The 66286-nt window shown below is 55.9% G+C and overlaps 2 protein-coding genes across 2 annotated transcripts; one reads left to right on the top strand and one right to left on the bottom strand.

The window, feature by feature from the left end:
- Positions 1–7629: 7629 nt before the first annotated feature.
- Gpa33 (glycoprotein A33) lies at positions 7630–34280 on the bottom strand. Its single transcript, XM_047521362.1, has 7 exons — positions 34107–34280; positions 23335–23489; positions 19287–19503; positions 15250–15405; positions 9864–9983; positions 9118–9250; positions 7630–8711 (listed from the first exon to the last, which is right to left on the bottom strand). The coding sequence occupies exons 1-7, from the start codon at positions 34147–34149 to the stop codon at positions 8576–8578; spliced, it is 960 nt and encodes a 319-aa protein (XP_047377318.1). The 5' UTR covers positions 34150–34280; the 3' UTR covers positions 7630–8575.
- Positions 34281–35882: 1602 nt separating this feature from the next.
- Styxl2 (serine/threonine/tyrosine interacting like 2) lies at positions 35883–62964 on the top strand. The gene is given in 16 exon segments (XM_047521406.1): positions 35883–35972; positions 36634–36766; positions 37361–37485; positions 52486–52580; positions 54340–54494; positions 54496–54528; positions 54530–54573; positions 56125–56342; positions 59706–59825; positions 59828–59956; positions 59959–60221; positions 60224–60394; positions 60397–60496; positions 60499–60657; positions 60660–61018; positions 61020–62964. Coding segments are annotated over 14 exon segments (3465 nt in total). The 5' UTR covers positions 35883–35972; positions 36634–36766; positions 37361–37375; the 3' UTR covers positions 62529–62964.
- Positions 62965–66286: the final 3322 nt, after the last annotated feature.

Here is a 66286-nt window from a genome sequence, read left to right as displayed (position 1 = left end):
TGATACCACCTCCTTGGACACCCATCCCAGAGGAGCCTAGCCTAAGCCGGCCCATCCCAAGCTCAGTGAGTTAGAATTGGGGCAAGGACCTCTCCCACAGGGACCGGGAGGAATGAGGTAATGGGAAATAACAAAGTATCATGAGCCGGCTGCTGGAGGAGGCTCAGGCATCTTGTCTCCAGCCTCTCACACTGGACAGGGTCATGTCCTCCACCCCTGAGCTTCCTCGCCCCAACAGAGGCCTCAGGCAGGGGCACCAAAGGACCAGAGATTTTACAGGCCTTTTCCATGTTCAACCAGATCTTCTCTAGCCTCTCAGAGGAGGGCTGTGGGGTTCTTGTACCGAGCTCTGTTCTCCCGAGAGGAAACACTTAGTGCGTATTTTATATACATACCATACATACACAATAATACATATCATATAGTCCATACTACCATGTAGTGTGTAATACAAATCGTTAAAATGTTTAATATATAGTATATATGTGTGCTTAATACCTAGTATATATAATATATAGCATGTGTAACATATTATATAATATATAGTATATATAATATATGAATAATATTACATGGAAACAAACCCTCCATTTAAAAGAAAGAAATCATCAGAATGGATTTTAAAAGGAAACTCCATTTTAAATATAATATTTAAAATAATGAAATAAATTATTTTATTAAAATAATTCTAAAAGACATGAAGAAAATAAGCAAGGTTGTCATATTAATATTAGCCAATATAAACTTTGAGACAGCATTAACACTGATAAATAAGAGCATTTCTTCCTACTGACAAAAAGGTTGATTAAGTAGGAAGACAATCATTTTAAATGTGTGTGGTTAATAACAGAACTTCAAAATAAGCAAAACAGATGAAAAATCTAAAAACTAATTCCATTTATAATAGTATCAAAAAAATCTAACAAATTTTAAATTTAACGAAATAACTGCATATCCTCTTACTGTAAACTACAAAATACCTGAAATTAGAGACCTAAATAATAAGAGAAATATACCATGCTCATAATTGGAAGACTCAGATATTAAGATGCCAATTTCTCCAACTTAATCTGTTAATTAAATGTAATACTAATCAAAATTACAAACATTTATAAATTTAAAGTTAATTTTCAAATTCATGTAGAAAAGCGAGGGATCTAGGATAGTCAAAACAACTTTGAAGAAGAACTAAGTTAGGATTCTAGCTGATTTCAAGACTTATTATAGACAGATGACCAAAGCAGTGCAAGATTGGTGTGAGAACAGACAAATAGCTCGATGGAAAAGCATACAGTCCAGAAACAGAGCCACGTGGATGGTGGGTTGGTTTTGGGGGTTTTGGGGTTTTTTTTTGTTTTTGGTAACAATACTGTAATGGTTAATTTGAGTTGTCAACTTGATTGGATTAAGAGATGATGATTAAGAGGCCTCTGGGTGTGTCCATGGGGGCGTGTCTAGGAATGATTGGCATGTGGGATAGGAACTGAAGTGGAGCCCCTCCCTAAGCGTGGGCAGCACCGCCCAATAGGATGGTGGCTTGGATGGAATAAAGGCTGGAAGAACAAGGAAGCAGATGCAGACCCAAGCTGGGCTCTTCTTGAACGGGTTCTTGATTGCTGCTTCCGTCGTCTGAGGATATCGGACTCTTGCTTCTTCACTCTTCCCAAGCGGACTCTGCCAGTGATTCTCCAGGGAGTTTCCAGAAGCCTTGGTCTGGGACTAGGGTAGCACTGTTGATCCTTCTTGTTCTGGAGCTTCCGCCTCTTGGACTGTGCAGCTGCTGGATCCTCCAGGTCTCCAGCTGCAGACGGCCATTGTGGACTCTCCAGGTTCTTGTTGTGTGTAAGCCAATCCGATAAATCCCCTTGTCATAATCACACTTCTGTTGATGCTGTTCCTCTGGAGAGCCCTGACCAATACAGGTACCAAGGTTAGCCAAGGGGTGCGGGGAGAAAAGGCTTTTCTACGAAGGTGCTGGAACAATTGGATCTACACGGTTTAAAATAGCACCAACCCTTAAGTTGAACCCCTTGCACCCAATCTTCAGTCCAAGGAAAGCCAGCCGTCTAAACGCGAAGCAGAAGCCACATGGCTCCTACAAGAGAAGTAGGAGAATCCCTACAGTGGGGTCCTTCCTCTAGTGGAAGTCAGAGCACCCTTAGCCTGGCCCACACAGCAGAGAGCCAGAGTGAGAAGGAGACCGTGGCCACCCAGCGGAACTGACTCGGTACGTACATAAGCCAAGGAAAGGGGACCCAGGGTCAAGGCAGACGGAGCCAGTGGTGTTGGGGTGGAACCGAAGGCACTGCTGGGAGCTGATCCTCTTCAATACAGAGAGGAATATAGAAGTAAGTACAGAGATGGGAAGTCGAGCGGCTCGTGCACTAGGTCTTTCCACTGCCAAGAGGGCCCGAGCCGCAGTGAGCACACCTCCTTCTCAGACCGTGGCTTCTGCAGTTCACCTTCCACTATCCGAGGCTGATGGCTGATGTCGGGATGGGACAAAACAGGACACAAGAAGCCTAGAGAGAGGTGGCAGGAAGTGAGGAAGTGTGCAAGGAACAGGAGGGACCCCTCAGCGGTCAGAGAAGCCAGCTGGAAAGGGCTCCCACTCCAGCTCGGGGGCAACTCCAGGATCAGAGTAATAGTAGCCATGGGTTAGAACCTGGCCGAAACACGCGTCCTAGGAAGGTTTCATAGATCCACGGGTAAATGAAAGTTTGGGTGAGAACCGAGGGCTGTAGGAATTCTCTAAGATCCTCCAGTACTTAGGATCTGCAGTGGGAAATGAGTAGCTTTGGCATGGAGAAGACTCGCAGACCCCACCTTAATCCAGGGGTCAAAGTACTGTCCCCAGTAACAGGAAACAAGAAATCCCGCAGAACCTGTGTGGCACGACAGCTGCGAGGAGAACAGCTTCGCCTCTGTGATGGTCTTGTCAGAGGCTGGGCTAATCAAGAGAAAGCATCAGACATCTCAGGTCGAGAGACGTTTTACCAAATACCTGGCTGTGTTCAGCAGGGTCAAAGTCACAGAGATCCAGGAAAGACACAGACTCAGGCATGGAGTGGTTCTCAGCTAGACCTTCCTGCTCTCGTGGACATTGCTGAGAGACTGGTGGACAACCCCAGGTGGGCTGGCAGCGGGGTGCCTGTGGGTTTCCATGGCTGTGTAGTTGCACAGGAGAAATGCACACCCGAGCGTTTGGGCGCGGTGGCGCATTATGTCAGCAGCTTACTCTCAAACAGGTAGGAAAGAGTTCCTATTGTATTTATACACTTTTTTTTAAAGTTTGAGGTTGTTTCAAGAAAAATAAGGGAAAGGGAAAGTGTAGGGGAGGGTGCCCACACAATCACCACCACCCTGCACCTGTCCAACAGCCTCCCAGCCATCTGTGTGCACCTGTCAGGACAGTCACCTGAGGCCTAACCCCCCTTCTCTGGAACTGGAAAGACACTGCTTGTTCTTCAGGTGCTCAAAATAGGATGTGAGTGTTTCTGAATGTCTTTTTTGGAACTTAAACTGCTTTAGTGACTTTTTAATGCATTTAGAAGGTGGGACCAGCCCTCCTCTCCCTCCTATAGGTGCTCAGGTGGGGCAGGTGGGGCTGGAGAGCACCTGATAAACAGCACACTCAGGGCTGCAGGGGAGGGCAGACGCCGGGTGCTTCATCCGCACCCTGCTCCCTCCTCTTCTTCCTTTTCTTCCCTGCTTTGCCGTCTGGTGACCCCACAGAGGGTGTGGCCCGGCTCGCTGTCCACTGGCTTCCCTTGGCTTCAGCCAGGGGGAGGTGGGCCTGATGGGGAGTGGGAGGAGGACTGGTGTGGGGCTCTGCCATTCCAGGGGTGGGTGCTGCGGCCTTGGCAATGGCTCCCTCTCTGCTGGAACTGCCTCCTGGGCCTCCCGCCTCCAGGCTGCACCCCTGGAACGGCTCCCTCGGCCTGGGGGCAGTCCTGGCTTTCCCAGCCCAGGAATGTTTTCAGAGCACCCTTTCCCACAGCGAGAGACAAAGGCTAAGCCACTATGATGGCTTTTAGAAAAACGCTACACGTTCCGACAGAGCCTTCCTTTCCTGAGAGAAAGGGGCCGGAAGCTGTCGGCCTGCTCATGGTCGGCTGTGGGTGGAGGGGCCAGGAAGCCACAGGAGAGGGGGTGCCTTCCACAGTTGCCTTGCCTCCCCTCGAGGGAGGCCCTGCCTGACTCCCGGCTCCGTCTGGGCCATGAAGAAGAGCAGAGGCCACCAGGTCTCCTGCTCATCTGAGGCTTCAAGGTCACCTTGTGGTCTTGCCACCTTTCTTTTCCCTCGACCTGAGACCAGTGCCGAGTGGAAGTTAGGGTGATCTTCAGCCTGGGCCACAGAATGAGAAAGATCCAGAGCACAGCTGCGCCAACCCAGAGGTGCTACCTGAGCAAGAAAGAAGCCACCGGGAGTGTGTGAGGTCCCCATAGCATGACCTGGAACAAAGGCCTTTCCCTCAGTTACAAAAGAAGTTATGATGAAAAGGGCCACACTCGACCACCTCTGAAACAGACAAACACCTGGGCCACACCTGCCTTTCCCCACGACAGCAAGAGCAGGATCTGCCCACTCACTAGTAAGAAAGCTCAAGGTCAGAGACGAGCAGATGGCTAAAATTCAACGTGAAAGAAGTCGACGTTCTGGAAGACCCCTCTGCTCTAAATGAGATGCGCCGTCTGGGTCACTTTCACCGCGGATGAGTCAGCGTCTTCAGCAGTGAGCGTCAGCTGAGGCCGGCGGACTGTGAGCCAGGTGCGAATGGTCCATCAGCACCACTGCGTTTCCCCAGGATCAGCAGCGTCTTAACGTGATCTGGTGACAGACCCATTCATTTCTTCGGTCCCATTAGTTTCTCGTTTTGATGTAGCTGCCTCTAGTCCTAATTTTCGTGATTCCTATTATTTTTAGAGTGTGATTTTTGAAGAATGGAAAGGTTTTCGGAAACACATATGTGGTGTTGCCCTGGAATGTCTATTATAATGGTTCACAAGTGCCATGTACAAATTTAAAATGAAAACCCTGGCTGGGTCTCCACTCATACTTCCCCTGCGGACCCTGCCCATGGCCAGAGGAAGTGTGAGCTAGTGGGAGGAGCTAGGGCTTGGGGCAGAGCCAGCCTGCCCCACCCGGCCACCTGCTGACTGATGAGGCCATTTCCTGAGCCTGGGGCCTCAGCTCTGAGGGGCAGGGTGGGTGGAGCTGAAACATGGCGGCTGTGGCCCATGGCTTTTCCTCCTGAGCAGCCTGTGTTGCCCTGCCCTGCCTTGTGGCTAGTGCTTGCCCAAGCAGAATGGACATGGTACCTCTGTAGCAGTTTAAGGAAGCTGCTGTGCCTCTGCCCTTGCACGCATGCTCCGCTGGCTGCTGGCAGATGGTCCCCAGCCCTGGGACATGCGAGACCCCATGGAGACAGGGGGGGACCTGAGTCTGGCTCTGAACCTGCTAGGCAGGTGAGAAAGGAACTGCTATTGGACGTCAGCCATCACACATATTCAGTCCGTGTTTGTAGCAGTTTAGTTAATTAAGACGGAAATGCACTCAACAACACGGGAACCAGGGGTCTGAGCTTGTCCTTGTGGAGATGAGCTTTCAAATCGGCACATCCTGGATCACAACAGAGATTTCAGTACCCTCTAAAGAAGACCTAACTGACTTCACTGGAGCTGGAGAAAATTTTGGAGTATGAATGGGAAAGAAGGGAGTAGCCAGGGTGGACATGGTTGACCGAGGAGGTCCAGAAAAACAAGACAGGAAAAAGGTCCATCACAGACAGAAACCAGGGCCAGGGCTTTCTGGAAACAAGCCTGAGAACAGGTGATCTCACTACGCACACTCAGCAGCCAAGGGCCCCCAAGGGGGCTCCTCCCACAGGACCACACTTCCCAACAGAACCACTTCTGATGCCAGGGCCCAACCCAGAACAGCCAGAGGTGAGTTAGCCTGGCAAACACAGGCCCTGGGCTCATCCCTGGCTCCACCCAAATTCAAACAAAAGTTAGAGTATCGGGGATGGGGCTAAGGCCAGAGAATCTTCCAGAATTTCTGCAGTTGACAAGATGTCTGGCTATGCTACCACAGAGGATAAGGTTTCCTTGAAGGTAACCAACCTGTCCTGTTCTGATTCCATGACCAGTCAACTGCTGAGGGCACAGTGCCCCTGGGTGAGATGGGCCTGGGTTGGGTGGACAGAAAGAATCCTCTGCCGGATGGATGTGAGCCGCAAACTGACAGCTACATATGACCTTGTGGGGACCTCTCTATGCAGCCCAGGGCCTTCCTTAGGTGATACATGACCAGCTAACATTGTCATATGCCTTAATATATGAAACTGCAAGGAAGGACTATGTGACAACTGTCTCAAGTGCCAAATAAGAGCCAGTTGGGTTGCCCGTGACACTCTTCTGCAACACCCTGAGTCTCTGAACTGTTAGTGGTAACCATGAATTGGGAGCACATGCCTGTCAGCCCAAGGAAACCATATTGAGGGTAATTTCGGCTATATGAGAACCTACAGTGATCCAAATTCCACTGAGTTTCTGGACTGAAATAAGTTCAGCAGGAAACTGTGGTGTTACTAACTGAGAGTGATATTAGACACCGAGTAACATTCTTCTGCTTTAAACCTCCATTGCATCGAGGTATAGCCTGAAAGTTGCCTCCTCTTTGAAGCAACCCAGAATCCCTTGGGCTGCTTTCTGCCTCACCATGTCCCTGTGGCCCCTTCTCTCCCTCAGGTAATGGTGTTGCTGGGTCTGCTTTCTCCACTAGACCCTAGCTCCTTCAAAAAGGTGTCCTGGGGGCCACAGGGCCAGGCACATGGTAGGTGCCCACAAAACGTCTGCTGTTGAACTGACGTGATGGGTTCTGATTTCCCAGGTTCTCTTCCTTACACCTGGGGTCAGGCAGCAAGACTCAGAGCCCTCGGAGGGCAGAGAACAGTCAGGATGAACCAGAGAGGGAGTGGCCTGTCCCCCTGCCCCCCCCCCCTCAGAGCTTGCAGAGGAACGTGCACCACCGGGGCTGGCCAGCACCTCACGGAAGCTGGAGGCCAGGAGGTGTCTGGGGAGGGACACTGTGACCCCAGCATGATCCATTCGACAGGACTTGACCAGCCCTGAGCTCCCAGCTCACAGGCCTGGGTGGAGATGGGTGTGTGGGTCACCACAGTGCCGCGAGTCCAGGTGGGGCAGGAGGGAGTGTGGGCACCTCAGGGGAAGGTCAGCGTCAGAGCCGGGAGCAGCTGTGAAGCTGAGCTGTCTGGGGAAGCGGATGCAGAGGCGGGCACCATCTCGGCAGCATGCAGGCTGATGGTCACCCCTGCTCTCAGGAGGGGCACCATGGGGCCCCCAGCAGGAGTGTCCCCTGTGCCCTGGAAGTGGGCACCCGGCACTCAGGCCTGCCAGGTTTTCCTGACACCACACGCTCCTGGGAGACGCCCCAGCACCACTCTGTTCCGTCCGCAGCCAACACAGAGCGGGACCCAGTCCTCGAGGACTCTCGACTCCATCGGCTAACCTTGCCTCTCCTGAGAAGAGGCTGCAGGAGTGGATGCAGACCCTGCTGAACGCAGCAAGGCTGCAGCCAAGAATTCAACAAAACAGAATACACGGGTAAGAAAGTCACAAGGGGACGGCAGAGTTATGCATTTGCTGTTCTGGTCATCCAGATAAGACATCCATATTTGTTTAGTAGTAAACTGAGTTTGGATGATAACAGCCACTGGGCAGCGAGACAGGCAGCCAGGCAGGGCAGTGGGCTGGGAGGGCCGAGGCTGAGGCATTGGCAGGAGCTGCACGTGGGCTGGGAGGCAGACGTGGGCTCGCCGCTCCCGGGAGCCACCAAGACACAGGCCCCTGTACCATCTGTGAGCTTGTGTGTGTTCATTTTAGATCAGTCGGTCAACTTGCCAACAAGTGGGCGGGGGAGTCATCCCTGGGCACATGGTGCCATCAGGACAGAGAGGGAAGTGCACCTTCCAAAGCAGGTTCTGAGTTAAGCTGCAGGGGCTCCAGGGAAGCGGCAGCGGGTGAGGCCTGGGCCGCCGTCCACACTCCTACTCCGGTGCAACAGGAGGCAGACGTGCAGCCCCAGCTGAGGATGGGGTAGCTGGAGGCCGACGGCCGGACGGTGGGACCCGGGCAAGCAGTGGGCTGTGGGGCCAGGTAAATGGAGTCCTTCACGTGCACATTTATTCTTTCATTCTTTCAGCAAAAATGTGCCAAGTGCAACCCTCTGCTGGGTGCTCCCCTAGGTGCCGGGCACCCTTGCAGGGCCGGCCCACAGGAGCTCCTGCCAGCCTCAGTGGGTGGAGGCTGCGGTCTGGTCCAGGCCTAGGGGCAGACCCTGAACTAGGTGTGGCAGTGAGCAGGGTCACTTTTTAGGGTTGGTCACAGGTGGGATTCCTTCTGCCAGGCCCGCCGGGCCCCCACAGCAGGCCTCGGGAGGAAGCACTCCCACCCTGCCTGGGCTGGAGGATGCAGACGGGCCTGGGGAGACGGCGGCCAGGAAGCAGGAGGCTGTGCCCGACCCTTCCTGTACCCCAGTTGCAGCAGCACATCACTGGCCAGCACGGTCAGGGGACTCGCGCCCTGAGCTCCTCTGGTCTTCACGCCTGGGATCGTCGTCTTCATCTTCCCTGTCTCTGGAAAGCTCTCTCCGTTGCTCTGGTGGCTCCTGGTAAGCCGCCCGGTTCCTGCAAGGCAGTGAGGACAGAGGGGAAAAGCTCACCCTCACGTGGGCCCCCAGGGAAGCTGGGCCCGGTGCAGACTACAGGAAGGGCAGCCTTCACACCCGCCACCCGCACTGCACGCTGCGCAGGGACCCTGCACAGGAGGGCCAGGCTGGGGGAGGGCAGGACCGTCCACAGACTTGTTCCATTCCTGATCTCAGGAGCCAGGGAGCAGCATGGGTCCTGCCCAGGTCCAGCCCCAGCCAGACCACAGGGGAAGCCCTGGGACCGCAGGGCACACCGTGGTGGGCAGGTCACTCCTTTCTCAGCTGCAAAATTGGGGTGACAAAGCAGTCGCTGCCCCAGGGGTGGCGCACACGTCTGTGAGGAGTGGGGTGCCCAGGCCCTTGGCTGCTGCCCACACACTCACGGTCTCGGGTCCTCCTTGTCCACCTCTTCGCCCTTCCCCCGGCAGCAGCAGCAGTACACAATGATGCCAATGATGATGAGGGCGGCCACCACGCCTCCAGCGATGCCCGCATACAGCGCCACGTTCATGGAGGCTGCAAAGGACAGCAGCTCGCCTCCCCAGCCCCCGACTCAGGCCCCGGGGGGCAGTGGGCCGTGCAGGATGCTGGAGCAGGTCCCTGCCCGCATCTGGGCTCAGTGGGCAGCACTACTGGCTTTTAGCTACACCCCTCAAAAGGTATAAGGTCTAGTCTCCAGGACTGGGATCAGTCAGCCAGGGACACTCCTCCGGTTAGAGAAGGGACCGGCAGCCCCCTGTGCCTCAACACCCTGGGCCACCCAGGCTCTGGGACCTCAGGTGTCAGCCCCACCAGCTCCTAGCTCAGGCCAGAGCTGGACATGGTGTTCCGCCCCAAAAGGATGGGCCCAGGCTGTGGCAACTGGCTCTGGGCACAGCCCCATGCTCACTGAGTGGCCCAGGGGGCAGCAGGACTTGGGGTCTCCAGAAGTCAGTCCCAGGCTCCACTTCCAAAGAACTGGGGGAACTGGACTGGCCCCAGCAAGGCGAGGGCATGCCTGGGGCAGGAGGCATCTTGCCCAGGTCCCCAAGCTGCCCTGCAAGTGAGTGGCCCTAAGGGGCTCCCAGTCACCTCCTCGGGGCTCGTCTGAGGGGCCCACGGCCAGCCATCCCTCCCCGGCCGCTCTAACCGGGTCTGACAGCCACAGTGATGTTGCAGGCCTCCGTCCCCACCTCGTTGCTGGAGGTGCAGATGTAGTAGCCCGACATGTCCGTGGAGATGTTCTTCAGCAGGACGGTCTGGCCTGAGACTGAGGGACACAGCAGGGTGAGGCGGGCGCAGGCTGGGAGCACCAGGGGCCAGGCAGGCAGCTGCCCTCGCTCAACGCAGGGAATCTCAGCCCCCACGGCCCAAGCCCCAGCCCATGGTGGCACCATGGTGGGCGGCTCGTTAGCCCTGCATCCTTGACAGGGCTCATGGCTCCTGTGGGCTGTTTCTCCATCTGTGGTCAGAGCGGGTCGCACCTGCCCCCAGCTCGTGGGCGTGGCCTGAGGGGCTGCTGGTGAATGTGGCTGGCGAGTACCCAGGGCTCAGGGAGCAACGGGTGGACGGCCTCGTGGCCACCCACGCGACCTTCAGACACAGAACCCGGCTCGGGAGACCAAGCACTGCTGGGTTTCTGCCACGGAGGGTGTGCGCCCGTGCTGTGCGTGTGTGATGTGGCGTGGGTGCGTGGATGTGTGGCGTGTGTGTGTGTGTGTGTGTGTGTGTGTGTGTGTGTGTGTGTGGCGTTGGGCAGGGGAGGAGGCAGGCTCTGGCTGGAGCCGTGGGCACCTCTGGCCTCTGCTGGGAAGCAGGAGGAAACCCACCCTCAGTGCAGGGAGCGCCAGCAGCTCCCAGGTCTCCGCGCCCAGGAGAGCTTCGTGCAGACATGCGCCAGGGTCCCCTCCACACTGCACTGTGCTCCTCAGAGGAGCTGGGGACCGGCCTCCTCGCTGACTGAGAGCCAGCCTGCACCCTGCTGCCACCCGTGGTCATGCTCCCTCCTAGGCCTTCCTCCTACCCCTGCTGTTTCAGAGGCCGCCCCTCGTCTTCAAGTCCAGCTCTTCTCCTGGTGACAGGTGACTGTCTGGCCTGGCCATCCTGCTGGCTTAATCTCTTGCCCCTTCCCCAGGGAGAAGCCCTGCCCGGCTGCCTCCAGTCTCTCTCCAAACTGTCTCCAGCAGACTTTCCTGGTCTGGATGTGCCACGCAGGGCATGGAACCCTCCATGTGCTCTCAGCCCTCCAAACAACCTCATGTGGAGGGTGGAACAGGGAAAATTAAGAAATGGCAAGGCAGGGACAAAAATCCTGTTTTCGGTCTAGAACCGCCCAGAGCTCACGACCTTCCTTTAGAAGTTCACATTATAAAAGCGACGCATGCCCTTATGGGAATGTGCATGTGACACAAGGCCCTCACTCAGGCTAGACTGCAGGCTGACCACAGCTACGAACCAGCCAGGAGGGCCCCTGTGCTCTTAGCCTGTTCAGTCTACAGAGGAGGGGACAGGACAAAATCCCAACGGTGGTGTTGGGGCTAAAGCCAGAGGGTCAACCTGGTCAGAGGAGGCCTCTGCGGGGGCGAGCACAGCAGAACCCCAAGATCTCAACACCTAGGAACATCAGCACATGGTTTGGAGTTATTTTCATTTAATCTTTCCACAAATGCAGTCCTTTCTTCTAATTCCTCCCTGGAAACCCAGCGAACTGCTCTCTAGATTCTCTCAGAAGCTGCCCTTTCTGCCGTGGAATCCCACCCGCGTATTCTGGAATACTCTTCTGGTCCTGGCAAGGGGGTCTGTGACCAAAGCTAGCGTGGTGGTCTGAGTGAGGGTGAATGCGCTCTCTGAGGGCACAGCTCTCCACGGTCCCACACGAGGCTGGCGCTGGGAACCTCTGACGCGGGTCTGCGGGACTGGTGGTCCCGTTTTCTAAGTGAACATCTGGGAGGAGGTGCTCGCAGGCCCTGGGGGTGCCCAGGAGACCAGAGGCTTCACCAGTGGGGTCAGCACCGTCTCCCCAGCTCCTTGCCACAGACTGAACCCCGCAGCGGCTCTGCACAGAGCTGGGCACTGAGTCTGGCTTTGTGAATGAGCTGGGCTCCAAAACCCCCTTTTAAAGGGACTATCGGTTCTGAAATCCAGGGGAAACCGCTGTTTCTGCTGCGGTGGTGACACCTTGTGGCTAAGGGGTGCACAAGGGGCGGCCACCGCCTCCCGCCTTCACCTGGTGGCGGCTGTGAGAAGTCGGGCTCCCAGACACTGATGTCCAGTTGACAAGACCTGACTCTTCTGCCCACCCCTCCCTGTCCTCCACAACCTCTTTCCCCAGAGTGTCCAGCCTCCAGGATTACTCCCCGCTCCTTCCTTGATATTTGAATTCCTATTCCTTCCAGCCTGTGACTGGGGCAGGTTACGGCGTGTGTTCAGAGGTCCCGTGGGCGATGGCCTCTAACCCTCCTCACAGCCTCCCGGGAAGGTGATATGAGGACCCTCCTGGTTCTGTTGCTTTCCAGATGATGATACCACAGCTGAGAGGCTGTGGAGAAACAGGCCCCAAGCCCTGTTCTGTCCACTGCTAGCGGCTTCCACTGAATGCTAACTCAGGAGCCATCTCCAAGCCGGACACTCTGCCTTTGAATGCAGGTTGAAGGGGCCATGTCACCACGGTGGCTGCAGCGTTGTAAAAGTCAGAAGGGGTTTTGAGCTGACACACGGAGGAAGAAGTGACAGGTTTCTAGACCCAAGGCAGGTGGCACCAGGCTTGAGAGCCTCTCCTCGGCCCCTCGACATCATCCACAGTCTCCTGTCACCCCCAGGTCCCAGTTCTGACTGAGTGAATCTGAACGCAGGCAGGACGAAGCTGCCTCCTGGTGGACAGGCAGTCTCCCTTCCACCTCTGGCCTCGCGCTCAGGCCTCCCAGTGGATCACCCCAGAACTGAGCTTTGGCTCCTGACCACCAGAAAAGTCTCTCCCCAGGGAGGCCAGAGCTGGGACTGGGTGCCATCGCGAGGCTCCCAGAAGGTTCGAAGGCCCATGGAGCAGAGGCCGCCTCCCTGGTCTAGCACAGGCCCTTCGTGGTCTCTCATGGTGTCTTTTCCTATCAACCGTCCCTCCCGTCACGGCTGCCCCCGCGTGCACTGGCCCTGTGCCTCACTGGATGGCGCCGTCCCCAGGGCAGTGTCCCCCACCGCAAGGACACCTGGGGTGAGCCGAGCACTCAGCGCCCACCAGGCAAGGCTCAGGGTCTTGCCTCCACTTTGACTCAACCTCCGCAACCTTGGGGAGTGAAAAAGGCCCATTTCAAGGACGTACGAACTAGGACCCAGAGGCCGAGTGACCTGTCAAGTCAGACGGCTGTGGAGCAGAAGAGCCAGGACGCAGGCCCGCGGCATGCCGCTACCCACGCCCTACAGCCAACAGCGCCCCTCCCGGGGAGCATCGTGATCCCTACGGGCTGGCATGCAGCTACCCACGCCCTACAGCCAACAGTGCCCCTCCCGGGGAGCGTCGTGATCCCTACGGGCTGGCATGCAGCTACCCACGCCCTACAGCCAACAGCGCCCCTACCAGGGAGCATCGTGATCCCCGCGGGCTCCACGGCATGCAGCTACCCACGCCCTACAGCCAACAGTGCCCCTCCCGGGGAGCGTCGTGATCCCTACGGGCTGGCATGCAGCTACCCACGCCCTACAGCCAACAGCGCCCCTACCGGGGAGCATCGTGATCCCCGCGGGCTCCACGGCATGCAGCTACCCACGCCCTACAGCCAACAGTGCCCCTCCCGGGGAGCGTCGTGATCCCTACGGGCTGGCATGCAGCTACCCACGCCCTACAGCCAACAGTGCCCCTACCGGGGAGCGTCGTGATCCCTACGGGCTGGCATGCAGCTACCCACGCCCTACAGCCAACAGCGCCCCTACCGGGGAGCATCGTGATCCCCGCGGGCTCCACGGCATGCAGCTACCCACGCCCTACAGCCAACAGTGCCCCTCCCGGGGAGCGTCGTGATCCCTACGGGCTGGCATGCAGCTACTCACGCCCTACAGCCAACAGTGCCCCTCCCGGGGAGCGTCGTGATCCCTACGGGCTGGCATGCAGCTACCCACGCCCTACAGCCAACAGTGCCCCTACCGGGGAGCGTCGTGATCCCTACGGGCTGGCATGCAGCTACCCACGCCCTACAGCCAACAGTGCCCCTCCCGGGGAGCGTCGTGATCCCTACGGGCTGGCATGCAGCTACTCACGCCCTACAGCCAACAGTGCCCCTACCGGGGAGCGTCGTGATCCCTAGGGCTGGCATGCAGCTACCCACGCCCTACAGCCAACAGTGCCCCTACCGGGGAGCGTCGTGATCCCTGCGGGCTCCACTGTGGGACACCACTGTCCGGAAGGAAGCATCCCTGTGACCTTCGGTTCTGGATCCTGGGACGCGTGGCTGCAAGGAAGGTCGGGCACAACCAGAGTCCATGGCAGACCTGCCAGGACATCACTGGAGCCATGGTCTCCCCCAAGCCAGAGATCAGAGGCCACAGGGTCCAAGGACAGCTGCCAGGTGGTCTCAACAAAAATTCCAGACACATCAGGAAGCACTGGCCAAGCAGGAAGAGCCAGATGGACTGGAAGCTTGTCCAAGTCCACACTGCAGCTTCCGCCAGGTGCCAGGGTGAGTGAGCTCCACTAAAGTGCTTCACTTTAAGAGGCTCTTGTTTTGTCCCCCCGAGTGAAAGGCAGAGTGACCCAGTCCACCCTAGGGTGATGGAACCCCAAGCTGCATTCACCTGGAGAGCCACCCAGGACCCCACCGCCCATTTCCCCTCCGGCTTCCTTCTCAGCCCCCACGGAACTGAAAGGTCTCCTAGCAGGTAAACCTGAGGGATCAGCAGGCCTTGTCACCCCGGTCTCCAGGAGCACTGGGTACAGCCGGCGGGGGATTGGTGGGCTCCTGCAGGACTTTCCACTTGGGTTGGTGCCAGAAGATGGCAGTGCAATATTTGCATGACTCTTTTTCCCTTCCAGTTTCTTTCCTGACTGAAAGGTCAAACCCCAGCTGCCCAGCATAACACTGTCTCCTGGCAACAGTAGCTGAACTCCAAGGATGAGGACTCTTACAGCCAAGGTGGTGAAGCTGGGGGCAGGGCCATGAAAGGGAGATATTTTGCAGAGGTGGGGGCAGGGAGCCTGGGTGGACTGGGTGGGATACAGAGAGGATGTGGGACTAGGAAATTGCCCACTTTGGGGTGGAGCCCCAGGGCTGGACTTGGGGCCTCAAATATACCCCAAGGTCATACTTAAAATCCCACCAGTGCCTCTGCACAGGGGCCATCGGTTTGTGCTCACACAGCAGGACAGTGGGATGGGGCACGAGGAGACTGGGCCAAGTGCTTCCTGGAGTCACAGTGCATTTCTCACAACCACCTGCCACGGAGTACTGGAGAAACCAGCACTCGGAAGGAAGGCCCCAGACATCACAAGCAGGGCATCTGATCGGTCAGCGCCCTGTGCCCCCGCCCTAGCCTCCCCTGCTGCCCTTCACCTGGTGGGACCAGTGGCCGCTCCTGGTTCTGGGTGTCGTAGCTCTTCCAGCTGTACTGCGGGGCTGGGAAGCCCTCTGCAGACTGGCACGTCAGCTGGATGTTGTTCCCAATCACTGTCTCTCCCTCGATGCTGCAGTCCGGCTTGGAGGGTGGCACTGTGCAGGAGGGGGCACATTGGATGGGGTAGGACCTGGATCTGCCACCCACACACATGCACACACACACACACACACACACACACACACGCACGCACACATGCAGACGCTCTGGTCACTCATAGGCAGAGGAATCCGCAACCCTGTGGTGAGAGGTAGCACTTGAAAATCAAGTGACTTCAAATGTCTGCTCCTGGCCTGTGGCCCAGCATGGCACCTGGCAGTGGTGTCCCCAGCAGGGGTTCCTGTGAGCTCTGGTTCAGAGTCACTCCAACATGGCCCAGAGGGGACACCTGCTCACAGGTGCTGGCGAGCAGGGGCAGTGGCAGCTCTCCTAAGGGCAGACCCAGTGCCCACTGCATACCCCCCACCACGTGAGGGACTCTCACTCCTTCGGGTCCCCCACCTTCCTATCTGTAAAAGTAGGGGGTGACAAACCCCCCTGGGAAGGGCCAGATGGCAATGTCCTTAGGTCTCTGGACTATATGATGTCTCTGTGCTTTTTAAACAGCGCTTGAGACGTGGAGATAGGCTGTGGCCTGGCCTTGGTGCTTTGCCCACCCCGGTAAAGGCTCCCGGGAGCCTGTCAGTGCTGGCTTCTCAGTGATGTTCTCTGGCTTTGCTTTACCCTCTTCCCACGCTTTGATTTGCTCAGAAAATGCATCTTTACACTGGCTGGACGGTAGGATGACCCCAGAGCTTGCTGGGCGCCATGATGCCTGACGGTGCTGAACCCTGCGTCCAGGAACCCCAGGGCAAGAGACAGGCAATCCGGCTGCCACAGGACAGATGACCAGGCCCACTCGCGTCGTTGGCTGGGCCGTGGGAGAGTGAGAGTGGATGACACCCATGGCGGAGGAGGGGGTGGACTGGAGGAGAGGCGGGGACGATCCAGGCAGAGCCCGCGGTGTGTGCTAGGGCTGGAGCTTGCTGCAGACGGCAGGCAGCAGCTTGAGGGTGCGGGGGAGCACAGTGGTGAGGGTCGCTGCTGAACCCCTGGGGCAGGCCTGTCCCTCCTGCTTCTTTCTTCACATGTCCCCTTGGATGGCTTGCTACCTGGTAAACAATGCCACTACTTCTGCTACCCAGGTGCACGGTCACTGAGCACTGATGGTCCTTCCAATCTGGGCCCACCTGGAAGCTGCAGGGAGCAGCTGGCCAGGACACACCCCCTGCCCTGGCCCGCAGCTGCAGTACTCTCTGAAAACAGGTGTGTTGTTGTCGGGTGTGCCCGACATCCTGGCTGCCAGGGAGCCAGCCAGGCGTGGGGAGGGTGGGTAACAAATCAGAGGCCTTTACTCATTGCCACTCCCAGCAGGACAGTCCCTAACCCTGAGGGGCCCAGGGACCAAGTCCAGGCCGCCTATATGCCGGCCCAGGTCCCCAGGAGTGTAGCAGTGTGGGATCAGAGAGGCTGCTACCTAAAGACCACTAACCAGCTGCCTTCTTGCCTGCTCTGGGGACGAGAGGTCTCTGGGGACAAGAGGAAGTGACAGTCCCAAGAAGCCGCTACAGGACAGGCCCGCTGCACCATGTTTTCTCTCTTGAGCTCTGCAGAGGCGCAGAACAGGGCTCACCGCCCGGACCTTTCACCTTTGCTCCCCAGCGCACCTGTACCAGGAGGAGCGACCTTTAGGCCACGGGTGGAGCTGGCGGGAAACACCCAAGCCCTGGAGGAGCCCCACGTCACCCAGGGTCCCACCAAGTGTGCAGACAGCTCCCAGGGCCCTGCTGGGCCAGGTTTCTTTGTGATACGGGACAAAGGACAAAGAGAGTCACCGAGGCCAACTGGCATCTCCAAAAGCATAAAAAAAGAATTCTGGAGCATTGGGAGACCAGCCTTGCTCATCCCGCCACTCGCAGGGGATACAGGGGGAGCGAATCCCGAACTCCCTCAAGAGGCAGAGCTGAGACGATGGCTCCCAAGGAGTGGCCAGCCCCAGGGCGCAGGCCGCCCTGCCTTGCCTGGGCTCCCACCAGAGGCAGTGCGACCTCCACTGGGCAGCACGTGCGGCCCGCTGGCCAGTTCCGCCTGTTGGCCGACTCGGTGCTCCTGAGCATCCCTGGGAAGCGGGCCGCCTGCGCCCCACTGCAGACGCCAGGGGGCGCCAGAGGCCGCGCGGCGACCTGCAGGGGCCGAGCTGGCGGCCTGCGCACCTGCTCCGCCGCCGCAGCCCAGCGGCCTCCGCCTCCGCCTGCGGAACAGAACTCACGAGAACCGTACTCGGTTCGTATCTTGCAGGACCAAAACGATGTCTTTCTTTTTAAAAGCAAAACACTGGTTTCACCGAGTTGCGTGACCTCCGATTAAACTTGTCCTTCACCCTGCAGGCTGGCGTGTCCCTCCGGAAAGGCAGCGGGCCCTTGACCGGAGCGGGCGGCAGGACCCGGGCTGTGCGCAGGGACCGGCATTTACGTACAGAGACTCCTGCTTCTTGAGGGTCCGAGGGTCGTCTCGTGGCGCTGCTCCCGCGTGGGTGGCAGCCGCCTGGAGGTCCTCCGCAGGACGCGGCGGAATCATCCGTCCCCCGGGCGGCGCGGCGCGGCGCGCGCGGTCCTCGCCCATCTCTCGCCGATCTGGAGCTGTGCACCCGGCACCGTGGAGCTGTGCACCCGGCACCGTGGAGTCGCAGGTCGCAGCGTGATCCGATTTCGGGGAAAGCCGGGCCGGCGTGCAAGACCGGCTCGCCTTGCCGCAGCTGCCCACCCGGGGGCGGAAGGGGGTGGTCTTTGGTGTGGTCCCTACGGCGCCAGTTTGTATGGCTGCGCAGTCTGACTCGCCACAGTGCTTCAAACGGTCCAGCAACCCCTTATGCAATTAAAACAAGGCACCAGGTGCTGAGAGGGGAGAAGGACCCGAGAAACGACCCCCTGTTCAGGTTTCAGGAGTTGCCGCCCCGGCGGGGCTGCTCCTGCGCCGGCCGCAAGTGTTTCCGGTGCTGGTTTGAGCCTCGCTCTCCTCTGTCTCCTCGTCAATGTGAGGAGATTGAAGTAGAGGCTCTTTTGGGCCCTTCCAAAACCATACATTCCAATACGTGTCTGGAAAGAACGTTGTCTCGGGACATCTTCAGCGTTAGCAGAGCCCGCGCTGGGGCGGGGGCCCGGCGGCAGAGCGCTGGCCTAGCGTGCGCAAGGCCCTGGGTTCGTCCCCAGCGCGGCCGAAACAAAGCGAAGGCCGGGAGCCGATCCTCCCTTGGGGCTGGTGGTGGTGTGGGGTCCTTCTCTGGGAGCTGCATTGTGCAGGGAGAGGCACCTGCCTGAGTCACAGTGGCCCTGAGTGTCCCGAATTGAGGCACAACAGGCGTCTCTGCAAAAGGAGCTGGGGTTTCCCTTTTTGTTCTCTTTCGTGAGTTTTGCCAGGAGAAGAGGAGGTTGGTGTGGGTGGAGAGCGCTGGAGATCCTCCTCCTCTGACCTCGGATCAGCCTGCCGTTTGTGGAGAACTCGGAAGGGCTGCATTTCAAGGGAGGAGCAGGGGCCCCTGCCCTGGGACAGACTAACAAGGGGAGGAGCCTTAGTACCCTGCAAGCCTTTGCTGCCTCTGTGAATTGGGTACCTTTCCACCAAGTTTGGTGCCTTATCACTGGTGACTTACCACTAAGTACCTTACCACAGGGACCTTACCACCAAATACCTTTCCTTTTCACTGGGTAACTTACCACCAAGTACCTTACAATAGGGACCTTACCACCAGGCACCTTACCACCAAGTACCTTGCCTTATCACTGGGTGACTTACCGCCAAGTACCTTACCACCAGGACTTTACCACCAAGTACCAACACCCTGCATTATCATCACTTATCTTTCCATAAGTACCTCACCACCAGGTGCTTTTCCTGGCCCCAGTCTCTTCCCACAACTTGGAGAGAGGCAGACACTCACCGAGGACCATCAGGCGGACGCGGGACTTGGAGGTGCCCTCCAGGTCTGACATCAGCGAGACAGAGCACTCGTAGGTGCCGTTGTCATCCATGGTCAGCTGGGCGATGGTGATGGAGGCGTCTGACTGCCTGGCACTGCCCGAAATGTTGACGCGGTTGGTATAAAGCTTGCCATAGATGTAGTCTTGAGTCTCAAACTTCCAGATGACCACACTTTCCTGAGAGGAACAAGAAAGGCCACTGGTCCTCACCCCAGCCTTGGCCCCGGCCTGTCCTTGGTGGCCCTCATCTGCCACCCCCATAGCCCAGAGGCACAGACACACAGGCCCCGGGGACCACCGCCAAGGCAGGTGCCCACTGGTGGATGTCTTTTACGGCTGATCGCTCTAGATATTTTTAAAAATTTAAGTGGAAAAACTGGAAGAGTGAAGGGCCAGGGCGGATCAGACCCCAGGAGCACACGTGTGCACTGGTGTCCGGGGTCCCAGCCTCACCTGCTCCTCTGGCCTCTCTTGCCGATGGCACATCAGCCACTTGTCTGTCCTGGTTCATTCAGGTGGCCAGTGCTTATGCACACCTGCCACTGCGATTGAACCCAGCGGCACTCAACCACTGAGCCACAGCCCCAGTCCTTGCTATTTAGAGATGGTCTCGCTGAGTTGCTCAGAGCCTTGCTAAGTAACTGAGGCTGGCTTTGAACTCACCATCCTCCTGCCTCAGCCTCCAAGTCTCTGGGGTTCCAGGAGCGCAGTGCCACACCTGGCTCACCCTGTTTTCTCGACTCCTGCCTTTGGAATTTACTTACTCACTGATGACTGATTATTGACCAAACTGCACTTGCCAGGAGCTAAACCCAGACTTTCCAACCAGGTTGCCTCTCTTCTAATCCCAGTTCTGCCACTTACTACTCAGACGACCTTGAGCAAAGTGCTTGACCTCTCTGTTTCCTCTTCTACAAAATGGAGACTGTGATAATAATGCCGGCCTCAAAGGGCTGCAGCGAGGAGTGCAGCGGATAACACACGCCGCAGTCAGGCTGACCTGTGCGGGAGTTTGGGCTGTGCGGGCCACTGGCCTTGCTGAGCATCTGCTTGGCACCTGACACTCAGGGGTGAATAACTCAGGGGCTCCTCCTGAGAGTAACGGGGCGGTAGCAGCCGTGTGGCAACATCTAGGCTAGCTCTGGATTGCAGGAGACAGGCATCACTTCTAGACTTGGGTTGGGGTCCTAGGGGAGGTGACAGTTGCCTCGAATCCTGAAAAATAATGGAGAAATAGCCGGCAGAGGGCGGAGGAGGCTGCGCCTCAGAGGAGGGCTGATGTTCCAGCTGTGGACCTTTCGGGCAAAGGGACCAGCGGCTCAGTGTGAAGGGGTGTGAGGGGATGGTGAGAGGGCGGGCAGGGGAGGCCACGCACCCGTGGTGGCTGCTGTCTGTCAGGGCCGGCCACGCACCGCCTACACCCCCAGCACTTGGCACGTGTCATCTCACACCCCACGTGGTGGTTCTTAGAGTCCATCTGCACCACAAGGTTGAGCCTCTTCTCTGGTCCTGTGGCCAGTAGCAGCAGGGCTGGGACTCCAGCTGGGCACCCTGGCTCTGGAGCTGGGCTCTGGGGACTCTGCCAAGCCAGACCTGAGGGGCTGCTTGTGTGGGACTAGAGTTTGCATCTCGTCTTGAAGGCACAGAGAAGCAGGGGTCTTAGGAAGCTGGCCCTTAAGACGGGTGCAGAACGAGTTGGAAGGGGAAGGGGGATCCACTCAGGAGCCGTCACGCAACTCAGGTGGAAGATGCTGGGCCACCAGACCAGGTGGTGGCCGTACAGACGGGTCGCTGGGTGGAGAGTGAGGGGGAGGCTGGGTCCTCGAGGTCTGGAGAGGCGTTCGTGTCCAGAACGAGGGAGTGCCAGGCCGTCAGGGCGTGACGTGTGTCACTGTCCCCTCCAGAAGAGGAAGCGTGAAGGAAGAGAATGCCGGAGGAAAAGCCGCTGTGCTCAGTGTCCATGGGGCCGCCTGACACGTCGGGAGGAGCAGGTCAGTAGCAACCGACGGGGCGGCCAAGTGCAATGGGTGAAAGTTTGGGGGTCAGAGACAGCAGACGTGCATGGGCCAGATGAAGCCACCCCAGGTGAAGGAGTGGAGAAATGGCGAGCCCGGTGACGTCACTCGCAGGGTCCAGGAGAGCTCGGAGAGACCAGAGGCACCCGGGCAGGACTGCCGGATGCTGGGGGCCTCCGGGGTGCCACAGAGCTGCGAGTGAAATGCTGGCGGCCTGGGTCGATGGGGAGGGTGACGAGCGCGAGGGGCAGGGGGCACCTGGAGACGGTGCCACCGTGCCAGTGTTTCACGCGGCCTGGGTCAGGGCACCTGCTGGCCCCGGACAGGACAGCGGGAGGCAACCTGCCAGCCCCGCGAGGCAGGCAGCCCTGGCAGGGAGCTCGCAGAGAGGGGAGAGAAGAAGGCTGGACGCGGAGGAGCCTCACGCAGGGGTCAGTGTGCCGACGCTCCTCTGTCCCAGCTCAGTCCTTTCCTGACCCTGACCAGCTCTGCACCGGACTCTCGGCGCCCAACCCTCTCTCCGTCCCTGGATCTCCCCCGGCCTCAAGGACCCGTCATAATCATCTCGAGGGACGGGTTCGATTTTCTCTGCGCTCTCGCTTGCTCTCCTTCTGAAGCAGGAGAGCCCTCAGCCGATAAAAAACATGAGTGCCCATCTCAACTCGCAGGAAATGCCAGCCACAGACCTCACACCTGGCTTGCCAGGTGCCCCTGAGGGTGAAGGAAGGTGTCCCTCAGTTCCTGCGAGCCAGCAGCAGAGCGGGGTTCCCCCCCTGGCCTCAGGGAGCAGATGGGTCACATGTCTGTGGCCATGGGGTTCCTGGTGCGTTGGAGCAAGACCAGCTCCCCTTCCCATGTGCCTGCTGCGCTGGGACCTGAGTGCCCTGGGCCACCCCTTCTTTTCTTTCAGGGAAAAAGCCCAATTCTTTCACTCCAAGTGGTTGGAGACCCAACACTTACCAGGAAGGTTAACATTTTTAAGGCAGATCCTGCTTTTAAACTTATGAATAGATGCTCCACCTCTTATAATCAAAGAAACATGAATTGATCACAAATGGAGATTTTTTTCTTTATCGAATTTGCAAATGCCCAACAGTTTGAAAATATTCTGTGTTGGAGAAATGGGCACATTCACTGCTATTGGTAAACATGATGATTGGTAAGACGTCTCAGGAGGGCAATTTGACATGATTTATCAGAGATACCCTTTGACCCAGAAGTTCCACTTTTAATAAAATAACGTATGTATTTATGTGTGTATATGTAAATATACAAATATTTAAAGAATGAGACACGGGCTGGTGACATAGCTGAGTGGCAAGACTCATGTTCACACAGGCCAGGTCCTGAATTCCATCGCCAGAGCCAAAATAGAGAGGGAGATATAAATACACCGAGACCCAGAGCCCAAGACGCAGCATGAAGAGTGAAACAGAGTTGTGTGCCAACAGTTTGCACACGTATGTAAACACATGCTCACCTGTGTGTGCATATCCATCACATGCTCGCACATGCCCTGCCTGGGCGGAGGGCGGTGGGGACCAGGGTGTGGAGTGGTGTGGACGGGGCAGAGGTTAGAAGGGGCCAGTTCTCAATGGACACGTTTTATGATGTTCTGGGTTTTGGACCATGGTTTATATTATCTATTCAAAAATCAGAGGAGAAAATAAAGCAGAACTCCTCCAAACACTGCAAAACTCCAAAGGCAGCAGGAGGACGCCAGCAGATACACTCAGCCTCGGAGTGAGGAGTGTGTCAATCAAATGAGCACCGACTCAGGTCAAAGGAGAGACTGCAGGGCAGGTGGCTTTTCCACAATGCAGACGAGGTGCCCAGCTGTCCTGGGTCCCACGCTTCCTGCTCCCGCCCTCCCCTCCCAGATGCAGTTGATTCCGCTGATGTTATTGGAAGACTTCCTAGTGCTGGCCTTCCAAGAGGTCACGGTCCGCTGATAACCATCACCACGATGCCCCAGCCTGTCTCTGAGCCTTACCGTATGAGTCCGTAGGAGCTTGTCCCACTGGATAAACCCGTCTCTGTCAGGGGCAGAAGTGTGGTAGGTGCAGGGAAGTGTGGCGCTCTTTCCCCGGGCCTCCCGGACAACATCCTGCGGGGTTTCCACATAGATGGCATCGACGGTCACCCAGACTGGAAGGAAAGTAGGAAATGCCATGCAGAGGTAAATGACGTGGAGAGGCCCACGCACCGCCATGATTCTGGCCTCTGCCTGTCCCTGTGTCCACGGCTCTACCTGCCAGGACAGCAGTCATGGCCACAGGCCTTGGCTGGCCTCCAGGACTGGGAGACAGACACCTGGGCAGGTCCACGTGTCTCCACCCATTAGCATCACAAAAAGTTCAGGTGCAGCTGCGGCCACAGGCCTGGCTCCCACTCAGCCACACCTCCTAGCTCTGCGGATTGTCTAAGCCTCGGTTTTCTCATCAGTAAAATACGAGTCCTCGTACTTACTTCCCGGAGTTTTGGGGGAACTGAGAAAAACTACTATGCATCCATATTTTTCTTAATGCCTGGCTCACGGGAAGACCCCAATAAACATTATTGGCCATGTTATGATGATTTCTCCACCTACTTAACTGACATTTACAGAACACTTTCGTGTGGTTAAGAGTTTTGTTATTATGACTAACCAAGATGAAGAAGTAGAGGGTATTCCCAGGGGAGTTCATTTTAATTATATATCTGCTGGCTCAGGTTCAAGCCAACAGCCAAAGGAGGGGAAATGAGTGGCTGCCCTGGGCCAGGGATTCTGCACTCCTTATTCCCGTGCTGGGGACCCAGGCCCGCAGAGGCAGCTGGCGGTATTGCCATTCTTTCTCCCATTTTCCTCGTTGGAGAGATCTGTTACCCCATGGGAAGGGGAAGTCGGGAAGTCAGGTGATGTGCTCTGCTTAACCACGACAGCCAACACCCGCCAGCAGGCAGCCCGGGAGGGCGGGCACCCCGGCATCCACCTCCTGCCACAGAAACTTCACACGCCTTCCGCAGTGCCCCTCACATGGTTAATATGTGCCTCTGGTGGAGAAGCACTCCCCTTCCCCGTCCAGGGGCATAGGCCAGAAGCCCGCGTGGTCACCTCACCGGGCAGTCTGTGGACATGCACTGAACTCACACGCACGGTTAACTCCCCAACCACACCCCAAGGACCACGTTTACTCTCAAAAGGAAAACCAAGAAGCAGCAGGGCTGGGCACTGCTGGCCTGGCCCGAAGCACCCACCACTGACCACACCCCTCCGCTCTCCAGGCTCCACACACCTGGTCACCTCCAGATGGAGCAGGACACGCAGGGCTGGGGAAGTTGGCGTCACCTCCCGGCAGGGCAGTGCACAGCACCCGCCCGCCAACCACCTGCTCCTCCCTGTCCTCCCTCTGCTAAAGCGCCCCTTTGACCTGGTGTCCCCAAGTCTGCACCCACTATGCTTTTGGCCAACTGCTCCCTGACCACTTGGGAAGTAGCACAGCAGAGAGCCTGAGTGCACGGGTTCTGGGTCTGCAGCGCCTCTGCGAGATTCCAGATCCTTCTCTGTTCAAGGCAGGACCTCGGGCAGCTGGCGTGAGCTCTCTGTCCCACGGGGCCCTTTTGGGAAGGGATTGCGTGGGGAATGAGGGACATGAAATGCGGACTTCCTCAGTGGTTCCTAACTTGATATGGGCGCTCGACAAAGGACAGCTGCTGTTCCACACCGCGCGCCGCTCCTGCCGAGCCCTTCTGCTTTCCCAGCCGGGGCGGCTGCCGTGGGGCCCCGTGGTAGAAGCCAGTCACGGAGAACAGCCACCCACCACCACCCCAGGTGAGCTCTGGCAAGGAATGGCGATGGCCAGTGATGGCAATGGAGAGCAGATGGACGCTGATTCCACGGGAGCAGTGAGGTAAGATGTCCTTATGCCGCTAGGTTTGCGGGCAGAGAGAGGGAGGGAAAGAGCTCGTGAAGGCCCGGCACGCCTCGCGGGCCGTGCTGTGCTACCTGTGGACCCGCAGGACCCGGAAGACAGATCCCGAGCCTGGGGCACGTGCCCTCCACAGTCCCGGAGGGGAGTCGCCCCTGTTGAGGAACCTTGTGCCCGAAGCCATCTGGCCATCGCCACGTGGAGCTCGGCCCCTCCCGCCGCCACTGCCGCTGACGGTGACCCACCGTGACAACAATCGCAATCCCGCTCCTCTCCCCGCTTCCCACGGCCTCATGGCCACCAGCCCCGCGAGCCCTCACTTTCTCTTCCGTGGGACCTTCTGGTCCCCACTCTGGGGACCAAAGGCACCAGGCAGGACAGGTAGTCCATGACTGGAAAACTGGGAAGGGGGGAGGATCTTTCTAGAAGCTTCCAACTGCCCCCTTTCTGCTGTCTTGCAGGGCGTGTTGGATGCCCAGGACCAGCCCCCGCCCGAGGAAGGAAATATAAACGCTTGACGGGCGGGCTGCTTGAGGCTCCCACCGCACTCGAGGAGGCCCTGGGGAACAGGGCTGCGTGCGAGGCCTCCACTTAGGAAGATCCATTCCAGCCCCCTCCTCCCGGTGCTGCTTCGACCTGGGCCCCTCCTGCTCCAGGAGTCTCCTCCTTCCCTCTGCTCCCCTACCTCCCGTCTCAAGACCAAGCTGAGTTGCCTGGGTGTCGATGACCAGCCCTGTGCTCTCACCCTCGAGCCAGGGCGCGAGCTCTGCCTGCGGCAACCTTTGGCGGTTGATGCCCGCATCCTCCACAGGAGGCAGCCTCGCTCTCCCACAGCGTCCTCCGTCCTGTTCCTGGCTGTGTTGCTAACAGCCTCATTACCTTCTCTGTGCCTCGGTTTCCTCTAACTCAGGACTGCTGCAGGGCTGGGCTGCAGCTGGGCAGCAGAGTGCTTGCCTAGCCAGTGCCAGGCCATGGGTGCCCTCCCAGCACCAGGAAAGGAAAGATGGAGGACGGACGCCCTGAGGGTCTTGCCAGCTAACCTTACAAGTGGGGTGCGGGTCCTTTATCCTGGCACAAAAACTGGTGCTCTCAGCTGGCACACTGACTGCACCTCACCTCGCGGGGGGCTCAGCACAGGGCCTGACGTGCAGGAGAACCAGCCACAAGTGCCCTCGCTGCAGAGGAGAGAGGCGGCAGCTAAGCAGAAGGAAGGGTGGAGCTGCCCCCAGAAGCAGGTGGAAGAGCCGCCGGCGGAGCGTTAGACGTCACCCGGATAAAACCAAGGAGCCCGAGAGGGGAAGCGAGTGTGCCAGGTGCCCCAGCAGAACAGGAGAGGCCAGCTGACCACCTCGAGGAGGCAGGTGTGGAGGCCCAGCTGAGGCCTCCACGATTGCTCGTAAATAATTAAGAAGATAATAAACTGTCTCTCGAGAGCCAAGCAGAAAGTAATCCCTGGGAGGAAAATAAACGCTTGAGCGGGCTGCTTGAGGCATCCGCAGCACTCAAGGAGGCCCTGGGGAACCCGGCAGTGAGGCCTCCACTTAGGAAGATCCATTCGCTCAGAGAAGCACATCCTTGGTTAGGGAGGAGAGGCTGGAGGCCAGAAGGCACCCGGCCGGCCCCAGAGCTGGATGGCACGCCCTGACGTTGAGAAAGAGCTGCTCTCCAGGGGGAAGAGGCCAGGCACGGGCAGGGGGTCTGTCCTGGGTCCCCAGGTGGAACGGTCTCCGCAGGCTCCCGCACTGGCAGCTGAGGGGCAGTGAGAGAGGCAGGGATCCGTGGCTTCGAACAAGCCTGTGGAGTAGTTTGACCAACACGGATCTTTAGCAAGCCGCAAATCCAGGTCAATTTGGTGGATTTCTTCTCAGTTCCTCGCTTTGTGACCCCGCCCAGGAAGCCCGCCGGACCTCTCAGCCCTCACTGCCGCCCACATTTCAGGCGGCACGCATCCCACATGTGTGTGACCCTCACGTGGTGTGGGTCTCTGTGTGCAGGCCGCTCCCCACCCCAGGGGACAGGCCCCTCTGTGCTGGCTCCGGGCCCCAGACTTCCCTTGGACCTGCACTTGCTGGCTCAACCCCACGTTGTCCATGCAGAGCTGGTGAGCCAGTGGCCTGTGGCCCGTGGCACAGCCCCTGCCGGGGCAGCAGTCAGAGGGCACCGTCGGCAGCATCCTAGCGGAGCCGAGTGTGTGCGGGTGATCCGCACACAGGTTCCCAGAGAGGCTGTGGGAGGCTCAGCGCCCCTGCTGACCCGGTGCACTGAGGGAAGGGCGCCCACCGAGTGGGCGGTGCCACGCCACCAACCCACCTGATCACAGGGAACAGGCTCTGAAGGAAGTGCACCGAGACCCAGCGTCCACAACAGGCGCCCTTGGGCCTGGGTCCTGGGCACCTTGGGTCTCCTGGAGCACTTCTCTTTCCCACCGGCTCCGCAGTGAACACCGGCACTGTCACGCCTTCAGCGCCAGGTAAGGTGAGGAACAGGGGACACGGGTTGCCTCTGGGGTCAAGGAGCTCGTTGACCCGGGAGGTGACAAAGCTGAAGCCCGGGGCTGCAAGGGGCCTTGGGGTCCTTCAGTCCCCAGACCAAGCTGGAGAACCTCGGCGGCCTGGGGTCACAGGGAAGGAGCCCCCAGCAAGGATGAGATGCCCATGGAGGAGTCAGTGGGCAAGGCCTGGACGGAGGACAGGCCTTCGGCAGGCGTGACCCTCCCTGGTTCTGGCGGAGCTGGGGCAGGCGGGAGGCAGCCAGGCGGTTCCCACCCACACTGCCCACGCCTCTCCCAGCGAACTTTGTGACCATCCTAATCGGGAGCGCCCATCTGAAGCCACCAGGAGTTTATGGCTCCCCTGGCTCCCCAGGGAGAAAGAGGAAGCAGCCCAGAGGTCGCTGGGCGCAGAGGGTAGGGAGGTGCCTCAGGAAGAGGCGCGCTGTAGGAGTGGCCGTCGGTGCCCTGGGCAGAGAGGGCCACTCGGGGACCCGGCAAGAGCCCAGCCAGCAGAGCAGCAGAGAGAAGGCCACCAGTCCAAAGCCCAGTGCCCCCCACGGGCTGGTCCCAGAGCCTCTGAACGTCCACCACGTCCACTCCCAGCCCAAGGCACCCTCCACACACCGCTGTCCCCATGCAGGAACCCCCACGTGGAGTGGGGTGCTGGCTCCTACTGGAGCAGGGGTCCTGTCTGGAGGGAGGGGCACAGAGCAGGGCATCCTCAACCCACAGAGTCCGTCCCCACTGTGTCCCTCCCGTCCATCAAAGCCTGGAAAAGACGGGAGGGAGGCACGGGAGAAGAAAGTGTCCCAGGACCCTGAGGCTCGGAGAGAAGCAGAGGCAGCCTGGGGAGAGAGGAAAGGTAGGGCCAGCAGCGGGGAGGCAGGGTAGCCAGCCGCCAGCTGCCCAGGGTCAGAGGGGAAGTGCTCTTCCGTCCTCACCCAGCCAGCAAAGGGTGCGGGGCAGCTGGGTCCCGGCTCCCTGCCAGGCGTGGGAGACACACAGGGTTCTGCTCCGGGGTGTTCAGCCCTCCGGTGAGTCAGACAGCAGTGAGTAAGTAGTCACAGTGTAATGTGAAGCCACCGTGGTAACAAGGGTCACCACCAGACAGAGGACGGAGCTGGCGACGAGGGAGGAGGACAGGCCCGTCCGCCCGGGGTTAGAGGAGGGCGCTGAGCCATGAGAAAACAGGAGAGGGGACATGGGAGAGAAGGGCCTCGTGCAGCGGTCACGGGAAAGGTGCTGCCAGAGAGGCCATCAGTCTGGGGCCGAGCCACGTTGCCCAGGGCGTGGCGGGTCCAGCCCCGGGCCACCAGCTTCAGTGCCCCCTTCCTTCAAGCAGATTAACAAAAAGTGGCAGACCTGCTCCCTCCGGGCAGCTCAGGGCACTCAGGGCAAACCCCGCCCTGTCAGCCGGGGGCGTCCTGCCTCCCCAGACCCTCCTACAAAGGGGCTCCAGGGTCGCACCACCGCCAGGCGGTCCACAAGTGTGGGCAGGGGCCACGCCCAAGAGGCAGGGGCAGAGCGGGAGAAGCAGACTGGAGAGGGGAGAGCTGAGCTCATCCGGCACAGGCAGGATCTGGATTTGTTGCTGAGGGAGAGAGGGATCCTGGGTGACAAGGCCAAGGTAAAAGCTCGTCCAAGATCCTGTGGAACTCCTACATGACGAGGCAGGCTAGCCCCTTCTCTGGACCCCTCTGTGACTGACCAGTAGAATATGGAAAGGTTCACCGCCTGCGGCAGATTCCAGCAGAAAACGGCAGGTCCGTTTCTGGGCCTAGGCCTTGGGCAACGGAAGCTCTGGCCTGTTTCTTTTGGGGTTTGCTTGTGGGCTCCAGCCACAGCCACCGAGGGCACCAGCTTGGAAGGGGATTTTCCACCTCAGGGAAGTCACCCTGGCTGGAACTGCCAAGCCCCATCCCAATTTTTGCAAATTTGTGACCAAAAGAAAAGATTAGCATTGTTTTCGGCTGCCAAATTTGGGGCGACTTTGTACTAGGAATAGAAAACGTCTTGTTTTGTTTGCGCAATAGAAAATCTAGCCGAGGAGAGCTAGATCTCTGCCCTCCGCTCCGGGATGGATCGGGTGACACCTATGGACAGGGATCACTGGGAAGGAGCCAGGTTTGGGGGCCCAGATCATGAGTTTGGTTTTTGCTTGCGGGTTTGAAGGGTCTTGGGACCGCAGGTGAAGATGCCCCTTGGACTGCTGGGCTCCTGAGACTGCAGCCCAGGAGCGGTGGGGTTCGCAGGCACCCGTGAGTCGGCTGGGACGGGCGGCAGCAAGAGCTCTGGGGGTGGACGTGGACACAGACGGGAAGGTCTGAGCTCCAGGAGCTCTGCCGCCGTGGCAGGGGAGACGGGGTGGAGGAGCGCAGCAGACAGGGAGCGCGTCCCAGGAAGGAGGAGGAAGCTGGCTGGCAAACAGCCTGCTGCCCACATCACAGCGGGCAGCGTGGCTGGGTCACCAGGAGCCCTGCAAGACGCGATCACACCGTGTCCCTGAGCTGCTCCTGCCCCCAGCCTTGCTTCTCAGCTGTGGTCCCTGCACCCCCGCTGCGTCCCCAGGGACTGGTTAGAAAGGCAGACGCTCAGCCCCTGCCCCGGGCCTCCCGCAGCAGCCTGCGTTTTAACAAGGTCTCCAGGCAACTCTGCGCACAGTGAAGTCTGAGAACACACGCAACTGCATTCCTGAGTCGAGGCGCCGACTAGAAGGTGGACAGGAACTCAGGGAGGCACAGGAGAACTGAGCTGAGAGGCGCAGCCAGAGCATCAGAGTTACCGACTGTCCAACTCACCTCTCAGGCTCCAGAAGCAGCTCTAGACCCAGACCAGCGTCAGCGTCACTGAGAAACTTCTAAAAAGTCAGGGAGAAGTCCCGATCCTCCCGCTCGAATTCGAGTCAGAGCACGGGGAGGCCGGCTCCTGTATTTTTACTCCCAGGTGATTCTGATGGGCAACCAGAGTTGATAGACCCTCCCTAAACGGCCACTCCTCCCCACTTGTACACTCGCCCCTCTTAGACTGACCATCCTTACGTCCTCTCCCCTTTGGGGCTGGGACTGGACAGGTGGGGATGGACTGGGACATTCGCCTCCTGAATGCACCCCTGATGGACAGAGAGTGGGCCTCATCTGTGAGTGATGGCTTCTGACCTGTGTCAGGTGCCAGCAGCTGGTGCCCAGTCCCCGGGGTAGGCAGGGGGCTGGAGTGGCCACAGGACACAGGGCCGTGGCTGGATGGAGGACCGGCCGCCTGTCCTACAGTTGCACTGGCAGCTTGACACTGAGACTCTGGCCAAGCCCCACCCTCGGGGGCCAAGATTCACGGGTCACAAGGACACTAACTCGTCTGAGATGAGCCCGTGGACGGCCTAACCTGGGCCAGGCCCCTGCTCGGAGCTCAGACACATCCGGGGGGAGCTCCCCAAGCCAGCACAGCCAAGGGGAACAGAGTGGGCGCGGAAGGCAGCACCTTTAGGGAAAACCATCCTCTGGGGATTGTGCCTCTCACAGAGGCTCAGGAAGGAGTCTGACGTGGAAACTTCATTCTCATCAAAGACCCATCCGGGCCAAGCACCATGGGATTATTGAAGCTTTTTCTCGTGGAAGGAGGAAAAAAGGCATTTTTTTCCTCTTCTGATACATTTTGCAACGATCTATTCCTTTATTTCTCTGCATAAAGCAGTACTTTCCTAAATTGTTCTGATTAACTTGGAAAGACAAGAAAGCTTCCTGTAGTTGTGGGAAGGTGGTTGTGTGTGTGTGTGTGTGCGTGCACGCTGGGGGTTGGGTCTTCAAAGGCTCCCTGGCTCTGGACAGAGCTGATCAGTGACAGTCCCCAGGATCCTCCCCGCAGAATCTGCGTGCATCTCTCTGGAGCATCCCTACCTTCAGTCACAACAGATCTTTTCTCGTGAAGTCTAGCGGCTAAAAAAGTCCGGGAGTGAAAGGGCCTCACTTTTGTGCATGAGTTGGAGTGTTTCCCTAGCAGGCTTTGGGAGGTTCAGGCACAGAATGGCCTTCTGGGTGACAACGTAGGGCTCATCCACAGTGACCTCTGACTCCATTTCCTGTATGCACTGGCCAGAGCAGAGCTCTGAGACGGCCGGTCACTAGAGACTCACCAATCTCCTGTGACTACACTTGCCATACAAATAACAGAGCAGTGGTGATAACACACCTATGGAGTGCTGATTACGTGCTGGGCACCGTTCTAAGCTTTTACACGTGGGGTCCCAGTCAACAGCTGCCACAGCCTGTGGGAGGGACCACCGGCATCTTACACGCTGCAAATTGCCCTCTCCATTTCACAGACGAGCAGCCGCGGTCCAGCAAGGTGAGGTTGCATTGCCTCGCTAGAGTCAGCTTGTTAGCTGAGGGCAGGGGCCGGCCAGCCCCCGGGCCTGGGTAGCAGGGTGTGTGTACAGCAGGAGCAGGACTCTGCTTGGGGTCATCAGCTGAGCTGGCTTTATCGATGTGAAGTTTCCCAGTGTGCCAGCCCTTTCTACCTCCATACAGCCTCAAGTGATACCTCTGCTCCCTGGAGCCCACTGAGCCCGGCCCATCTCCCCAGCCACCAGCAGGGTCATTGGTGGGCCCAGTCTGATGCAGAGAGGAAGAGGGAACAGGTCCTCCAGGGCCCAGCTTGAGCTCTGCCTCCTCCAGCAGGGCTCCCCAACTTCCTGCTCCTTCCTGGACCTCCCCTGTGTGCCAGGTGGGAGGGGTGGGAGTGGTACCCTCTTCAGAGGGGGTGAGGACAGCTGCCCAGTGCTTCCAGGTGGCAACAGGCTTTCCTTGCTCCCCTGGTGATGGCAATGGCCATTCATCACCAAATGGATAGATTTTCCAATCTATCCATTTGCTCTGAGTTGGCCAAAATGCCCGTTTCCTCTGCCCCAGTGCCCTGGTCCCTTGTTCCTGGAGTAGGTTTCGGGAAAGAAGAGGTGGTGGGCAGGTGATCCTGGGCCGAGCTGGCTGGCAGGGTGAGGGCAGAAGACACTTTATCAGGGTGTCGGAAAACATGCCCAGAACTGGTTCTGCTGGTGAGTTCACCAGGGGTCACGTGCCTTCCCCCAGGAGGAGACCAAATGTCCCACTCCCGGCAACTCAGAGTCAAGGCCACTTCTTCCAACCTGGGAGGGCAGCTGGGAGGATGGTCAGGCCTCCCTCCCTGGAGCCTGGAAGCATTCTCCTGTCTGGAACCGAAGGCTGAGGCTAACCACCAGACTCCCGGGCCTGGGGCACCTGCTTAGTGCTGTGCTCAGTGGACTCATTTGCTGGGGAACGGACCAACCAGGCCCTCTTGCTGAGCTTGAGCTAGCTCATCTTTTCTGGGTCTACTTCCCCTGCACCAGCGGGCCCTCTGCTCAAAGGCCCCGGCTGGCTCTTGGGAGATGGGGGAGGAGAGGGAGACAGGAGGCCTGGGAGAGCTGTGGTGGAGTAGCCAGGTGGTCCTGGGCTAGCCTGGGCTCTGTACGGAAGCCTGCTGGGCTCACTTCCCCGGGCTGGGGGCTTCCTGGTGCCACTTCTCCCCATGATCACCGGGTCCTGGAGGCCTGCCACGGGTCCTGAACTGCAAGCTGATGACCAAACACACTGAACTAAAGTACTCCTAAAACTTCCCCGACTCCCTCCTCTCGACTTCCTCTCTCCATTCCACTTCCTTCCCGGCCTAGTTCCCCACTGCCAAGCCCTCCTTCTGACCCATACTGCTCCGTGGATCCTCCACAACGACTTCACTATTCGCTCTTGATTTGGACACAACCACCAGCCCATAAATGTCCGATTTCTCCTGGGGGGTCTCTTCTTCAGAGTTTCCGAAGCCCAGAGCACCAGGAGCGCTCGCCTCTGGGAGGGGCCCTCTAGTGCGCTGTTGCTCTGAGCACAACCCTGGTTAAATGGCATCGTCCTCTGCCTCGGCTTCTCTCTACGACAGAGAGGTGAGCACTCTTACCCTTGCCTCTTTCTCTGGTTTCAAGGCGGCAGTTAAAATCCTAGGTAGTGAATGAGTCTAGATTCACATCCTGGATTTTCCAGGGCAGCCCTGATGGCAAGGGCTCTGTCCCCCTGGTCAGACCTTGGTCTGAACCTAAGATCCGCCTGGGGCATAATCACAGGAGGTCCTGCGCGCACTTTGGGTTCCTCACTCCAGCCGGCTGGGGTTTTGTTTGCTCAGTTGCAGAGAGAGCCATCCTGGTCTCGGCGCTGGCCTGGAAATGCTGCCCCAAACCAGCGCGGGCAGTTCTGCCCAGCAGAGCGCAGCAGTGCTGCGGAAGGCCTCCTGGGGGTTCTGGGGAAGCCTCTTCCTCGGCCTCAGCCCGGCTCTCACCCACCCCTGGGTACTGGTCACTGAGTGGCCACTCACCAGCATAGAGTGTCAACAGTGTGGGCCGCAGCTTCCCCACCATGGTCTTGCTCCTGTCTGCCCGAGCCTGGCCTGGCCCTGGTAGCACCAAACGAGTCCAGCTGACTGGCTCAGTTACAGCAGCCTTGGCCTGGCCCAGCCCGAGTTCGCTGCTATTCTCCCTCTTCCTGCCCACCTCCGCCCGGCCTGGCCCCACACCACGCCCTCAGCTGGATGGTCAGGTGAGCTCACCTGTGGGTTGGGCTCATGCTGTACCTCTTACCAAAGGGACCAAGAACACACTTCCCTCCCCTCTGCCCAACAGTCACCTACCCTGCCTTCCCCTGTTCAGCAGGTGTACAAAGTCCTGGCCCTCTCTAAGGCGTGGGTCTCTTTTATAACTGACAGGAAGCTGTTCCCTGGTAATAAAAGGGAAAATGGACTCAGAGATAGGATTCTGATCTAGTAAAAGAAGGGCATTGCCCGCATTTGCTGAAACACTTCAAGATCCGGTGTGGTCTTTCCCCGTGCTTCCCTGTTCTTCCGCGGTTCCCAGCACACGGGGACAGTCGGGGAGGAGACAGGAAGTCTCTGCCCTCAGAACTTGTAGTCTGGTCGGGAAAGTAGCAGATACACAAGTCAAGAAAGAAGATAATCTTGGAGACAAGTGTCCACTTGTCCCAGTTTTCCTGGTACTGTCCTGGTTTTTAACCCACGAGTCCCTTGTCTTGGAAATTTCTTCAGTTGCAAGCAAATTGAGATGTTGGTCACCCTCCTAGAGGGATGGGGGTGGTGGCAGCCCCTTAGGAACAGCCACGGGTATCAGATTCTTCCATAGGTATGCTAGATGCATGATAGAATGTGCACAAATCATGGTATGTCACATCCTCTGTTCTGCAGAGAGGTTTGCTTTTTTATATTTTGCTTAACAAAATACCTTAGAGTTTCCTGTATCTGTACATATAGCACCATCAACTTCTGTTTAATAGGTCATAACATTCCACTATGTGAAATTTCCTTTTCTGAAGCTAAGTAGTCCATTTCCCCATGTTTCTATTAGGTTGTTGATTTCTAGAAGCTCTTTGTATATTAAGGAAACTAGCTTTTGGTGATAAGTATTGCAGATTCTTTTGCTAGTATTTGTTTGTATTTTGAATTCTGAATTTCCTACATAAATTGTTTTATTAATCTTTTATGGCTGGTAGGGTTGATTGACTTACAAAACTTATTTGATTTATTAAATTTTACTTGGTCCCCTTATTGAATTCTCTTATTATATGTAATAATTCTTCAGGCCCAACATTTCATAATATCATTGCCTAATTAGTCCTAACACACAGACCTTAGATTGTCACTTCTCTGCTTAGGTCCTATCACTGACTGCAGAACCTAACAAATGAAATCTAGCTCCTTACGTTGCTTTTAAGCTGTTCTAGCATTTGTTCTCCCCCAAATTATCTTCCAGAATATGTTACTTTTGCTTTGAGCAAGTAAGACATCACACCCAGAACTCAGACTCTCCTACCACAGAACTTTGTCCATATCATCCCTCCATAATTCCTTCCCCCTACCTATCAGCTGTTACAACTTCACTTTTCCTTAAAAAGCCAGCCCGACTATTACCACTTCTCCTAGGAAGCCTTTCTCTAGCCTTTGAACTTGCCTAACTCTGGGTCTCTCCTGGGACACTAACTGTGTTCTGTCTTATGCTTGAGTTATTTTTGGTCTGTGTTTCATTCCTCCTAATAAACCGTGAGCTCATTCATTCATTTGGCCAGTTTCTAATGATACTACGTGCGGGGCACTATTCCATCCAGAGAGGAAGAACAGACACTTCGAGCTGTGTCTCACTAACTCTGGTCCAGTGCCGTGCCTGATTCATAGCAGGTAACTAGCGAATATTTAAATGGGCAGAAAAATGGATGGATGAACAAAGGGGAAGAGAGGAGTGTGGGGAGAGCGGGGTGAGCCATGGGGCCCTGGGGCTGTGACCACAGTGAGGAGGGCTGTAGCAAGGGGGGTTATGAGCGCATTTGAAGTTGATGAAGCTCGTGCAATTTTTATATCACCAAGGCTGACGACCGGCCTTCCGCAGGGGCTGGAGTGTGGGGAGGGTGGGGAGGGAAGCACAACGGTCGTCTCTGTTAGAAGGACGCCATCTGGCCACGAGCAGGGGCCTCTCTCCAGTTGCAGTGTGCTGCTCTCCCATGCCTAAGACTCTCGGCCGCCGTGGGACTGAACTAAGACTTTTATTCTTCTAGATCTGTTGATTTAGACTATTTTGGGGAAGGGCTTTGAATAGACAGCCCCAGGCTGAGGGTACGAGAGGGAGCCCAGGGGAAGTGCCTCTCCAGCCCTCTCCATGCACCGTGAACTTCTTCCCATTTCACTGCTAAAGGTGGGCATCTGGAGAATCAGCCAGGAGGGGAAGGGTTAAGAAAGCCTGCTCTGGGGACTGGCCCAGCCTGCATTCCTTCCTCCCGGAGATCTGCCATTCCGTGGGGCCACAGGCTAAATTTAGAGGGTGGCTAAGGTTTCTTGCTAACAGCTGCCCTGCCCCGGGAGAAGTCAGAGAAGCCACACAAGAGAGGAGAGAGCTTGGCCCCTCTCTCACTGGACGCTGTTTCTGGTCATTTTGTCTGGGTCCTGGGCCCTCGTGTGGACATCCAGGCCTGCTGGAGGTAAGTGCTTCTCCCTGGTTCTGCCCTGGTGAGCCCGACTTCAAGCAAAGGGGCAGCAGCTCTGCCCACGTGTCTGGGGCCAGCCGCCATGTTGGGACCAGCTTCGGGGGCCCTTGTGTGTCTCGGAGGCTGTGGGAGGCGCCTCAGCCAAGACCCAGACTCCAGCGGCCTCATAGGTCTCCCGGACAGAGGCTGCCGCACCTCTCCCCGTGCAGGCAACAGGTGTGTGCGTGAGCTCGCGTGTGTGTGCGCATGCGTGCCGGGGCTGGTGCCGCGTGCACACGCAGAACACCCTGCGTTCAGCAGAAAATCTAGTCTGGCACTGGGCTCTTCTTCGGCCGGTGTGGCTAAGGTCGAGGTGAAGGTCGGTTCCCCTCCCTGCCCCGCTGGCCACCCTCAGCCCCGGGTCTGAAGGTGGCGGTGAACACGGCCCTGTGCTTCCTGGAGTCCTGGTGGAGTCCCAGGCAGCTCCACCACTGTGTGAGGCACTGACCTTCCCATTCCCAGGCCCCCAAGGTGACGTTGCTGGCACTCCCCCCGCTGCCCAAAGCCTTGGGACCTGATTCCCTAACCGCCCTTTTCCCGGCCTGACAGGGGCTGACGGCTGACATGGCGTCCGGCGGGGACCCAGAGGAGGAGCAGGTGGTCCCAGACGAGGAGGATGGAGCCAGCGTGCGGGCGGTGCAGGCCCACTACCTCCGCAGTCCCTCCCCCAGCCAGTAAGTGCGCCTGCTCCACAGCCACGGCGGCCAGGGAGGGCCAGGGGCCAGAGCGAGGAAGCAGGGCTGCGGGAGCACAGGGCCACCACCCGGGCTGGTACAGTCAGGCAACAGCCAGGGCTCCATGCGTCTTCCCTGGAGAAGGACGCACGTGTACAAGCCAGCTGACCGCAGCATGGCATGTAGGGCCAGGTGGCAGTGTTTCTAGGGCACAGGGCGTAGTGGGCAGGGAAAGGGACACCATGGTCTTTGAAGGGCCAGTGGAGGCTTCCTGAAGAGGCTCTGCTGGCCCAGACCGTGCAGGTGGTAGGGACTGGTCAGGTCTGCCTTGTGTGCTTGATTCGGTGGGGCTGGGGCTGGATGTGAGGCTGACGGAGAGGGAGCAGGAGGCCAGAGGCCACCCTAAAATAGCTCTGCATCCGCCATCAGCCTTTCCAACTGGGAGATAAGTATGCCGGGGCCAAGTGGCCGGGCGCCAGGCTGATAAGCACACCCCTTCCTAGCAAGCCTCCTCACTTTATGACAAGTGATTTAAAGCTTTCTTTCCCACTGAAAGCATCAAGGATATGTGAGGATGTAGAATGACAAATTTGCATAAAATTTAAGAAAATCCATGAGAGTAAAGAAATGCCATGCTTCGCATCTGCTGAGACAGTGGTGTGTGCGCTGGTCCATCCTCTTCCGCCACAACTGATGGCAGACCTGACTCCTGGTCACAGCACTGACACCGTTCAAACTGAAGATCCCTGAGGTCTCGAGCCCACCTCCCCTTGTCTCTGGAAAGGAAGGGAAGGCCCGACTAGAGGACCTGGAGGTACGCGTGCTTCCAAGGGTCTGATTCTGCTCGACTTCAGGTCCCTGGTTCTCCTGGGGTCTTGCTGGTTCCCGTGTCCAGGGGCTTCCCTGCTGAGCAGCAGGGAGCAGGGCAGGTGCTTGCGCTGACGGGCCGAGGCTCTTTGCCCAAATGGAGCTTGCAGGCTTCTCCTGCAGATGCAGATGCTCACCATCAGGATCGAGAGGTTTCAAGCATCCCCCTCCCATCTTGTGCGCCCATAGAGTGGAGCAGCTGTGTGGCCGGGCGGGACGCTCTGTGGGTTCCGTGGTCAACGCTAGCCTTCCTAGCCAAAGGACATTTCCTTCTCACACTAAGTTCAAACTCAGGTGCCTGAGAGTCAGGAACTGAGACTCCTTCTGCCTTGTGGGTCTGCTGTTTTGAAGCTGGTCTTCTAAGGTCTCTGTGCCTACCCACATCACAAGACGAGAGAGCACGGAGACTGTCCCCGGTGGGTTGTATGGGCCAGGTCTGAAAATGATCAGCCGTGTCGCTTCCTGGTGTATATTCCATCAGCCAGCCCCCCCCCCCTTTTTTTTTTGTAAGTGGGGGGATGGGAAGTGAGTCCCACGGGCCCAGGAACAGAGGGAAGGAGTTTGCTGATCCAGAGGTCTCCACTCGGCCACAGCACCCCTCCCCTCTGGAAAGCTGTCTATATTGCTTCCCTGCTCAGGACACACAACCCCTGAAGGGTGACATCCCGGGGTCCTAGTAGGACTGCTGCATGTCTCCTCCAAAGGCTGGTTCTGCAGCGGGTGGCCATCTTCCTCAGGCCTGAGCGCAGCACCCTGTGGTCTGACCAGGTTAACTGCAAAGAAGCTCCCATCCTACCAGAGGTGGGACACAGCAGCCCCGTGACTGGTGGGCACGCCTGCCTGGTGTGAGGTCTCCTAGTGCAGCCACCATGTGACTCTCTGGGGACTCTGCTGCCATCATTCTCTTTGGCCACAGCTCCTGGTGGGTCATGCTGCAGGGTCAGAGCTGAAGCAGGGTGGGGGGCGCACCTTCTGGAGGCAGAACGGCCTTTGCAGACACTGCCTGCTGGTGGAAGTCCGGGGCTCGCTGCTGCTTTCAGGCTTTTTCCGCCTGAAGCCTTTTAAAGCTCATGGTTTCTTTGAAAGCATGATCACTTCTGGAACAGAATAGGTTTTTGAGTCTGCAGGCCGGACTGTCAGTAGCACACCCAAAGGTGCTTCCTGAATACAGCTCTCAACCCTTTCTTCCTGGTCTCGGTTACTGACAGCTTTCTTGAAAGGTACCCGAAGCTGTAGATTTGGGTGAAAATCCAGGGCGCACATCGCAATGTCCCGCGTGACTGCTGGAGAGCTTTGCAGCAGGTGTGTAACTAGCACTGGTGGGGAGAGAGTGGCCCAAAGGAGGAAAGAAAGGAGACCAAGAGCACAGAAAAAGCATGACAGATAATAAGCAAAAGGGGGACGGTGGATTTGGACCCAAATACCTGAGAGGTGGCATCACACTTACATGGACTAAATACCCGATCAGCAGACAAGGCGGCTGGGCTCATTCTTTTATAAAAGCCCACACGCTGCTTTTAAGAGTCATGCCTTAAAGAAACACAAAGCTTCATGAGGAAAGGAAGCCTACACTGCACTGCTTCGTCTCTGGCCGTGACTCCACGTTTCAGTGATAGAAAACAACCGGGGCTCACAGTCACCATTAGGCCCCAGACCAGGCCAGCAGGTCGGCTCGTATCTGCCTGGGTTGTGAGGCCTCGACTGGAAAGATTTCAAGGATGACTTTGGTGACCCGAGAGCTGGGGGCGGAACACAGAGGCCTCTTGAGACGTCTGGCAGTTTGTGCTGTGACTCACCTGGACTGTCGGCCAGAACACCTGGGATGGCCTTTCCACGAGGGCCGCTCTGGGCTTCCTCAGAGCACAGTCGCTGGTTCCAAGGGCCGCAGCCTAAAAGGCAGGCGCTGGCTTGCATGGTCTAGACGCGGGGGTCACACAGAGGCACTTCTGCTGGGCTCTTCCAGACAGGTCCGCACAGTTCCAAGGGGAGGCAACACAGACGCCACCCTGCTACCTGTCAGAGGAGGTGCCAGGTGACATCGTAGAGAACAGTGGGACGGGGGTATCGCAGCCATCGCTGAAAACCACAAGCTGCCTCGATTGTAATCACCTGTGAAGGCCAGCCAGTGAGGCTGCGTTGGCAACAGACGGGGCAGATTTCAAGACAAGCGTCCCTGGACACGGAGGGGACTTTTCACAGTGATGGAAGACACGATCGTTTTAGATATCTGTGATCTAACAACATACCTCAAAATAGGTAAAGTGAAAGATTGACAGAACTTAGGAAAAAATTAAAGTCTACACTTTTAGTTAAATGTAGTTTTTAAAAAAATCCTGAAGAATATGGAAGGGTGGCCAACACCTGTGAATGCCTCCGGAGGCTGAAGGAGGAGGGTCACGCGCTCAAGCCCAGCGACCAGGGAGGACCTGTCTCACAAAAATGAATAGAGAAAGTCTGAACAAAACTGTAAATGACACTAACCTGACGCCATGATAGAGTATCACCCAACAACAGATCAGGAGCATATGGAATATTTACCAAAGTAGATCATGTACTGGGCGATACGAAGATCAACAAATTTCTCTGATCATGGGAAAATTAAGGTGGAAATCAATAAAACAAAAAAATAATTTAAAAAATTAAATGTAAACCACGATTCAGTGCCACTTTATGCTACCAGCATACCCAAAATTAAAGACAGTGTAAAATCAGAGTGTGAGTGATGTGAACCCTGAGTCCCTGCCTGGAGAGTGGCCATCCATCCCATGGGAACTGTTTCATGGTTCCTTTGGCAGCTGAGCACAGGGCTGAACTCAGACCCTGCAGGTTCACTCAGGGCATTGCAGGGTGGGCACTGAGAAGAAGTCTTGCTGTGTGACCCAGAAGAGAAGCAACCCGCCCTTGCCAAGGATGTGAGGGTCCAACAACATGGCAGCTGCCCACAGACATAGGCCAGAGAAAGATGAACGCAGTGGCGTAGGGTTTTAAATAACTCCCTGGGGAATATGCATGCTACGAGCTGCCTGTCACTGGTGTGACCAGCTCCTGGGAGCATTGGCTGGGAAGGCCAATGGTGAATGCACACCAGGGGAGCCACTGAGGGGGAGGTTGGAGGCCAGGGAGCAGTGTGCTGATTGCACGGACTCACACAAGGTCACCCTACCCTGGACAGAGCACTTGTATGTGGGGATGTTCCGATGGCACTGGATCAGCCCTTCCAGCTATGGCTTCCCTTCCTAGGCAGGAGCAAGCCCAGCCCCAAAGACTCACGCAGCGCAAGGAAAGGGCTGAGCTGCATTGAGGCATGTCCTGCGTCCAGGAGGACTTGATGACCCTTCTGTGCGTCTGCCCCCACAGTGTTGTTATAAGGGCCTAGGTATCAATATTACGGCTGCACAGACTCCCCCCCCCACCTCTGAGTCACATCCTCAGCCCTTTTTGTTTCTCATTTTGAGACAGTGTCTCATTAAATTGCTGAGGCTGCCTTGAACTCGAGATCCTCCTGCCTTGGCCTCCTGAGTTGCTGGGATCACAGGTGTGCGTACTGTGCAGGCCCCTGAGCCTGTCAATCAGCACCACTCCCTTACTCAGAGGCCAACCCAAACTGACCCCTCAGGACTGGATCCACAGTGTTTAAAATGAGAAGACAACCCTCAGACTGGAGAAAATATTTGTAAATACCTGATAAAGAACTTGTATTCCAGAGTTTTTTTTTTTTAATCAGATATCAAAACCTAATAAGAAAACAACAATTTAAAAATGGATCAAACATTTGAACACATTCTTCACTGAAGAGGACATGTGGATAGCAAACAGCCATATGAAAAAGATGCTCAAAATCCTTAGTCATTAGAGAAATGCAAATTAAAGCCACAATTGCCATTATATATCAATTAGAATATCTAAAATTAAAAATTAAAAAGACTGAGAAGTGGAGTAGCTGAAATAATCCCATATTGCTGTTGGGAAGATAAGATGGTGCCACTGTTTTACAAATGGTCAGCTACAAAGTTAAACTGCACCTGCCTGCAAATACGCTACACCTAGGAAGGCCTTGTTCATAGAAGGAATTGTGCATTCATAGCAGCCGTGTCTGTAGTTGCCAAAACCTAGGATGCCCATCAGCCAGGAAATGGGTGGGCACATGGTGGCATCTGTCCACAGGAAAGAGAACAGAGCTGTAAGAGGCCACAGCACGGCTTCAGCGGCAGCGGTGCATCCTAGAGCGATTGTGCCGAGTGAACAAGCAGGAAGGCCGTGCTGCATCATTCTGCTCACATACAACACTAGGAAGGGCAAGCTCACCCCTCCAGTGACAGCAGATCGCAGTCACCTGGGGAGAAACCAGGCAGGCAGGGGAAGGTGCCCAGGGGCATGTCTACGGATCAGTCACAGCCTAGATTTGGTGACATTCCACGGGTGGTTATGTATGTCAAAACTCAACAGCCGGAACGTTTAAAATTAGTGCAGTTTATTTATCAATTATACCACAAAGCTGTTTTTCAAAAGTCATGAAAACAATTGGTGAAACCCTCTTGGATCAGACAGTAGAGTGTGGGAGGAACTTCATGGTGTAACTGAGACCAAGACTGAGGTCAGATCTGCTCTTGGGCTCACTGGCCACCAGAGCTCTGTGACTGATTGAACCACATCCTCGGAATACCAGCTCTACCCAGGGGCAGAGATTAAACCATGCAGAGGTACAAAGGCAGCTTAGGTATTTGACAGAGGGTGCTTCTCTCCCTTTGTCCTTCCCACAAAGGCTGTCTGATGAACCAGTCACTCTCAGGGACTCGCAATGTCGAGGCATTTTTATTCAAACAGTCCCACGTGCGATAGCTAATCCATTGCGTTTCTAATTCTGCCAAAGCAAATACTGTATTCTCAGCAACGCATCCACGTATTGTCCTGGTCCCACCCGAAGAGTCCTCCCTGCGGTTGGAAGTGCCTGAAATCCCATCCTCTTGCTCTATCTCTTTAGCGAGAGGTTTGAATCTGTGTGAACTTAAGTTACACACCAAGTCGCAAGTGCCTCTTCTCCAGACGTCACCACAAAGTAGGTGGCTTGAAAACATCCTCAGTTATTCTCTCATGGTCTGGGAGGCCAAAAGCTCACGTGCCCTCTGAAGGCCCCAGGGGCTAGCCTCCTCGTCTCTGCCCAGCTGGTGTTGGCCATGGGCGGTATTCCGGTCTCTTTCCCCACCTTCTCCATCTTCTACGCTTTTCTTATAAGGACACTTGACTTTGGAACCTATCCAAATCTAGGATGATCTCATCCCAGGATTTTCACGTAATCACATCAGCAACGACCCTTTAAAGTAAAATCATGTTGCAGACCCAGAAAGATGTGCCACTTTGGAGGCCCCTGCAGCCGAGCTCCAGCCGCCCGCAGACCTACTGTGAGCCTCCCGCGGAGGAGGACAGGGCCTTTCGAAACTTCACCAAGTGTTCCAAGGAGCTGAGTAAACCAGTCAGGGATGGAGCCTGCTTGCTGTCCTGGCCCCACCTGTAAATCTCATCCTAGGGTGAATGGAAATCTGGGCAGTGTGTGGTCAGTGGCCAGGACTGTCAGACTTGGTGACTGCCTGCTCTGGGCTCTGGCCTCAAGAACCCCAGGCCCTGTGAGTCGAACCCTGCAGCTGGGAGTTTTCCACCTCCCTGCTGGGCAATTTTCCCAGGTGGATCAGGAGATAACCTTAAATGCAAGCCCTGTGCCCCGTGGGGCAGCTTGGCAGGGCTGTCCCTTGCCCTTCACCCGCAGCAGGTCTGCCTGGCCCCCAGACAGACGGCCTGAGCATGGTGTGCTCCTGGCCTGCCTCCTCCTCCGTGGTGATCACCAGGCTCCTCCTGGGGCAGCATTGTTCCTGACTGTGTGGCTGTCCTTCCCTGGCGTCCAGCTGCTGTGGTGGGATTGGGGGACAGGAAGTGAAATTTCAGGGTGTCCACACTGCTTCCTTGGGCAATGGCTCCTCCTATCTCCCCTCTTAACATTGTTTCCTGTGAAGATTTTTCCATCTCATCCTGTTCACTGAACTTGTTGGAAACTATTTGTTAAAAATTAGTTTTCTTTAGTTCACTAACTCCTTTCCTTCCTGAGCTTTGCCCGTGTGTGGTCACTTTCTCCTAAGTACCTGGACACTTGGAAATTAGAAGAAGCTCAGAAATCTGGTTCTTTTCCACAAAAGCCAAATCAGAAAAGATGTCCCCTCTCAGGCCTCTGTCTCCATTCAGGTCCAAGAGACTGCTTGACAGGAAGTGATCAGCAGTAGGGTATCTGGTAAAGGACCCCAGTTCCACTCCATTCTGTTTCTGCACAGCCTGGCTAGTGGTTTAAAGTAGGGGCTTTCAAACTTTGCTGACTGTTCTGCAGTAGGACAAACCATTTACATCTAACTTGGAGTGGGTGTACATGAATGCACGTGTTTTTAAAATATTTTTTTAGTTGTTAATGGACCTTTATTTTTTTAAATGTTTTTCTTAGATGTAGATGGACACAATACTTTTGTTTTATTTATTTGTTTTTATGTGGTGCTGAGGTTCGAACCCAGTGCCTCACACATGCCAGGCAAATGCTCCACCACTGAGCCTCAACCCAGCCGCTGCGCACATTTTTGAGTCCCACAGAACGAAACTTATGCCTGCCGTGAATGATGCCCCATCTTCTTTCTCTCTCTTCTTCCTCCCTTCCTCCCACCCTTCTTCCTTTCCCAAGCAGAGGCACAACCCCTTGAATGGGCTCTATTATGCCGAGGGGGCCCAGCCTGGGGCTCCAAGCGGCACAGGTGTGAAGAGGGCCGCACCCCCTGCCTGGCCTGGGGAGCCCGGCGTGCTCCCCTCACGGCTGCTCTGGCAGTGCACCCTGCGGTGTTTTAGCTGCTGCTCCCCATCCCGCGAGGAGGCATACAGATCCCATGCTGCTCTGCCTCCCGCGGCTTGGACAGGGGCTTGAACGGTGGTGCCGCTGCCTTCGCATCAGCCCGAGTGTCCGTCTCATGCCTGGCTGGGCATAGATGTGGTCATAGATTGACCTCTAGGACTGCCATCTCACTGAGCTTGCAGATGCCAACAGGCACGGCAGCTCGGGGCTCTCCTCCTTCCTCCCTTCTTTTTCTGCAATCCTGCTTCTCTGCGGAAAACAGGGTCCTTGGGGGTCCAGCTGGCAAGGCCCTCTTTATTAGACTTAATACGCTGTGGCTGTGGCTGAACAATTCATGACTGTAAGGTTTACATCTCCCCTCGTGGCAGTTGGCTCCTGAAAATATTTGAAACCCATGCCCCACATTCCACGCTGGATAACGTGGGGCAGCCCAGGACACAGACCAGTGGGCTGGGGAGGAGATCTGCTCGTCACCATCCGCATTCTCAGCGATAAAGCCACCAACTTCCACACGTGCACCGGGAGGGTCTTTGCGTGTGCTTTTTGAGATTCACGAAGTTCAGTCTCTCCACCCATGAGATGGGAAATGTTTCTCAGTCATTTCTGTATTCACATTTTAATTTCAAATTCTCTCCTTATCAAACCCACAGCCTCAGGGTTTAGGTATACTTTGCAAAAAATCTCAGTAACAAGTATTTTCACTTAAAACCAAATCCTCACAATGTGAAGTCGGTGTGTTTCGGGAGGTGGACTAGGTGATGCCAAGCCGGGAGCCTCCCCACGGGGCCGTCATGCACACCTGACGGTGAGGGCACCTCCCGTGTCTGTTTGGTCGGCACCAGTGCTTGGACCACTGCTTCACACCCGAGAAAGCCTTTTTTGAATGCAGGGTCCTGGAGGCCCACGGAGGCACGAAGGAGGCTGCCGCATGGGAGAGGGGAACCCCAGGAGCCGCTGGCCAAGCCCCGCCCCAGGCCCAGAGCAGCACCGAGGTTCTCAGCGTGGATTTGTGTTGTTTTATTTTGCCTCGAACTTCGATTTACATGATCTGACCCTTAGCAAATGCAAGGATTCATATTTTATTAATAGAAATGTAAGCAAGGTAAACATAAAATTTAAAAATCCCTCAGTAAATATTGTTGACATGGAAATACGGCTCAGAATATCACAAAACGCGAGCTGCTGCCCAGGCCTGTGGGCATGGCTGCTCGAAAGCCCTGGGGCAGGCTGGGTACCCGGGCCACAGGGGCGGGCTCTGCTCACCACGTTGTCATTGTCCTGTGGTGACTTCCCTCCAGAGCAGACCGGCCGGCCAGCGCTGACGATCAGGCTCTGTCATTCTTGGGCAGGAGAACACTTAGCACCTGGAATAGCGCGGCTCCCCTGATTTACTGGGACTTAATGAATCATCCCAAAACTTAGCGACTAAAGATCATCCACCTATTTTCTCCCTTTTGTGGACAGTGCTTACCTGGGCAGCTTATCTCTGATTCACATGGCATCAGGTGGCCGGAAAGCCTGGTGGCTCCCCCTGAGAGGCTCCTCGAAGGGCTGACTGTGGCGGGAGACCAGTCCAACTTTGCCCCAGATGGGCTGGGAGTGGACCTCAGGGACAGTGCCAAGAGCCAGGCAGGGAACCTGAGCTCAGGGACCCTGAGGTGGCCGCCATGAGGTCTGGGCACGCTACCTCCCAAAACAGGATGAAAACCCAAGAATAAACAGCTTCCCTTGGGCTAGAATATTTGGGGGAGAACATTGGCATGCAGCGTGGACAGAATGGGGAAACTGTGGGACGTGGAGACTCCAGATGGCCTAGGAGAAAGGGGACAGGGTGCCCTGTGGAAACCACACTGTGTCCCAGCCAGGACCAGATTGAACCAAAGCAAGACCTTCAACGACAGGGAAAAAGTAAGCAGGGAGGCTGCAGCCACCCACATGGGCACCTGCGGGGGAATCCTGCAGCCCTCGTGACCCTGAGCCCATGCGGGAGTGGCCACGGAGTGCACGCCACTGCAGTGTGCCAGGAGGGGACCCACTCACGCCACACCTCCCTGCCACGGTGGCTGCTGCTGTGGTCCAGTTGCCATCCGGGCTGTGGCCGTGGCTTCACCTACCCCCAGCGTGTAGGGCCCGACAGGCGTGTGCTGCCACGTCACACAGGCACGTCGAGGGATCCCACCTCCATGCAGCCAGCAGAGACTGACAGGTGTGTGCCGCCACAGGCCCCGCCCCCTGGAGTAGCGGCAGAGGCTCCACCTCCACACGGCCTCCAGAGGCTGACCGGTCCCCTCTGCACCACGTGGGCTGCATGCGGGCTGCGCCACATCTAGCAGCGGTGGCGGGAGCCCCGCCCTGCACGGCCTGCCAACCTGGGCCACAGCACACCTGCCCAGGCTTACTCCAGTGGCCTCGGGCCCACGTGGCCCCCAACGGCTGACCGTCACACCACTGCTGCCATGCATCTGCCTGAACCCACGGGTGGACACAAAGAGAGCACTGCTGTATTGCCACCCCTGTGTGGCCTGCAGAAATGGGTAGGCTCTCCAACCCTGCTGCCACATGCACCACGTCCAGAGCCATCCATCACAGCGGAGGAAGCCACACGGAGACCACCGAAGCCTGCCACCTGACCCCCAAGACAGCCCCAAGAGTCTTTTACTATGAAATCCACCCTAAAAATTGGTAGAGACAACAGATCTACCAGATTTGCAAACATGAGCACAGGGTCACAGGAAGTGCAGAAAACAAGGTCACAGGGCAGCTCTATTGGAGCACTAACCTTAACAGCAGACCCAGGGGAAGAGGAATTGGTGAGGTGCTTAAATACAAATCCGAAAGAATTATTCTGAGGAAGCTCAGTGAGATACTAGAGGGCACAGACAGACAATTCAACACTGGGAAACAATCCTCAACATGCATGAGAAATCCAGCAGAGAGATCACAGAAAAGAAGCTAACAGTTCACCTCACTGAAGAGCTCAGGGAGCCAAGTAAGAGACACAGCGAGGTCATTGGCAGCAGATTAGATGGAGCAGAAGGAATTTCTAAACTCAGAGACAAAACAATAAGGGGGGGGCATTGAGTCTTACAGGACACTTTTAAACAAACATGAGAATTATGGCTGTTTGAAAGAGAAGGGGAAAGGCATAGGAAACTTATTCAGTGAGATAAAAGCTGAAGAATTCCCAAACTGTGGTAAAGATATGGACATTCAGGGGACTCTGAAAACAGCCAGAGCAAAGCTGGACACTAACAGCAGTTTTCTCAGCAGAAAACTTAGAGGCCTAGAGGAAATGGGATGTAATATGTGAAGTTCTGGGGAAAAAAATCTGCCAAACAAGAGTACTACCTCCAGACCAGCCATACTTTAGAAAAGAAGAGGAAATAAAGACTTTCTAAGATGAGCAAAAACTGAGGAAATTCGTGGCCACCAGACTGGCCTTATCAAAGATTTTTGAAGGCAGCCTGGAAGATTCCTACCATCGTGAAGCATACCAAAGTGCAAAACCCACTGGAAAAGCAGACAAACAAAAGAGAAAAAGAACCAAACCTTATCAATACAGAAAACCACTGCACCACAAGACAGAGAGAGAAAGGAAGGAAGGAAATTCAAAACAACCAAAGGAAAACTAACAGGCAACAGAAATAAATCTTTACATATCAATAATCACCTGTAATGCCAGTGGTTGAATTCTCCAATTAAAAATCAGACTGCTTGGATGGATTTAAAAAAAATAAGACCTAATCACAGGCTGCCTCTAAGAAACACTCTTCACCAGTGGACACCCACACAGAGTGAAAGTGGAGGAATGGAAAAGGCACGCCACAGAAAGGGAGCCAGGAGCAAGCCCACGACACTCACACCAGACTCCGAGCCAAAAACCAGAGAAAGAGAAAGGAAGCTACGGGGCACTTATGAGATCAATTCAATGAGAGGAAATAAGAACTGTAAACGTACAAGCACTTAATGCTGAAGCACCTGATTTCATAAAGCATGAGATCCAGAGGGAGAGATGTGCTACAGTACAGGACCTCAGCACTCCCTTCCACCAGACAGATCATCCAGACTAACATTCAACACAGAGACATCGAGTTGAACTGTACCATAGAGCAAATGGGCCCGAGAGCGTGTCACAGAGCCTTTCATCCTACAGTAGCAGAACACGCTTCCCATCAGCGCACGGAACGCTGTCTAGGTAGACCACCGCGGGTCACGAGCCAAGGCTCCTCAGACCCAACAAGCATGAAAGCACCTCGCTCATCTTCTCTGAGCACCACGGACTAACCAGAAATCAACAAGAGGAAATTGTTAGAAATTGTTCAAATTCATGGACACTAGACAACATGCCATTGAGCAATCACTAGGTCACCAAAAACCTCAAAGAGAAAGTTAAAGAATTCTTGAAGCAAATGAAAATGAAAACACAATATATCAAAACCTATGGGATATAAAAAGTACTAAGAGGGAAGTTTATAGCAATAAAGAGCCTACATTAAAAAAAAATAGAAACCTAATGATGCAGCTCACAGAACTAGAAAAGCAAGAACAAATCAAACTTAAAATTAATAGAAGGAAAGAAATAACAAAGATAAGAGTATAAATAAAGGAAATAGAGAGAGAAAATACAAAAGATCAACAAAATGAAGGGTTGTTTTGTCAAAAACATAAAATCAACCAACCCTTATTTAGACTAACCTAGAAAAGAAGAGAGAGCACCAAAGTAAATAAAATCTGGGATGAGAAAGGAGACCCTACAACAGGGAACACAGGGACACAAGGGTCACTAGGGATCATTGTGAGCAAACTGGTCGACAGATTGGAAAGTCTAGAGGAAGGGGATCCATTTCTGGACTAATACAACCTACCACAATGAACCTCAAGGGCAGAAAGCCCAAACAGACTAATAATGAGGAATGATATTGAATCAGTCATAAAGTCTCCCCACAAAGAAAAGCCTGGGATCAGCAGCTTCATTGCTTAGTTCTACCAAACTTTCAAAGAAGAACTAACATGAGTTCTTCCCAAACGATTGCAAAAAACTGAAAGGGAGGGAGTCCTTCCAAACTCACTCTTCCCAGTCCAGCATTACCCCGATACCAAAACCAGACCTGGACACAGCAACGACCAAGAAAACTAAAGACTACTGACGAACAGCCATGCAAATGTGCTCAAGAAAATACCAACAAATTGAATCCAACAGTGCATGAAAGGATCATACACCCTGATCAAGAATGATATATCCTAGGGATTCCAAGATGGATAGACATACACAAATCAATAAATAAAATGCATTACGGCAAAAGAATGAAGAACAGAGTGCAAATGATCTTCTCAATAGATACAGAAATGCATTTAATAAAATTCAACAGCTCTTCATGATGAAGAACTCTGAATTAGGCAGGGGAGGAATGAACCTCAACAGAACAAAGGCTGTGTGTGACAAACCCACAGCATCCTCGGATGGAGCAGACAAAGCTGTGAGCATCCCTCTCGGACCTGGAGGAAGACAAGGACGCTCACAGAGCAATTAGGCAAGAACAAGAAACAAAAGAATTCAAATAGGAGGGAGGAAGTCAACTTACCCCTGTCCACAGGTGGCATGATTCTACACACAGAAAAACCTACAGACTCCACCTGAACTATTAGAACTGCTAAACACATTCAGTAAGGTTTCAGTATACAAAATTAACATGCAAAAATTGACAGCATTTCTATGTTCCAAAAATATGAACTTGCTGAAAAGATATCAAGGGAGTAATCCCATACATACTAAAGAGGCTGTCCTTTCTCCTGTGCATTTTACTGGCACCTTTGTTGGGATTCAATTGGCAGCAGATTTATTCATGTGGATTTATTTCTATGTCCTCCATTTTGTTCTGTTGGTCTGTGTTGGATTTTACATAAGTACCACGCAGTCTTGGCTACTTTGGATGATAAGGTCACATTGTGCTGTCCCTCAGGCTGCATGGGCAGGTCTGGCCACATCCTGGGGAGAATTGCAGGAGAGAGCAGCAGCCTTTCTCCTCGGCCTTGCAGAGGTCAAGCACACTGACCTCCCGTGGGTGGACTCTAGTGTTGCAGGAGTTACTTCAAGACAACCATTCTGCCCATCAGTTCACTTTAATTCCATTCGGGTTCATCTTAGCCCAAGTCAACTTTGTTCAGTTAGACTCGACTTGACCTCACTGAGCTCCATCAGCCCATCCACGCTCTCAGCAAGTTTTTCTGAAGTACTCTTCTGTCTCGGCATCTATATCGGGCCTCGGGGCTTGGGTGGCTTCCACCCGTGGCCTCACTTCTCTGTTCTGACCTGAGTGGTATCGGGGCATTGTGGTGAAGAGACTTACAGCAAGACTTAGAGCAGGGCTGCCCATGTCTGCTACCGAGACTGCCCAGGGGAATTTTCTCAACCTGTGTGAGTCACTGTTTCTTCATTGTAAAGCAGGAATAGTAATGCCTACTGTGTGGGAAATTTGTCAGGATTAAATTCATAGACGGCACTCAGAAATGGTATCCATTAAATCTTCCCACTTCTCTGGTCCTAAGGAAAGATTAAGAAACACACGTGTGTATGTACACACACACACACACCAAAGCTGATTCAAAACACAGGAAGCAGAGCCCACTAGGAAGGCGTCCACGGGGACCCACGTGGGGGCCTAACCCTTGTCTCTTCCCATGCTTCTTAAGGGTCCCTTTGGAGGCCGCCACTGAAGTTCTTTTGGAAAACAGCCTTGACCTTGCTCCAGGTCACTGGATGGCGTCCCTTTACTCAGTCTGGCCCTTGGCATTCCCCTGGGCCTGGCTTGTTGTTAGTCCACCCCCACAGGAGCAGGAAGAAGACCAGGAAGAGAGGGGATGGCCGCAGGCTGCCCAGCCCACCAACCCAGGAGAACCCAGAGGAGGCACCGTTAGGGTCATCCCGCACTGTTGGTAGCAGAGGCAAGAGCCACTGGACCTCTAGGAAGGGGAGGCCATGTCAGGGCAGGTCCCCCAACCCCAGGATACAGCCTCCCCCACAACCCAGCCTGGCACGTCATCTAAGATCAGCTCACCCGGGTGGCTCGCTCTGACAGGCTCCTGGGGTCAGGTCCCTGCGGTGCTGCATCCCTGCAGTTCCCGAGGCCCGGCAGGCCTTCCTCCTGCGTCTCGTGGTTTCCCACTGGAGGCTCACGCCAGGTCTAGGCTGCGCTCAGACAAGGGCGCTTGCCCTCGGGCTGCACAGGGTCACTCACCTGCATGTCCTCCTCTTTCAGGTTCTCAGTGGTCTCGGACGCAGAGACGGAGAGCATTTTCATGGAGCCCATTCACCTCTCCTCAGCTGTGGCGGCCAAACAGATCATCAGCGAAGGTGACGCTGACGTGGCGGGCCCTGGGTGGGTGGAGGGCCCCACCCTGGGAGGCCCTGGCCTGTGCTTCCCAGCGCTGCCTGTCCATTCAGGAGAGCCGTGTGAAGAGGGCAGAGCTGCCAAGCCACTGTGGCTTCCCGACGGAAGGCAGCCCAAGCTGCCCCAGGCCCCCCGCCCCGTTCAGCCGTTTCGGTTGACTTCAAGGGTCATGGGCAGGGTTAGGGTTAGGGTTAGGGTTAGGGTTAGGGAAAGGGCCAGGAGGAGGCCTGTGGGCTTCGTGTTCTTGTGAAGCCTCGGATAATTGGAATAATTTGGAAAATTGATCAGGCAGGGAGGTGTACTCTAACCAAGGTGAGGTGTGGGCCAGAGGCCCAGGGAAAGCAGGAGGGCCAGGTGAGGGACTGGGACATTTGTAAACTGGAAAGGGAGGAAATCAAAACAACACTGCTTGCATAGCCCAGGAAGACAGTGCTGTGTCTCCTCCTGAGGCCTGAGGCCTGGTCGAGCTCCCTCCTCTGCTACTTTACCTTTGCATTTGTATGAGGCCCCAGGGAGCCAAGGGAGAAACCCCAGCGGTGGGGAGCAGTGGGCCACTTGTCTGTTTTAAGCAACGCAGAGCTCTGGCGTGGCAGTCTTCTTCCCGCTTTTGAAACAGAGATCAGAGAACGTGTAGAGCCAGGGCCGGCTGGAGCTGCACAGGGTGGGCACCGCACACTTCAGACAGAAGCAGAATCCTCCACGCAGGGCCCAGGCGGAGCCGGACCCCCTGGTCTCCCAGGCCTAGAACAGCGGCCCACTTCAGACACCCGCCAAAGGAGGCTGCTCATCCTGTGGCGGCTGCTGGAGGCTGCCCCCCAGGGAGGAAGTGGTGCAGGCCAGTGGTGTCCAACACGGGGACACGCCTCTTTCTTTCTTCCTCTCTCCTCCAGTCATGTGGCTGCCCAGAGAGGAATAGGTTCCCCTATTCCTGCCTACCTTCTTAGAGAAGGACAGCATCTTGCTCGGTGGCCACCCACCCATTTGCTAGATTGTGAGCTGGTGTACTATCAAGAGATAAGGTCAGCTCAGAAGGTGAGTCAGATCTGAGCTGGCCTGGAATTTGAGCTTCTCTGACCTGGTGTCAGAAAGACACTGGGTCCTGGTTTGAGATTGCCACGGGAGCTCATGGCAAACTCGGGCCACCTGTCTGGGGTCTGGACAGCTGAGGACCTGTGCTCAGGCTACGGCGTGGGGAGACGGATACTAACCGCAATAAGTTAAAAGGAACCCAATCAGATAGCGCGGCGGTCGTGACTCCTGAAAGCTTTACTCTCCCAGGGTTATTTGCATTCCACGTGTAAGGGCATCCAACTAGCAGAGGAAACCGAGTTAGGGAAGAAATCGTTCATTCATTTGATAAATAATTCCCAACACCCACCTCATGCTGGGCACCTTAGGAGACAATAGTGTGAATCAGACAGACCCTAGTTCTCAGGGACTCTGGTCTACACTGTTAGCGGCCAGCTTTAGAGAAACCAAGGAGAGAATAAGGGACCCAGCTTGCTTCCCGTCACCCATGCCCACCTGCAGCTGACCCTGACCACAGTGTCCAGCCGCTAGAGAGAGCCACCCGGGCCCTACTAAGTCCATCCTGGCAGATCCCACTGGCATTCAGCTCACGCCCAAAGTCCTGAGCAAGCTGGCCAAGAGCAAGTTCTCCCAAGGAACAGGGAGGGCTGTGGTGTCCCCACTCCCTGATGCCAATGCCACCTGCCCCTCTAGAGCTCAAGCCTCGGGGGCTCAGAGCAGGTGCAGAGTGTCCGGGCATGCTGGAGTCTGCAGAGCAGCTGCTGGTGGAGGACCTGTACAACCGGGTCAGGGAGAAGATGGATGACACCAGCCTCTACAACACCCCCTGTGTGCTGGACCTGCAGCGGGGCCCTGGCCCAGGACCGCCAGGAGGCCCCCCTGGAACGAGGTGGACGAGGTCTGGCCCAATGTCTTCATAGCTGAGAAGTAAGTGCGACCGATGGGGACACGACCCTGTGATCTCCCCCTCGGTTAGTGCCTGGGAGAGAGGACATTCCTTCCGCTTCCCCAGGTCCCGGTGCTCGCCCACGGAGGCTGCCTGACCACGTGCCCTGCCCCAGCCGTGGAAAAGACTCCCCACCACCCACACGCAGATCCCCAGGCTCCCCGTTCTAGCTTTGTCCCTCCGGTGCCTCCTCGGGGCCTCCATTCCTGACAGACACCACCTCCACCATCTCTTGACATCCAGAACCTCCATCTGACAGACAGCAGGAGCCCTGGACAGTGCTGGTCTGCACGTGTGTGCCGACACTTGAGAAAGTGTGCGCCACAGTGAGAGGGAAACTGGTTACAGGAGAGTGCCGGGTGCTCTTGAGTAAGGTAGAGGGGTGTGTGTGTGCACGCGCGTGTGCGGCATAAACAGCAGGCTAGAAAGAAAAGTGATAGCATGTTAACGATGTGTCTCTCTGGGAAGTGGTTTTACAGGGGGCTTTAGTTTTCTTATCTAGGTTCCTACGTGTTTTACAAGTTTCCTAGACATTGATTGTCTTTATAATCAGAAAAATGTTATTTTTAAAAAGGTTATTAGTGGTTTCCAAAACAAAAACAAAACAACTCATTTACATTCTATCCCTCCAGGGTCTTGCCGGTGCATAATTGGTACCAGCAGGTTAATTTGTGAAACTAGTTTTTGCTGATCCGCTGCCTACTTAACGGATGTGCTCCCAACGTAATTGCCGCATATCCACAAGCATAGAGGGCCCTGGGCCCTGGAGGGTGGTGGGGGAGAGCTTTGAACAGGAGGTCCGAACTCCTTCCCACAGTGCCTGGTGCCTGGAGCCTAATGCCCAGGGTACGCACAGGATCCTCCCTGCTCTAAACAGACCCGCACATCCAGAAGTGCTTGCCCGTGGCCATCAGGCATCTCTAGCTGCCCCAGTTGAAGGCCCTGCTTCCCCCCAGGCAGGCCTGTGCTCAGGGCTCTTCAATCAAACCCCTCAAATTCAGCTGCAGCACAAAGAGCTCGAAGACACTGGGTCCTGTTCCGTCTTTTCTTCTTTCACAGTCTTGGGTGGTTGTTCATTTTTATAACCTTCAACTGAGAGTTAAGATCGCTGCCCTTAAGGTTGCTGTAAGAAAATAAGATAATGCACATGAAGGGATCTGGGAATACAGCGTGTGTTATCCACGCACAACACCCCTCACGCTTTGTCTGCCAATTTTGTGCTTTGGTGAAGGTGCGTCCCAAGGCATGGGGTTTGTAACCAGAGAACCCTGGACCACCCTAGAGGCTCCTTGCACCCCAGCCTGCTCTCCTCATCCCGCCCTTCCCCGTCCAGCTCCATCTCTTCTCTCTCTCTTGTGCTGCAGCCAGGTCATGACCTTTAAATAGGGGTGCTCATAGTGAGCCCCAGACCTCCAGGGGACAGGTGGGGGCACTCACCCTGCTGTTCCCCAGCCCAGAGGCAGGCTGGCCATCTTGGTGGTAGCACAGCTCTCTAGTTCGGCTCCAGCAAACCATGCCCGCGCTCCCCGCAGGAGCGTGGCTGTGAACAAGGGGAGGCTGAAGAGGCTGGGCATCACCCACATCCTGAATGCGGCGCATGGCACCGGCGTCTACACTGGCCCTGAATTCTACACTGGGCTGGAGATCCAGTACCTGGGCGTGGAGGTGGACGACTTCCCCGAGGTGGACATCTCCCAGCACTTCCGCAAGGCTGCCGAGTTCCTCGATGAGGCACTGCTGACCTACAGAGGTGAGGGGCTCAGCTGGCTCCAGCTGCTGGAACCCCGGGAGAAGCAGGTGGGGAATGCTAGGAGGCAGCCTGGCTGTCCAGAGGGAGTTGATCAACACAGAGGCTTCTCCAGGAAGTGCAGGAGGGACAGGATGGTCACTGTTGGGCAAGTAATTCTTGAGGGCCTAATACATGCAGGTCTGTTCTAGGCGCTGCAGCAATGGAGGGAGAAGCTAACACCTTAACAATGGGACAGGAGGTGACGCGGGAGGGTGGGAAATGTCCGGTGGTGGCGAGTGCAAGGCAGGGGTGCTCCTGGGCTGACCGGCTCCTTGGAGAAGCCATCTGGGAGGTCTTTCTGAGGGCCTGTAACCCAAGTGCTACTGCCCTGGTCCCTGCAGGAAGTGACATGGGAGTAGCCACAGGAGAGCCTGGGTATCTATGTGTCTCCAGGAGGACAGGCTAGGGAAAGGGCAGTGCGCCACAGCATGCAGCCAGAGCGCTGGGTTGTGGCCCAGACCCTGAGTCTGAGTCCAAGATTGTTAGGCTTTTACCACCTGAACTGGGGCTATTTTCCTTATCACGGGGAACCCCAGTTTTCTTAAACATAGAACAAAGGTCAAAACATCTAATTCTAATGTTGCCATGAGGAAAAAAAATCTTTAATACTAGGGTTTACTTAGCACAACACCCAGCACTCAGTAAGTGCCTAAAAAGTCATAGCCATTATCATAATCAACAGCATGTCAATGTTCCTGTCACCACCAACAGCAAGGACAGGTCATGTCTAACTGGATATGCACACAAATAACCTGTGTACACGTGTAAATACGCAAATGCATGTGCACGTACACACACCCACCCACACACACACACACAATCCCCTGTGTTTAAAAACACGGGCCTTTGACCCACTGGGATTAGATGTGTGTGTCTAGGGTCTGTGGAAGGGGCCTGTTTCTTCCCTTGGACCTGGACAACAAGGCTGACCTCCCTGTGGAGTGGGAGCCAAGAGCAGCAGACACAGGGCGGGCGGCAGGTCCTGCAGCATCCCAGGGTAAATGAGGCTGGAACTCTTCCCAGAGCCACAGGAGAGCTGGTGGAGAGGGCAGGAGGGAGGAGCTGGGGCTCCAGCAGGAAGCTCCCTGCTGGTGTTCATGAGGGACCAGTCGCATGCCCCAGACTGCTGCTGAGGGGGCCTCTCCTCTCCCTCCAGCCTTGGGCAGAATAGGGCCGCGCCCCCACTCTGGCTGCTGCCTTTGTGGGTCGTCTCCTTGGTGAAGGCCCCTACCCTAGAGCCTCTGCTCTGTGGCGTCCTCTGCTCACACCAGTTGCTAACAAGGAGGAGGGCAGAGGGCACCCTGACCCCTCAGGCAGTCCTGTTATTTACTTCAACAGTCCTGGGAGCTGAGACCCTGGTGCCTGGTGACTTGGCCAGAGTGTAGCAATTGAGATTCCCTTGGTTGCTAGTCGGCAGAAAACCACCTCGAGCTCCTCCACAGCAGCAGAGGCAGCCAATGCAAGGCCACAGGAAGGAACCCAGAGATGACAGGGGAGTGGCACGCAGGTGGCCAGGAGCAAGGATGGACCAGCACTCTTGGCTCCCATCTTTGCTCGCTTCCCCAGGTAGCAAACGAAGGCCTGGCAGTAGCCAGTTTCTGTGGGTTTCTACTCACGAGCCGTCCCTCAGGCTACCCAGGCTCCTCAGAGGACCAGATGACTGACAGGAGGACAAGGGGGCCCCGAGCTGGGGGGAGGAGTGAGACAGGGCATAGGTAGCCGTGGTCTTTACCACCTGGATTCTGCCCTCCTGTGTCCCTCAGTGGTCACTGGATTTTGGAAGAGGACCCTTCAGCACTGCTGAGCCTCAGCGCCCCCATCTCGGTCTCTGACCCTGTGACAAAGACATGACCCTCACTGGCACAGATAGAATAAGACTCGCCTTCCATCTCAATCAGATAGGAGTCCTAGCCGATCGTTAAACATCCCGAAGACTGGTGGCAAATAGACTGGTGACAGCCAGGGAGAAGGTCTCCAGGGTCCAGTCTGCATTATAAGCAAGCATTAGAGGGCAGCTGTAGAGGTGAGGCTATCACAGTTCAACAGAGGCAGAGCAGGAGGGCAGGCAGCAGATGACTGATGTGCCGCACGGTGGGTCAAGACCTGCAAGAGCTCCGCAGACTGCAGGAGTGGGTTACAGCCACAGAGCCCTGGCAGGGACGGTGCTCGGGAAGGGAGGCGGGACTTAGTCACCTTGTTTAAGTGTCACAGATTCCAGTTGATACAAAAGAGGACTTGAGCTCCTCGTGGGGCGTGTCCACCTGCACTGCAAGCTTGGGATGGGGCTGTGGTTTAGACATGGTTCGAGTGTCCCCCCGCACTTCATGTCCTGGAATTGAGTCCCCTTGTGAGGAATTAAGAGGGTGGAGACTTAATCAGACTGTGATGTCTAGGACCTCTGGGGGGTGACTAGGGCTAGATGCAGCCATTAGGGTGGGGCCCTCACGATTGAGCCCTGGGAACTTTAGGAAGGGGAAGAGATGAAGACAGACATGAATGCATGCTCCCTGTCACTTGCCCTGTGATGCTCTGCACTGCCTTGGCCCTCTACCAGCAGAAAGGCCATCACCAGATGAAGCCCCTAGGTGTAGCACTTCCAGAACCATAAGCTCAATAAACAATTTTTCTTATAAAGAAGCCTGCCTCTGGTATTTCATATAGTAGTGAACAGCTGGCTAATACAGAATGAGTGAACGGAGGCCATGCAACTAGAGTAGGTGGTGAGGGTCACACCTACTCTATGCCATTCAGTCCAAACCTGACATGCCTCACGCCATCCTAGACCCAAACTCCTCAGAGGGAAACTGATCCATTCAGCTCTCTACCAAGAGGAGAGTGGCTAGAATAGCACAGAAATATGAGAAAAAAGTTTGAATAATGATTGAAAGACACAGAATAGCTAGAAAAAAATCTTTAGGGAAGAATATGATAGCTGTCTTCTTAAGGATTTTGCACATAAGATTTGGAGCATATAGATGTAGTCATTATTGCATCCAGAATGTCAGATTAGGAGTGCTATTCTCTATTCCGGACGCCTGTTGCACTGTTATGCTTTGCCCTACCATATGAAATAATTTCCAAAACTCGCGTGACCCAGCATGAACGAGGTGTGTGTCTGTGAGTCAGAAAGCTCCAGATGGCAGGAAGCATCCTGCAGAGGCTGGATGATGGCCAGGGCGATCCCAAGCTTGAACTGACCAGTGGTGCTCTTCAGCCCTGAAATCTACTCTGATTCAGGGACTCGGGTGGATCACAACGGCACATGAGCCAAGCAGGCCCAGGGAGCCACCATCACATCATGCCTCTCGTGTGTTCTATTTGCAGGGAAAGTCCTGGTCAGCAGCGAAATGGGCATCAGCCGGTCAGCAGTGCTGGTGGTGGCCTACCTGATGATCTTCCACAACATGGCCATCCTGAGGGCCTTGATGACCGTGCGCAAGAAGCGGGCATCTATCCCAATGACGGCTTCTTGAAGCAGCTGCGGGAGCTCAACGAGCGGCTGATGGAGGAGAGGGAGGAGGACTGTGGCCCGGAGGGAGCCGGCGAGGACTCTGGGAGCACGCTCGGGGCGCGCGTGCCCGCTTGACGGTGGAGGAGGAGGATGACGCCACCAGCCACCTCAGCGGCTGCTCCCTGGGGAAGGCCAGCCAGGCCTCCAAGCCCCTCACCCTCATTGATGAAGAGGAGGAGGAGCAGCTATATGAAGAGTGGAAGAGGGGCCAGGGCCTGCCAGCCGGCAGGGCAGCCGGGGCTGGACAGCGCCCGCGCTCGGCTTCCTGGCGCCAGAGCAGCCAGGAGCAGGAGCAGGAGCAGGAGCAGGAGCAGGAGCTCGGGGACCAGGCGTGGAGAGGCTCGTCCAGGAGTGGCAGAGCCGGAACGAGCGGTACCACGCGCAGGGCCACCAGCGGTGGGCTCTGGAGGAGCAGGAGGAGGAGGAGGAGAGCAACTGCGGGCGACGGCGCAGGCGCACCCTGAGCCAGAGCAGCTTCTCGGAGAGCGAGAGCGCGCTCAGCCGCGAAGCGCCGCGGTCCTGCGGCAGGTGGAGCTCAGCTGCCCGAGCCCAGGGGCCCGGCGCCGCTCGGACTCTGTGTCCACCGAGAGCACCTGGGACGTGTGGACGAGAGGCTGCTGGAGATCGAGAGGGAGGCCGCCCGGAGGTTCCGCTCCAGGAGCCGGAGGGAGGAGGCGGACGCGGGCTCGGAGCCCGGGAGCAGGGTGCCTGAGGACGACCAGGAGAGCGTGGCCTCCGAGGCCAGCTCCTTCTACAACTTCTGCAGCAGAACAAGGACAAGCTCACTGCCCTGGAGAGGTGGAAGATTAAGAGAATCCAGTTCGGGTTTCACAAGAAAGACCTGGAGGCAGGAGATGGCGGCGGTGAGCAGGGCGCGGAGGCTGCTGCGGCCGAGCGCAACCCCTCCGACGTCAATCTGACGGCCTACCAGGCCTGGAAGCTGAAACACCAGAAGAAGGTGGGCAGCGAAAACAAGGAGGAGGTGGTGGAGATGAGCAAGGGAGAGGACGTGGTCTTGGCCAAGAAGAGACAGCGGAGGCTGGAGTTGCTGGAGAGAAGCCGGCAGACGCTGGAGGAGAGCCAGTCCCTGGGGAGCTGGGAGGCGGATGGCTCAGTGGCCTGGCGGGAGCATCCCCCTGTCTGCTCTCTGCTCCGCAGCCTCCTCAGTCAGTGCTAATGGGGACACCGCGTCTGTATTCAGCACCCAGAGCCACCAGTCCGGCCCGTCCCAGGCTGCAAGCAGCGTAGGGGGATACTCCGCCGCCAACCCCAGCACACCCCTGCCTAGCCTGCCAGTGGGGCCTGGGGACACCATTTCCATCGCCAGCATCCAGAACTGGATTGCCAACGTGGTCAGTGAGACCCTGGCTCAGAAGCAAAGCGAACTGCTGCTGTCGTCTCGCTCACCATCCATTGCAAGCATGAAGGCAGCGCCTGCGGCCAGCTGCCTGGGGGACGACCAAGTCTCCATGCTCAGTGGACAGAGCGGCTCCTTCCCGGGTGACCGCCTGCTGTCTCAGAGCCAGGCAAGACCTAGCGGCGACACGCAGTCCGTGCTGTCCTCCGGCAGCTCACTGAGCTCACGGGCTGAGGGCACGGGGAGCAGAGCGCAGGGGGCCAGCAAGCCCGTCTACAGCCTCTTTGCTGACAGCGTGGACCTGAAGGCGCTTGGCCGGAAGGAGAGGGAGATGCAGGTGGAGCTGAGGGAGAAGATGTCCGGGTATAAAATGGAGAAGCTGGCCTCGGACAACAAACGCAGCTCCCTTTTCAAGAAGAAGAAGGTCAAGGAAGATGAGGATGACGGCGTGGGTGACAGGGATGGCGAGGCAGACAGTGCCATAGGGAGCTTCCGAAACTCTTCCCGCAGTGACTCCCAGAAGCCTGACACGGACACCTCCTCCTCCCTGGTGGTCTCTAATTGTCCAGGGAGTGGCAGCAGAGCTGGCAAGGACGTGGACAGCAGCATCAGTAAGTGGCTCAGTGGCCTCAGGGCAGAGGAAGACTCTCCTCCCCAGAGTGACTGGTCGGGAAGCTCCCGGGGGAGGTACACCAGATCTTCCCTGCACCGGGAGACTGAGTCCAAATCCTCCAGTTACAAGTTCTCCAAGTCCCGGTCCGAGGAGCAGGACACCTCCTCCTACCGCGGCGCGGACGGCAGCTCCGTAAGGAGCACGTCTCGCTTCTCCGCGTCCTCCGCCAGGGAGGGCAGGGAGACACACGAGTTCAGGTCCACCTTCAGCGAGACCTCCAGCTCCCGGGAGGAGAGCCCAGAGCCCTACTTCTTCCGCCGGACCCCGGAGCCCTCTGAGGGGGAGGAGTCCCCAGAGCCACGGCGCTCAAACTGGGCGAGGCCCAGGGACTGGGAGGATGTGGAAGAGTCCTCCAAGTCGGACTTCTCTGAGTTTGGAGCCAAGAGGAAATTCACCCAGAGCTTCACCAGGTCCGAAGAAGAGGGCGAGAAAGAGAGGACAGAAAACAGAGAGGAGGGGAGGTTTGCATCTGGGCGGCGGACCCAATATCGGAGAAGCACAGACAGGGAGGAAGAGGAGGAGATGGACGACGAAGCCATCATTGCTGCTTGGAGACGCCGGCAAGAGGAAACTAGGACTAAGCTGCAGAGGAGGAGGGAGGACTGAGCAGGCCGGGCCCACTCGCTGCTCGGCTCAGGCTCAGGCTCAGGGCTCACACTGCCACCACCCATCACGGGGTGAGGATGCAGAGAGGATCTGCCCAACAGGCAGAGCCGAAAGTGCCCAAGGTGGAAGGATACGGAGGTGCATTGGTGGGAGGAGAGGAGCCAGGGAGGCGAGCTCCATGCTGGACTAGCTCAGGCCATTTCTGGTGGTCCAAGGCCCTCTATGCTTGGTGCCTCACTTACGACGTATTTGATAGTTTTTCATTCTGGTCTGGAGAGGTGGGCTTGACAAGGAACGTACGTCCAGAAGGTAATGAACTCAGGACTTGGTTCTGTTCCTCTGTCTTGAAGCAAGTCTGACCTCTTTCAGCAATGCTCAGCTCTGGTTGTTTCTTTTAATGTCTTGATCTCCATTAAATTGTATGTTGTCAATCTTTCTTCTTCATTCTGTTCACTTTAGCTCTTTAGATGTTAGGGGAAACTCCCTTCAGAAATCACAGGTGGGTTTTTATGGACCAGCCCCACCTTGTTTCCACAAGAGCTGTGACTCCGGACAATGCCACCATCATCTTGTTACTAAGTAATAATGGAAGATTCAGTCCAGGATGCAGTGCAGCTGAGAGGCTGTCCCAGGATCCTCCCAGGATCAACAGAAGGAAGCAGGGAAAGAGTGAGTTTTGTTGTGTGAGTGGCAAGGTCTCAGGTAAGAAGGTCCCCTGTGGAATGTCAGGAACACAAAAATGGAGTCAGAGGGCGACAGGAAAGGCCCAACACAACCAGACAGAGGGGAGTCTTCACAAAACCTCGTGGCCACCTTGCTCAGCTTTCTTGAAGGATCACTGGATAATGACCGTGTGCTTGGTCCTTCCACACCTGTGGATGGGCTGAGTTGGTGAGGAGTCTTTACCCTTTTCCCCAAGGCACTTCTGCCCCTAAAACACAGGTTGGCTTGCTGAAGCGAGCAGACTCTGAACGCCTTGGAGCCCCCCTGGTGGGCTGGGTTCTGCAGTTCTGTCCAGCTGCAGTACCTTGCAGGATTTGAAGACAGGCCTGTGCCGTGTGGGGAGCAGAGATGTCTTGATTAATCACAAAATCCACCTCAGGGACACAGCTGTCAAGGACGCGGTTATTGGGAGGGAAGGAGTAAGGAAGAACCCACAAATGGGCAAATGGTAACTAGAGACCCAGCGATCCCTTTCCCTAAACCCTGAGTTGCCCAGAAGGTGGAGACCAGGCAGCTATCCTGCGTGGGTTGGCTCAGCATCATGTACCTCATGAGCTCAAAGCCGAAAATGTAAAGGCGAAGGGCACCAACCAGATGCACGGCCCCGGCCCTGTGCACGGCTGCTGTCGGAGCAGCTGTAGTCATTTCCTGCCTCCCCACATCGCTGTACCCACAGCTCAGTTGCTGCTGGCACATCTCCCCTCACTGACCGGTGACAGAGGCCTTGGTGGGGGCTCAGTCTTTGTCCCGTTCACCCCTTTCCTTCTTCCTGTTCACCTCGACTCCGGTGGGCTTCCCTGGGTCATGTGTATTCCCACTGTGTACCAAGGTGCTACCCTGGCACCTCCGCAGCAAGAGGGCTGCTCCTGCCTGGCCCTGGGCCTTCCGGGGAGCTCAGGGCTTCCTCGAGTTCATTCTGATGATGGGAAAGTTTCTGATCCAGGCATGAGCAGCAGGGCAGCCACACTAGAAGGCGCGTCTTCTAGTGACGGGAAGACTGAGAATATCCTTGCATGGGCCCTTGTGCCTGTCAGTAAAGAGCCAGTTGACTCAGGCCTCTGCACGTGACTCGTTTATTTAACATAACTGACAAAATGTATAAATTGATCTCATTTGTGTCAAGGTAGAGAAGAAATTTAAAAAATAATTCCTGGTCCATTTCAACTCATCCTCACTGAAGAATGTGGACAAAGGTGTATGGATCTGAAGAGGTCATCTAGTCCTCCTCCAGCCTGGGTGTGAGCCCGGGGACAGGACCTGCCACTTCCAGTTGAGTTTTGAGGCTAGAGGGGCACTTGTAGACCAGCGTGGCTTACTGGTGGAGGAAGCCAGCTAGGGGTCAGGGTCAAGCTCAGGGAGGTGCCTTGGTGTGCCTTGTGTGTCTCCAAGGAAAACTGCTGGGGAGGGAGTCTGAGAATTCAAGATTCTTTGTTCAACTTACTTCTGGAGTCCAGATACTATTTTTGGAAACCACATCAATAAAAATTGTATTTGACTTATGATGAACTTGAAGAAATATTGGGATTTGAACTGTTAGACTCCCAAGTGTGACTTCTGTATTATACCTAACAGAGGGTGACAGGTGCATCCAGCATTCTAGCCTCCGCCTGTTGGTAAAAGCACCCACAGGAGGCAGCGGGTACACCATCATGGTAACTGAGGAGAGCTCAAGGCAGGGAGTGTTTACAGAGGCACAGGACAGGAAAGGGGTCGGAGAGGGAGCAACCAGGTACTAGCAACAGTGAGAAATCGATCTCGCCCCGTGCTAAGGGACAAATCGAGGAAGCTGTTTCCAGAGCCCAAGAAGAGCCGTAGGAAGAGGGGCCACCTGACCACCTGGAGATTAGGGAATAGATGTCTCTGCTCTTCTTCCCCTGGTTTTGGTCCCATGCTAGTAGCTTCCACTGGCCAAACCTGACTGAAGGCAGCAGGTGGGGGAACCTGGTAGTCTGGGGAGGGACAAAAAGTGGGTCTGGAGAGGCAGAGCCAACCACACAAAGGAAAGTCCATCTCTGCAGCCCCTTTCCGAGGACGTGTCTTCCACGAGGGAAACTGCACTGAGCACAAAATCCACCCACTCCTAAGAATTGACAGTTGGCACAGAGTTTCAGCTACATGAAATCAACCACTGAAGATGGTGATTTCATTTTACAAGAAAGTAAATAAGGAGAACAAATTTGAATTTTGACCTCTGTCTTCTCCTAAAGTACCTAGAGCTCACTAGGAGAAAACTCCCGACTTCCCAAGCTGTGAGCTGGTTTGGGAAACCCAGAGGCATTGTGTGCACCCCAGGACTGGGTTCCACCTCCAGGTGAGGAGAGGCAGCTGCCTCTGGAATCCTAGAGACAGAGAGGGCCATGTGGAGGCTGCCTCCTCCCCGGGTCAAAACCAGCGAAGTGCAGGGGAGGGAGTTAGTGCCTGCAGTCCCTCGTCAGCCTCAGGGGGCGTGGTGTGCGTCTGTAAGGACAGACAAGACCCCCAGTCCCCTGGGGAGAACATGGGAACAGTGTACCAGTTAGCCGGTGACAGTGCTGATAAGGAGCAGGAGGAACTGCTTCTAGTGTTTGGAATGTTACCAGAGTAGAGAATAGGAGTTTCTCCGGGCCTCCCTGAGACTTATCCCTGGGGAATCATTAACAATGACAACTGAATAACAGATTTGTGCCACAATCTGCCTTAAAGCATGCTGCATAGAGCCGCCCTTGTGGGCAGAGTCCTGAGTACAAACCCGTCCCTTCTCTAAGGTCGTCCACTCTGCTGTGTTCTGAGGCAAGCTTTCTGTTTGGACTCCATCGCAGCAGGTGTCTCCTGAGCTCCACCTGCTCTGCCAAAACCATCCCCTCCCTCCACACCACACGCACCAGTGAAATTCACATAGAACCTGGATTTTAAGTCATACCCCCAAAAAACCTGACAAAATCTGTCCAGTTTTGTCTTTCTTGTGGAAATAACTAGCAACCTAACTTGATTCTCATAGGCCCACACGTGCCATCTCCAGACCTAACCCTAGGGTCCCTGAGGCCTCAGATGTGCAG

The sequence above is a fragment of the Sciurus carolinensis genome, chromosome 12, assembly GCF_902686445.1.
Source record: "Sciurus carolinensis chromosome 12, mSciCar1.2, whole genome shotgun sequence".
NCBI classification, from domain to species: domain Eukaryota; kingdom Metazoa; phylum Chordata; class Mammalia; order Rodentia; family Sciuridae; genus Sciurus; species Sciurus carolinensis.
Note: the sequence above shows the minus strand (reverse complement) of the source record. Positions and strands in the feature narration are given on the sequence as shown.

Coding starts and splice junctions, on each gene's coding strand:
- Gpa33 (XM_047521362.1), bottom strand. CDS start 34,149: ATGGTGGGGAAGCTGCGGCCCACACTGTTGACACTCTATGCTG. Junction 23,490..34,106: donor ACTGTTGACACTCTATGCTG/GTGAGTGGCCAC, acceptor CTTTCCTTCCAG/TCTGGGTGACCGTCGATGCC. Junction 9,251..9,863: donor CACTGTGGCTGTCAGACCCG/GTTAGAGCGGCC, acceptor TGTCCTTTGCAG/CCTCCATGAACGTGGCGCTG.